Source organism: Nicotiana tabacum, chromosome 19 (assembly GCF_000715075.1).
Source record: "Nicotiana tabacum cultivar K326 chromosome 19, ASM71507v2, whole genome shotgun sequence".
NCBI classification, from domain to species: domain Eukaryota; kingdom Viridiplantae; phylum Streptophyta; class Magnoliopsida; order Solanales; family Solanaceae; genus Nicotiana; species Nicotiana tabacum.
In genome coordinates this window covers 103,739,217-103,810,729 of record NC_134098.1, presented here as the reverse complement: position 1 = coordinate 103,810,729, position 71,513 = coordinate 103,739,217, and the positions used below count along the sequence as shown (strand labels likewise).

Below are 71,513 nucleotides of genomic sequence, written 5' to 3'. Positions count from 1 at the left end.
CATCCCACTAATTTATATTTATTCTGTGTCTTATTATCATGTTTGATCTGTAACTTATTATGTTAAGTATGTAATATTTAACTATTCGGCTAAATAAATTTTACACATTGCGTGTAATATTTTCAAATTATCAACTCATTAAGAGCATATATATGAGACACGCTTGACTTTTAATTAATATGTAATATGCCTCGCGTTATGTCTACCAAGAGCCTTTCAACTCCTGAAATATTTATTTTTCTTTTTTCATTCTTTCTTTCATAGTCAATAGACAAATTATTTTCCAAAAATACTCCTTTTTAAATTTAATTAACCATGGAAGGAATAATGTTGAATGTGTATAGGGTAAAATATGATACGACACTTGACTGACTAAAAGGAGGACATGTGGAATCCGAGATGGGATGGCCGAGGACCGAGTGCAGCCACTATGCTTGTCACCGGAAAGGTAACATTCACGAAGGTGTATTAAATGCTCTGCGCCCGGTGGCATTTGCTAAGGAATATTCTGCATCATTAAGAGCGACGGTCCGTTATAGAGAATTTGGCATTTATATTCACCGTTACATCTTCATCAATGACCCTCATAATTGGCATTAAAGGAGGGCACGATCCTAGGATCTCTTTCCCTAGGCATATCTATAAATAGTGAGCTCAGTTACAATTGTAAAGGACATAAATTTTTTGGCACGAACATATACTATATTCTATACAAAGCTTTACACAATTTTACTTTCTCGCCTTTTGATCTCATCATTACTGTGTTAGGAAACCGTGTTCACAGAATCACCGTCTTTGCTATTTCATCTGCATCCTAAGGCTAAGTATTGTGTATTTCTTCAATTATTGTATTATTTCAGGATCAAATTAGTTCACTTGTCTAGAAACCACGTATAAATTCAACTGTACCATTTTACACGTAAATAGTTTGGCACCCACCGTGGGGCCTAGACAGCCGTGCAATTAAATTGATCCTTGCCTTTTTTACTAACATGTTTTGATTATTTTGTCTTAAAAATAATCGCAAAAAATAGAGATCACACTGTTAACGATGCACACAACCCTGAAATTTGAGGGGATCATCCTTATTTCTAGGATTCAATCAGTGACACCCACAATGAGGGGAATGACACCACACTGGTGCATGGCAGGCAGTACTCTCGAAGGGTTCGGGAGACAACTCCCGATGAAGCTGACGAGGAGTAAGTGGCGGATGATGTGAGGATCCTGCAAGAGTAACAGACAATCATTCTAAGCCATCACACGCGGCAGGATTAGGTTATGACGAAACTGAAGCAGGCACTATCAGGTGCTTTGAATAATGCAAATAGGCACAATCCACTTCCTCCCGTTGTTCCCACAGACCAAATAATGCAGAGAGTCGACAACAATACTCTTAGAGGTGAAGTTGTCTCTGATGGGGTTAGGGGGGAGTAGATCAGGTCTTAACAACGAAAATGACTCATTCAAAGATGAGCTTTTACGGTTCATGAGGGAAGTAAATGCATGCATGGACCAAATCCCGGGCGCACCACCAGTATTGAAAGGCCCGAACTCGAAGAAATATGTTCAATTACCGTACAAGCCAAGTGCGGCACCAGAACTAATCTTGAAGCGTTTCAAAATGCCTGAAGTTCCAATGTATGACGGAACTTCAGACCCATAGGAACATATTACCACCTAGACAAACGGATGTGAAAGGAAATGATCTAGCTCCTCCCAAAATTGAATATCTGTTGCTAAAGAAATTTGGTGAAACTCTCACAAGGGGAGCCCTAACGTGGTATTCATTACTGCCCGAGCATTTCATAGATTCCTTTGAGATGCTCGCGGATTCTTTCATTAAAGCTCACGTCGGGGCCAGAAAGGTGCAGGCCCGGAAGGCTGACATATTCAGAATCGCACAAGGAGAATTTGAATTATTACGAGAGTTTGTTACTCGATTTCAGAAAGAAAGAATGTTGCTCCCGACCGTCCCGGATGAATGGGTTGCTGAAGTATTCACCAAATGATTGAATCCGAGAAGTTCAGACGCTTCCTGGAAGCTTAAGGAGAGACTGCTTGAGTTTCAAGCAACAACCTAGGTAGATGTTCACAACCGGTATGAGTCAAAGATAAGGTTCGAAAATGACTAGGTCGATTCTACGTCATCGACCAAAGGACGGGAGAAGAACAGAGAAAAATCAAATGATGACTACAACGCGGATAAGCAGACTTCGAGGGGTCGGTTTTTGCCCTACGAGCATACCGAAAGCCGTGGCAGAAATTTTTGAGTAGCAAACAAGTCCACTGTTGACAGAGGTACTGATCCTGGTTGAAACAATAGATCACTTCAAGATAAAGAAACATCAAGGTCTCAAGATTTTTCTTACCCCAGGTTATCAGAATACAACTTCAACTTCAGCGTAGTGGAAATGGTGTCAGTGATGAGGAACATTAAAGAAGCACGGTTCCCAAGACCTATGAGGTTCGATTCCAGCCAGAGGGGTCCCAAATTATGGTACGAATACCACGGGACGAACGGTCACCGGATAGGGGATTGCCGACATCTTCGGGAGGAGGTAGCAACACTATTAAAGAATGGTCATCTCCGAGAATTCTTGAGTAATCGAGCTAAGAACAATTACGGTCGCAACAGAGACAACGTGGAATCTTCAAAAGCAGGAGAAGAAAACCCACGCTAGATGATTAACATGATCTTTGGGGGGAACGAGATTAATGGGGTCACCTTTTCAGCGGCAAAAAAGACTAAAGTATCAATAACTCACAGCAAAAGATTCCGGGAGGACAATATCACTTTCACGGAGGAAGACGCAGACGGATTGTTGTTACCACACAATGACGCACTAGCAATTTTAAATGTGTTAGATTTTAAAATTAAGCGTGTTCTAGTGGATCCAGAAAGTTCGGCTAATATCATACAATGGAGAGTATTAGAATAAGCTAAACTCACCGGAAGCATTATTCCGGCAACAAAACTCCTCGCTGGATTCAACCTTGCGAGCGTGACGACCCGGGGAGAGACCTTGCTGCTCACGAATGCTGAAGGAGTAATGAAAACAACTCTCTTCGAAGTAGTGGATGGTGATATGGGATACAACATCATCTTAGGAAGGCCGTGGCTACACGATATGAAAGTTGTACCTTCGACATATCACCAATTGCTGAAGTTTCCAACGCTCGAAGGAATCAAGCAGATAAGAGGTGACCAACCGGTAGTAAGGGAAATGAATGCAATCTCAGTTTCCAGTAGCAAAAGGAAGGAGCACATGGCATAGCAATTATAGGAACCGGCTCCTACTCCCGAGTCAGAAGAGGTTATTTCAGGGGCAGAGTCATCAGAACAATATCAGGTGTCGATATATTTCCAAGTTCCAGAAGAGACGGAAGCAATGAAATCCACGGCAGAGGAACTAGAGCAAGTGGCATTGTTCAAAGAACTCTAACAAAGAAAGTATCACTTGGGGACAGGACTACACCCCCGAGCTCAGGTCTGGTTTTATTGAATTTCTTAAAATTAATGCTGATTGTTTTGCATGGTCGCACGAGAATATAACAAGTATCCTGACGGAAATAGCCATGCACAAGCTGAGTTATGATCCCAATGTACCACCGGTACGACAGAAGAAGCGCCATATTGCCGAGGCCAAGAATAAATTCGTCAAAGAAGAGGTAACTCGCTTACTTAAAGTTAGTTCGGTCAGAGAAGTAAGCTATCCACACTGGCTAGCCAATGTAGTAGTAGTTCCTAAGAAGAACAATAAATTTTGTATGTGTGTAAACTATAAAGATCTTAATAAGGCGTGCCCGAAAGATTCGTTTCCACTGCCTAATATCGATCAAATGATTGATGCCACGGCCGGGCACGAGTTAATGAGTTTTCTTGATGCTTACTTCGGGTACAACCAAATTAAGATGAACCCAGAAGATCAGGAAAAGACTTTGTTTATAACAAATTTTGGTACATATTGTTACAATGTAATGCCCTTCGGGTTGATAAACGTCGGAGCCACTTATCAGCGCCTCGTAAATAAGATTTTTGAAAAGAAAATAGGAAAGACCATGGAGGTTTATATAGATGATATGCTCGTTAAGTCTTTGAATGCAGGTGACCACTTTAAGAATTTGCAAGAAACGTTCGATATCTTGAGGAAGCATAACATGAAACTTAACCCCGAAAAGTACGTATTCGGGGTCAGCTCCGGTAAGTCCCTAGGGTTTCTGGTCTCACAAAGGGGAATTGAGGTAAACCCCGATGAAATCAAGGCCATATACGACATCCCGGACCAATTATCAAACGTGAAGGAAGTCCAAAGACTCATAGGAAGGTTAGCATCTTTGAGCAGGTTCATTTCTCGGTCGTCGGAAAAATGTCATCGCTTCTTTACATTGCTCAAAAAGAAGAACAATTTCGAATGAACGCCAGAGTTCCAGCAGGCTTTGAGGGACCTGAAAAAGTACTTATCAAGCCCTCTATTGCTCTCGAAACAAGAAGAAGGCGAAACATTATTAGTTTACCTCGCAGTTTCAGAAGTTGCGGTAAATGCGATTTTAGTCCGGGAGGACGAAGGTACGCAATTTTCTATTTATTATGTTAGCAAAATTTTAACGGGACCAGAAACTCGCTACCCACATTTGGAAAAACTGGCCTTAGCTCTCGTAGTCATCACTCGGAAGTTGAGGCCCTATTTTCAATGCCACCCAATAGTTGTGGTGACTACTTTACCTTTGCGGAACATCCTTCATAAACCCGAGCTCTCGGGAAGATTGGCCAAATGGGCCGTCGAAATGAGTGACTTCGACATAGAATATAAACTGAGGACTGCAATTAAGTCACAAGTCTTGGCTGACTTCGTGGCCGATTTTAGTATGGAACTGCTGCCTCTGGCAACCAAGGAGGCAATAATGGTGTTGGAATCGACATCAGGGGTTTGGACCTTATTTACGGACGGAGCCTCGAACGTAAAAGGGTCCGGGCTCGGAATATTTTTAATCACGCCTTCGGGGGAAACCTTAAGGCAGGCCATCAGCACGATCCCTTTAACTAATAATGAAGCCGAGTATGAAGCTTTGATTGTAGGGCTCAAATTAGCCCGGGGACTTGATTCTGAGGTTATCAAAATCAAATGTGACTCACAGCTAGTGGTAAATCAGGTTTACGGGATTTTTGATACCAAAGAAGAACGTGTGCAACAATACGTGGTAAAGGTCCAAGCTCTTTTGGCACGATTCCGTGAGTGGTCAATCACTCATATCCCGAGAGAGGATAATGCAGAAGTGGATGCATTATCAAACTTAGGTTCATCAATGGAAATAAAGGGACCGGAGTCCGAAACGGTGGTACAACTGATGAGCTCAGTCCTTGATACGAGTGGTTACTATGAGGTGAATTCGGCTAGTCTGGTCTGGGAATAAAGAAACGAAATAATCAACTACCTCGAGCATAGAAAGTTGCCTGACGATCCCAAAGCATCTCATGCGTTACGCACCAAAGCTGCAGGTTATAGCTTTAGGAAAGGCCAATTGTATAGAAAATCTTTCCAAGGCCCGCTGGTCCAGTGTTTAGGAGCGTCAGAAGCTGACTATGTCATGAGAGAAATCCATGAAAGGATATGCAGCAATCACTCAGGCACAGAGTCTTTGGTGTTGAAATTGGTACAGGCGAGATACTATTGGCCTCGCGTGGAATAGGATGGCAAGGATTTCATACGAAAATGTGATAAGTGCCAATGTTATGCATCACTAGTACATCAACCGACAGAACCCTTACATTCGGTTCTATCCCATGGATGTTTATGAAAAGGGGGATGGTGTTACACCCCATGTTTTTGTACGTGAAAGTATGCCATAAGTAAATTGAGATAAGCTCAGAAATAAGATGTTATATCTCGCATTTTCGTATGTTAAAGTTTCGTCGAAAGTTAATCAAAGTAAGTTCGGAAATGAGATTATTTTGAGATTATAAGCATTATGTTATTTCAAATAAGTGATAAATAAATTCGTGAAGGTGAGAGGGTAAGCAAATAGAAGAAAAATGAATTTCGTCGAAGTTTGACATTTTGAGATAAAATACGGTCCAAGCTACAATACCCCATATTTATGGACTAGTGCCATACAAGGAACCACATGACCATGCTAGTAGGGTGTATAAAGTGTTAAAAGTGAGTAGTATTTTAAGTAATTTGAGATAATTGGTTAATTATTAATTTAAGTGGATAAGTGTAAGAATTGTCTTGTCCACGTGGGACCATGACAACTAAAGTGATGTATGACTAATATATATGCTACGTTGGTATCACACTTTGGGATAAAAAGGCTTGCTAAGCATTAAAGTTATAAGTGGGATCTACCAACTAACATTTTAAAGAATTCATTTGAAACTCCAAGTCTTTGGATAAAGTTGAAGGAACATTAACGTGGCAACCTTACCTTAGGGAAATGGTGACTCTTAAGTTCACATAAAAGGTGGCAAAATTTGGAAAAGTCTTTGGCCAAGTAACCCTTATAAAGTGGGGCCCACACCACTATAATAACTTAAGGAACCTTTCAAATTCCTTCATTCATTTTAGGAATGAGATCATACGGATCTGCCATGGAAAACATAAATTACTTTCAACATTAACTTGATTTCTACATGAAAATTGCCTTGTGTTTCAAATGGAGAAAGGCTTCAAAAGGGGTAAATGATGAGATCTTCAACAATTCATACGAGATTGTATCTTAGCAACGTGAGTGCTTTAGCAAAATCCATAAAAGACTTCTCAAATTCAATAAAAGTCATATAAGATTAGGATTAATTCACAAAGAGAGCAACGGGAGTTCTTGGATTTGCAAAGGAAGAATTCACCTTATATCAAATTCACAAGTAACGAACTTCAGCAAAGGAATTCATACGAAGTATTACTGCGCAATAGCAACGGGATTTGCAATTCTAAGGGAGCCAGGTATAATCTTTCTCAAGGACATCATACGGATTTTTCCCTACTTCGATCCGCCATTACGTATTTTCGCAAAAGACGTGTGTTAGAGGGATTGTCAAGAGAATCGACCCAAGTATGTTAAGAATATCCCTTCTTTCCTTTTGGCATGATCCATACGATACAAATGAAACGAGCAAAATGCACCACTTTCATAAATGACTCTATTTATAGAAGTACGAGAAGTGCCTACGTTCTTAATTCCCCATGTGTCCTATTATTTTATGATATGTTCATGGGTCTCAGAAAATACGTGAGTTGATAAAGTTTATTTCATGATATTAATCAGAGGCATAATTGTCTTATGACGTTCCGAGAGATTTTCTTGACGTACTTCTCATGCATTACATTCATTTATACATGTACATTTACCCATGACCAGATGTGTGTGTGTGTATATATATATATATATATATGTATATGGGATATGGAAAAGGTTACGGCGTTATATATGCACCACCACCTGATCAACTGGTATACGTTGATGATTTGCCCATAGTGGCCGAGATGATATGATGGGATGCCCTCAGAGGCTTGATGATTTTATGAACGCATATACCTATGAATGACATTATAAATATGAAATGATTCACAGAGCTATTAAGACTTACATGTTGAGTCCTTTACTCCATATTTCTCTATGTCTTTTATTTACGGATTTTCACTTCTTACATACTCGGTACAGTATTTGTACTGACATTCCTTTTTGCTCGGGGATGCTGCGTTTCATGCCCGCAGGTCCCGATAGACAGGTTGAGAGTCCTACAAGTAGGCTATTAGCTAAGCGGAAGGTGTTGTTGTGCCCCATTTGCTCCGGTGTTGCTTATTTGGTCAGTATGATTTGGACATGTATTGATTAGTATGGTGGGGCTCTGTCTCGACCTTTATGATATTTATGTACTCTTAGAGGCTTGTAGACAAATGTCATGTATACAGATACTTGTATGGCCTTGTCGGCCTATGTTTTAAGTATATAAAGGATCACGTTAGCCTTATAGTCCCGTATGTCACAGGAATGAGTTTCTATATCAAGTTGAGTCGTTCTATGTCGGGTATTCCCTCATGTTTACTCTGGTTATCTCATGACGCCCCTTCTGGCCCACTTACCCATGATGATGTAATAAGAAAGATATGTTGCATTGGTACTCGATTAAGTAAGGTACCAGGTTCTCGTCGTGGCCCATCGGTTTGGGTAGTGACAAAAGTGGTATCAGAGCAGTTCTGTCATAGGGAGTCTACAAGTCGTGTCTATTAGCGACTTATTTATGGGTGTATTATGCACCACACTTATAAGCAGGAGGCTACAGGGCATTTAGGACTGTCACTCTTTCTTCTTACTCTAGATCTTGTGGTAGAGCTCAGTTGTAAGAACTGAATTTCCTAAACTTTATCTTATTCGTAATACAACGATACCTAGATCCAGAAAGACGGATGGTAAGAGATAACTATGGAAGAGTTAAGTCAGAGGAACTCGATTTTTGTATCATGCTTATGATGAGTAAATGTGAAGTTTTTAGTAGAACATGTGTGTAAGCTTCTTGATAAGGAGCCTTGACGTAAGAATATCTACCCATATGGAGAAAAGCAATGAGAGAATCAGAAGGTAGATATAAGTTTCAACAATGTAAAAGAAGTAAGATGAATAAGGGTGCGAGGTACCCAGCTAGTGCAGATTATCATTATTTACCATTCAGAAAGAGAGATATAAGCATTTTAAGTTACCTTCAACAGTAGCAGAGGTATGTACAATCGGCCACACCCATCTCAGTTATGCCCTATGGAAACTAACAGATATGGTTTAAGAGAAGGATAAGATATCAGGATCCGGCTGGGGTTAGAGCAACCAAAAGGATGGATGGATTATTTGCGTCAGTTGACATTTCCGAAGGATATTGTAAATGTGCTAATAGATCTCCTTGTGAGACACCCAGATGGTGCACTCTAAAATGGTACAACTAGATATGAGTAGTACAAAGATAGACATTGGAATCCTAGAAGGGATAAATATTACCTTAGTATGGTCCCGTCCCTAGTAGAGCGAGGATGTTAGGCAACCCGAAGAGCCAGGGGATGGAGCAAGGAGAGCTAAAAGCAAAAGAATATCTTGTTGAAGTTTCAAAATAAAGTGATAAACATAAATGTTAGTAGGAAAATAAGAAGAGAGTTAATGAAGCATTATGAGTAAGATGTGATACACGGATGAAAATGGTAGATCAAAAAAATGGCAGTATTACAGAGTCTATAGTCAAGTGAAGGAAAAGTCGAGAGGTGACAGGCCTTGAGACAACAAAAGAGTATAGGCCATAAAGTCATACCCTCATTTCAAGAAATAAGTTCATGACTCTAACAAGATTACCAAAAGGAAAAGTTAGACCTCAGAGTAATAGAAATCAGTATGGATTAATGAACAAGATAAACTAAACATGAATTAGGAATTGAGTGATCTGATAATAGTCGGCATCATGAGAATTTCAGAGATTGCGTTCTGGCGATAATAGAATGGACGACAGAAGAATAACCTTTAAAAGGCGCTCGGGAAGACGCTTCCCTAAAAAATAAGCAATGTGAGCAAGGTTAAGCTTAAGGGACTATGTATGTCAGTTACACTAAATGTCACCCTTGTGAGTAAGGAATTTCATTATCCTTGGTACAGAAGGATTATCGCAAGGCGAGTAGGGATCATCGATGATGTGACAAGACGCCAAAGATGAAGAGGTAAAACATCTATAGGTAGATCGTCGTAGCACTAAATCTTAGTACTCCCCTAAAGGGGGGAATATAGAGTGATGTGGCATTAAGTCATAATTAAGTGGTTTTAGTAACTATGGAATGGTAAAGGAAGAATGCGATGAAAATGAGAAAGGGCTGAGATTTCACTTATTCAAATCCTACATATATGCTACGATTCCAGAACATTATGCAAACACAATGTCAAGGAGAAGAAGTAAGGGTTCCTGCCTGAGATGTTGTTGATAAATAAGGAGCCAGTGTGAGACGTAAGTTAAGACAAAGGAAATAACCCAAGAAAAATTACGTGGAATATTGATATGAGAATGGGCCAACAAATAATTAGCAGTTGATTTAGGAAGAGCCTAGTTATGGCTAGACAAGAGGATACAGACAAATCAACAGATCGTGCAAGATAAACATAGTAAACCCTAACATGGGGAATTCAGTCTCGCAGATAAGACATTGTAATACTTGAGATATATTCAGATAAGAGTTGAAGAAGTTAAAGGTACTGTATGAGTGTTATGTAAATAAAAGAGAATGTTACTAGGAAGATAGTCAAAATATTAGTTCAGAAGCAACTCTACAAGAACAAGGACTTTGAAATAAGTAACTACATATAATTATAGGCGAGGAAAGACATCAAAATATTCCATCGAGTATACGATGTAATAAGCTCACTGCTTTACAAGAGTCAGAAGGTCCTCCCTAAGTACTACAAGTAAAGACTAGCTAAGGAAATAAGGAAGAAGGCTTCAACCTAAGCACAGTGACCTAAAGAGGAAATGGTCTTATAACAACAGTCTCACAACAACAATGTATGCACTCCATAAGAAAGTGGCAACTATCGTGGCTAATGAACGGGAAGAAAAAAAAAATCAAAAGGTGATATTCAGGATCATATGGGTTGTATAGAAGCCCAATATATGTGGGCACTAAGATAAGCCGAGTATTCATGCAACAAGTGGCAGAACGACTAGGAAAAGTAATTGCTTACATTTAAAGAAAGTTGAGAAGAAACGCAAGGAATTATTCGATTAATGATCCAGAGTTAGTTACGTTATGAACGCACTTAAGGTTTCAGAGTATTATCCATGCAGCATATATGTTGACAATCATACAGCCGTAGAAGACTCTGGTATAAGTTAAAATAAAGAATTGAGTCCACGTCATAGACAAATGATTGAATTGTTAGGAGATTGTATCATGGATATTCCATAGTGCCCATGAAAGGCTAAAGTAATAACTAATACCATGAGCCGCAGATTGAAAGATAGCTTAAGTCTACATAAACGTTGATCAGAAGGAAGAGGAAACTAAAGAGTTACATCAACTAAGTAAATCAGGAGTCTGATTATTGGACCCAGAAAATTATTGAAATCGTGATTGAGAACATTGCAGAATCACTCTTAATAACATAGGTACAAGAGACATAGTACAACAACCATATTTGGTAACGGCTCTACGATACCAGCCTCATAAGAAGTCAGTATGAAGTTGCCACCGAATTGTGTATGCACCAGAGGTTCAAGTGTTATAATAGAGCTTCAAGTTATGGATGTGAATTATACCTATGTGGAAGGGAGGTCATGAAAGATATAGAAGATATGATGTCTCGCTTGATGTTCCAGAATAACACAAGGAAAACTATGGTGCAAGCAAGTTGAAGGAAGGTTGCGAGTAATATAAATAGATATGTGTAGGTCGCAAGCTAAAGTATGGGAAAGCGACAAGGTTTTAGGACGACATGAGTAAGGATAAGAAAGGGCGAGTGAGAAGGTGACGAGAATGGATAAGTCCTCAAGATTAAGCCCATGAAAACAAGAGAGCTGATGGTTTCTCTAAGTTATAGAAAGCTCAGTATAGCCTGAATGAACTCAAAAGAGTCTAAGACTAATAGCATTTAGAAGAGATGGAATGATGCCATGATAGTAGAATAAGGGTGTAATTGTGAGAGATAAAGGATGACATTTGAGCCTTCGATTGAGTAATGATTTGAAAAACAAAATGAGGGGATTTCATGAATGGTACAGGATTAAAATACCCACGTAATGTGAATCACATTGGGATGTTATGAAATACGGTTATGGAAATATAGTATCGCCCCCAGGTGAATCATGAAAATCATTTCTAATGTTCCTTGATGCGACGTGAACCCTAGCGGCAGTGTTACATAAAAAGTTAAGTTATCAGTGGTAGATTATAGATCAATATTGAGGTGAATCAGCAATGGATGGATAAAAGTTATGAAGTATGAGATGAGATTAGGCCATCATTCCTAAGATGAACAGTAATAAGGAAGCATTAAAGGACTTAGACTTATACATATATAATAAGTAGCAAAAGAGTAACCTGGAGTTTGGTAGCAGACCTCAGTAACGATAAATCGAAGTAAGAGTTATGGTATAATATGATCTACCTAGATGCAGTAAAGTCATACGAATGGATAACCGGGTCTATGAAATAAGATATAGCAATATTTGTAAGTTCGACAAAGTACCGAGCGAAGAACTTCAGTATACTAATAGATGCCAGAGGGACATCTTATCAAGCTTTGTATATGTTTACAAAGTGAGGCCTAAAGATTGGCTAAAAGTTGGAGGGAAAAAGAAGAGAAAAGTCGTATATGCGCACTTACAATGTCAAAGTCTTATAGGATGCATGATAGAAGGTAGCAACAGTTACGAGATTGGAAGGATTCCGACCACAAGTCATGGTGTGAGAAAGAGGCCTAAAGAGGGGAATGCCCTGGCCTTTGGATTTATTCACAGAACAGTTGCCTAGATGGCAAGAAGAGTACTAAATCATTCGGAAGACATAGGTTATGGAAATGATAAGTGCATTAGTCAAAATTCGAGGACGAATGTTCCAAAGGGGGGAATGATGTTACATCCCATGTTTTCGTACGTAAAAGTACGCCATAAGTAAATTGAGATAAGCTAAGAAATGAGATGTTATATCCCGCATTTTAGTATGTTAAAGTTTCGTCGTAAGTTAATCGACGTAAGTTCGGAAATGAGATTATTTTGAGATTATAAGCATTATGCTATTTCAAACAAGTGATAAGTAAATTCGTGAAGGTGAGAGGGTAAGCAAATCAAAGAAAATGAATTTCGTCAAAGTTTGACATTTTAAAATAAAATACGGTCCAAGCTACAATACCTCGTATTTATGGACTAGTGCCATACAAGGTACCACATGACCATGATAGTAGGGTGTATAAAGTGTGTTAAAAGTGAGTAGTATTTTAAGTAATTTGAGATAATTGGTTAATTATTAATTTAAGTGAATAAGTATAAGAATTGTCTTGTCCACGTGGGACCATGACAACTAAAGAGATATATGACTAAAATGTATGCTATGTTGGTGTCACACTTTGGGATAAGAAGGCTTACTAAGCATTCAAGTTATAAGTGGGGCCTACCAACCAACACTTTTAAAGAATTTATTTGAAACTCCAAGTCTTTGGATTAAGTTTAAGGAACATTAACGTGGCAGCCTTGCCTTAGAGAAATGGTGACTCTTGAGTTCACATAAAAGGTGGCAAAATTTGAAAAAGTCTATGGCCAAATAACCCTTATCAAGTGGGGCACATACCACTATAATAAGGAACCTTTGAAATTCCTTCATTCATTTTAGGAATGAGATCATACGGATCTGCCATGGCAAACATAAATTGCTTTCAAGATTAACTTGATTTCTACATGAAAATTGTCTTGAGTTTCAAATGGAGAAAGGATTCAAAAGGGGTAAATGATGAGATCTTCAACAATTCATACGAGATTATATCTTAGCAACGTGAGTGCTTTAGCAAAATCCATAAAAGACTTCTCAAATTCAATAAAAGTCATATAAGATTAGGATTAATTCACAAAGAGAGCAACGGGAGTTCTTGGATTTGCAAAGGAAGAATTCACCTTGTATCAAATTCACAAGTAACGATCTTCAGCAAAGGAATTCATATGAAGTATTACCATGCAATAGCAACGGGATTTTCAATTCTAAGGGAGCCCGGTATAATCTTTCTCAAGGACATCATACGAATTTTTTCCTACTTCGATTCGTCGTTACGTGTTTTCGCAAAAGACGTGTGTTAGAGGGATTGTCAAGAGAATCGGCTCAGGTATGTTAAGTCTATCCCTTCTTTCCTTTTGTCATGATCCATATGATACAAACGAAATGAGCAAATACACCACTTTCATAAATGACTTTATTCATAGAAGTACTAGAAGTGCCTACGTTCTTGATTCCCCGTGTGTCCTATTATTCTATGATATGTTCATGGGTCTCAGAAAATACGTGAGTTGATAAAATTTATTTCATGATATTAATCAGAAGCATAATTGTCTTATGACGTTCCGAGAGATTTTATTGACGTATTTCTCATGCATTGCATTTATTTATACATATACATTTACCCATGACCAGATGGCATTATATACGTGTATATATATATATATGGGATATGGGAAAAGTTTACGGCGTTATATACGCACCACCACCTGATCAGCTGGTATACATTGATGATTTTCCCATAGTGGCCGAGATGATATGATGGGATGCCCTCAGAGGCTTGATGATTTTATGAACGCATATACCTATGAATGACATTATAAATATGAAATGATTCACAGAGCTATTAAGACTTACATGTTGAGTCTTTTACTCCATATTTCTCTAAGTCTTTTATTTACGGATTTTCACTCCTTGTATACTCGGTACAGTATTTGTACTGACATTCCTTTTTGCTCGGGGATGCTGCGTTTCATGCCCGTAGGTCCCGATAGACAGGTTGAGAGTCCTACAAGTAGGCTATTAGCTAAGCGGAAGGTGTTGTTGCGCCCCATTTGCTCCGGAGTTGCTTATTTGGTCAGTATGATTTGGACATGTATTGATTAGTATGGCGGGGCCCTATCCCGACCTTTATGGTATTCATATACTCTTAGAGGCTTACAAACAAATGTCATATATACGGATACTTGTATGGCCTTGTCTGCCTATGTTTTAAGTATATAAAGGATCACGTTGGCCTTATAGGCCCGTATGTCACAGGAATGAGTTTCTATATCAGGTTGAGTCGTTCTATGTCGGGTATTCCCTCATGTTTACTCTGGTTATCTCATGACGCCCCTTCTGGCCCACTTACCCATGATGATGTACTAAGAAATATATGTTTCGTTGGTACTCGATTGAGTAAGGTACCGGGTGCTCGTCACGGCCCATCGATTTGGGTCGTGTGACAGATAGATATCGTCGGACCGCCGCCACCAGCTCCAGAAAAGTTAAGGTTTATTTTAATTTTGACTGATTATTTTTCTAAATGGGTGGAAACAGGTTATTATTAGAAGATTGGAGAACGCAAAGTGGTCGATTTCCAGTGGAAAAATATAATTTGCAGGTTTGGAATACCAAAAGAGATAGCATGTGACGATGGGCCACAGTTTATCGGTGCAAAAGATACAAAGTTCCTTGAAGACTTGAAAATAAAGAGAATCACATCTTCGCCTTATCATCCGAGCGCAAACGGTCAAGCGGAATCGACAAACAAAGTGATCATTCAAAACATCAAGAAAAGGTTGGAAGTAGTAAAAGACAAATGGCCCAAAGAGTTTCCCGGAGTTCTATGGTCCTACCGAACAACGGCCAAATCTAGTACAGGAGAAACTCATTTTTCCTCGTATACGGTGTTGAAGGCCTGATCCCGGTTAAAGTGGGCGAACCCACATTGAGATATTCTCAGACAAATGAAGAATCAAACAACGAAGCAATGCTAATCAACTTGGAATTGCTCGAGGGACGCAGGGACTTGGCGCATGTGAGAGTAGCAGCTCAAAAGCAGAGGATGGAACGCTATTACTATCAAAGAGCCAACTTCCGTTTTTTCAAAGTAGGAGATTTGGTTCTAAGGAAAGTAACACAAAATACACGGGAGCTCAACGCGGGAAAGCTAGGTCCAACGTGGGAAGGTCCCTACCAGATTTCAGCTATCACTAGGAAAGGTTCATACGAGTTGGAGAACCAGAATGGGGACAAATTGCCCAGCAACTGGAACGTGGCACACCTCAAAAGATATTATTGCTGATGAACGACACTCAAAAAGATAGTATCTCTTTTTCCCTTTGTTCAGTTTTTGTCCCAATTTGGTTTTTCTGGCAAGGTTTTTAACGAGGCAGCGACAGAAAGCATACTACAAAGACAACAACAATAAGACCTTTGATAGCAAGGCAAACGAACAAGCTTCCACTCGGGAACGATTAGGTAATCTTTGGTTCGATAGCAAATTCCCACCGGGAAGTTAACTTTGCTACCGAACAGAGGTTACCTGAATGTTCACGGGCACAAACCGCTAGAGGACTGTTAGGTATTCTTTTTCTCGATAGCATGGATTCCTAAGGGGAAACAAGATATGTTGTCGAGTGAAGGATTACCTAGCAATTCATTGGTAGGACACTCAAAGATACAAGATTTCCAGTGTTCCAATTCGCATTCTTCGCATTCGAACACAGGGGGGAATGATATGAGGATACGACAAGAATGACTGCCACGTCAACCGGGAACGAAAATCCGAAAACAAAATGCATCATCGGGATCGGAGACTGCGCAGCCAGTCCCGTAGAAATAAGTTGTACAAGATAGCCACAAGTAATGGCAATTTCTTTTATGTATAGCAAAATGCTTATGTAATTTCTGAAAATAGAAGGAATAAAATGAAGTCCTTTTGCTTTTATCATGTTTCTTGTCTGAACTATGAGCTAACTTTGTCATTTGAAAGTTAAACAAGTAACTCAAATGTTAGTGCCGTAATGAACAGGAGACGTCCTCTTCAAGAGCACCGTAAATATAAGAGGGCCCTCTCTTATAAAAACCTCCACGTTAACGGGTTAGTTCCGGAAGAATCAATGCCCGGAATCCAAAATGCCATCGGGAAAAAATATACCTGAAGTCGCATATGAAAAGGACGCAAAAAGCAAACTTGCGCAAATATTCATAGAAATCCTCATGTAAAAGGGAAACTTGTGCAAATATTCATAAAACCCCTCACGTAAAAGGGATAATACTCGGAACCAAAATGCTTCGAAGAAAGGGCATCCGAGACTACACATAAAAAGCGCTAATTAAACAACATGCGCAGAATACTTTAGCAAATACAAAAGATAAAGGCTTGCATGGATATTCAAACGAAAGTAAGACTCAAACGACACTTGAACAAAAAGAAGAAAATGTGTCTTCATTTACAAGAACGGGCCAAAACGTTACAAGTACAAAATGAGAAAAGAAAGAAAAAGTTAAACTGCAGCGCCTCCGGAACCGGGAGAAAGAGAAGTATCTGCATTACCGGGAAGAATAGGTAATTTCGCCGATGGCTCAATGCTTTCCCCAGTTTGTCTTCGGCCTAATCGCCTTCCGATCCTTCTTCAGATTCCGAAAACTCGAAACCGGAATCAGAAGAACCTAGAGCATCAGACTGCACCGGGAGTCTATTTTTTGCAGCCAACTCAAGCTCTCGGACCTTAGCAATTTTGGCATCAACGTCAATGATACCAGCTTTGGCCTCTTCCAAGATTTTCCTCTTCATGCTATACATGGAATAAATTTTTTCAATAATAAGAGAAGTCGTTCGGCGCTTAAGTTCTTCTTTTAGTTGAGTAACCTCGAGCTCATGGATAGTGGAACTAAAGAGCATATTATGCTCGATAGTTTTCATGTACTTCTCTTCTAGCTAGGCATGTTTCGCCTCTACAACAGCAAGTTCTTCACTTTTGGAGTTCAAGGCTACCTCTAAGTTAATCACTCTTTTAGCGGAGGCAGCCTCACGGTCGGCTGCATCAAGAATGCCGTTCTGGACTTCTGCCCATTTAGCCTTAGCCTCATCAAAATTAAGTCTCAGCGGCCCAATTTATTTGCTAAGGGTTACCACTTCTTTCTAGCTTTGCTGCAAACGATCGTCCAAAACAGCGGCCTCAATAGCCCTGGTTTCCAGTTCATAGAGGCGAAGAATAGTCTGGTCTCGTTCTGCCAAAAGCTGATCCCGTTCAAAAGTAAGTTCTTCCTTCTCACGAATCAACCTTTGAAGGCCCTCAGAGGCAAGAAAGTTGGCCTATAAAATAAGAAGAGGTAAAACTTAGAATACATTTGTTCAGAAGTAGAAGAAAAAACAGAGGAAGGAAGGAACATACTGCCGCGGCATTATGCATAGCATTGTTCAACGAACACTCGCCCGAGAGTGTCTGAATCTTTTCCCAGTCTTTTTCTGAAGCCAAAGGCTTCATGTAATTAGCAAGATCCACCGGTCGTGATAGCAGGTTGCACCCGGTAGAGACCAAAAGAATAATGTTCATCCTCCTTTGTGGATCTTCAGAAGGGGCGGCATAATTTTGCCCCAAATTCCCATGAATTGGGGACTGTGGAAGAGCAACACCTTCTTTCATGGTCAGGTGCGGCCGATGGAGATGGTGTAGCAACCGCTGGTGGAAGAGTAGATGAAGATGGAAATGATATAGCAGTTACTGGTGTTGGTAAAGGTGGAGCTGAAGCTGATGGAGTTGAAAGAGTGAGAAACAGCTATATCAAATGCAGCGCTAGTTGTTTGATGCTCGCCAACCAAAGACAGCAAGGACCCGATACTCAGCCCTGCAGCATCGGTTGCAACAATTGGGGCCCGAAAATGGGAGTTGGCATATTTTACCAAATCATATTCTCCCCAAAGTGTCGAGACATCGTCTTCAGTTGGTGTAACTATCTCAACAGGTCGAGCATCCTGGTGAGATGATGAGGATCGTCGCCTTATGTGTAAAGAAGCTCCCTCATCAATAGCTTCTTCACCATCATCAATCATCACGGTGTCTACGACCGGTCCAGAAGGAGGACCAGTCATCATCACCACCGGAGACGATTTAGGGGCATCAATCTTTGCCCTTTTATTCTTTTCCCTGGTCGCGGAGGAGCGTCTTTTCTTTGTTTGTTTATCCTCCGATCGGGGACTCCGTAAAGAAGTATTTGCACTTGACACAAGACCGGAAATACATGTTCGAGTAAGTGTTTCCTGAAGCAACCTCGCTACATCAACAGGATCAGCCAGAACGTCCTCATCAGGGACAGCAACAGAGCCCGCAGGTAGACCTACTTCCATGAACGAGTCAGAAGGTTTCAACCAAATTTTTCATATATAAAAATGGAAGCAAGGCAAATTAAAATTACCATGATATTTGTCCTTACCACCCGTATTTAAGGGCCAGTTCTTTCCGCGAACGATTTTCGGGCGTTGTGACGTCCAAGATCTTCTGAACCCACCAGTCCAAACTTTCTACCACCGGTGGGATCCATCGAGTTGCTGAAACATGAGAAGGGTGAAGAGATGATGCGGCCATATAAGAATATCTAGTAAAAGGAATATTACACAAAGAACTTATGAGTGCAATTCCAAGCAGCCGGGAAAAATGAAGCAGTTGTCAGAATCGTGTCGTTGGTGGCACCTGCAACGAACCGTTCCATCCACCCACGGTCATTGTCATTATCTATGCTAGACAACAAAGCATGGTGGCCGCGCTTGAAAAGGTTTATCATTCCCCCAAGGAAGAATTTAGGGGAATAAAGATTCATTATGAGATAAGGTTAGCTCCTCTCTTATTTCTTGGCACAAACGTCGGAGGCAGGCGATCGGTCTCTACACTGAAGGACTTACCTGTGCCAAACATACCTGCTAGAGAAGGCAAAATTCTACAATCACCGAATCAAGCTCTCCGCTCAAAGAATACTCACCCAAAGTAAAGGGATACATGAAAAAGTATGTAAAACATTCCTTGGGAAGGGTCACTCGCTTCGATAGATCAGGAGCAATGATTTCCAACTCATTGCAACGGCAGTCCTCATTCACAGCAGGAATACTGGAAGGATGAATGGAAGAAGGGTACCTACTAACAACCCATGTACGAGGGTTAGCAATAGGAAATTTCTCTTCAAAATCCTTCGAAATACTAAGTCTTCTTGGGATGATGGAACCCGCTGTTTGAGGAACGAAATCCTCAGTTTTGTTCTTATTCTTTGAAGAACCAGCACGTTTAGAGGAAGAAGCCATTGAAAAAAGGAGACGGAAAAGGTTTTGTGTTTGAAGAAAATTAGAAAAGGGATTGAAAACAAGGAGGCAAATTAGAAGCTCAAGCAATTGTGAAACGCAAAAGAGAGACGTGCGTCTAATCAACTGTTAGAGACATTCAAAGGGAGTTATAGTAATTCCCACCAAAAAGGTGTTTATACCAACTTCCAGGTAACATAAAATTATGTCACCGGAAAGTAGGGGGACTATCTGTATAGGGTAAAATATGATATGATACGTGGCTGACTAAAAGGAAGACACGTGGAATTCGAGATGGGATGGCTGAGGACCGAGTGCAGCCACTCTGCTTGTCACCGGAAAGGGTAACGTTCATGAAGGTGTATTAAATGCTCTGCGCCCGGTGGCATTTACTAAGGAATATTCTGCAGCATTAAGAACGACGGTCTGTTACAGAGAATTTGGCATTTATATTTAGCGTTACATCTTCATCAATGACCCTCATAATTGGCATTAAAGAAAGGCACGATCCTAGGACCTCTTTCCCTAGGCATGGCTATAAATAGTGAGCTCAGTTACCATTGTAAAGGACACGAATTTTCTCGCAAGAACATATACTATATTCTATACAAAACTTTACACAATTTCACTTTTTCGCCTTTTGATCTCATCATTGCTGTGTTCGGAAACCGTGTTCATGGAATCACCGTCTTTGCTATTTCATCTGCATTCTAAGGCTAAGTATTGTGTATTTCTTCAATTATTGTATTATTTTAGGATTAAATTAGTTCACTTATCTAAAAATCACGTATAAATTCAACTGTATCGTTTTACGGGTAAACAGAATGGGTTGATAAATTGTGATAAATATCAGTTGGAATAACCATTCCAGGTTATATACGAAGCAAATAAAGATTCTACTATTATATGATATTATACGAATACCTAGAAAATATTTTTGAATGGTGCGTAGAAATAGAATATCGTAACATTAGAAAGTATTGGTGATTTTCATATTTTCCCACTAATAAGTTGAATTGGGGTTGAGTCTTTAAAATGAAACTAGACAAAGTTGAAGAAGAAAAATGAGTTACAAGGACCTCTGGTGCCAAGTATGCATTGCGAGAGGACTACACTAATGGGCAGTACAATCTTATCTATTGCAGGAAGATCGTGCAAGAGTGACCGGGAAGGCCACCGGGCCTCGAGTGATCTCAAGTCGTGCGAAGTTGGGGCTTTGCCCATATAAAAAAATGACGAGTCATTACCATCGGGTCCCAACGCGAGACCAATGCATGAAAGGGACCTAGGAGAGACTTTAGTCCTCGAAATAACCTCATGGCACGGCGAAATTGAAAGATAGTTAGATTTACAGGTGATAATTAAAAAATAGTCACAATTTTAAAAGTAATTAAAATTTAGTCATTTTTCATGTAAAGATAAATCTGAACGAAAATACTGTTCAAAATCCGGAAAATATTCCAGCATAATATTCTGGAGTTCCGGTATAATATACTGGACTTCCAGCATAATATACTGGACTTCCAGCATAATATATTGGTCCAACATAATATGCTAGAAGTGCATACACAGGTGCTCCAATCTCTAGTATATTATGCTGGAACTTTCCGTGTGTTGGAGTTCCAGTATAATATGCTGGAAGTTCATACACAGGTGCACCAATCTCCAGTATATTATGCTGGAACTTTCAGTGTTGCAGCAAAATAGTGGCTATTATTCAATGACTTTGCAAACGCTGACTATTTTTCAATTATCAGTCCGAAAACTGACTTAGCCCGTGCTATTTTCACCGTGCCATGGGGTAGCATGGAATGACCAGGCCAAGGAAGTGAACGATAGCCTTGGGCTGTAGAACCCTAATGTTGTATATGGACAAGTAGAGAGAACAAGAAATAAAGTTATCACAAAGGTAGGTATTTGATGGGTATTAATGGCAGTTGATGAAAATGATGAGTTTGATATAAATGTGATTGTTAGATAATCATAAATGATTACTAATAGCATTTATGCGTAAATGAATATGTTAGAATGGAATGGATAAGCCAAGGCTTCATCCTAGGTATTGGATGTTAAATATTGACTAATGAATTAATTCAGTTAGGGTCAGTTTGAAAAGTCATCAGGTAATTGGAGTTGGTGTAATTACTAGGGTAATAATTACACAACCTAGTAATTACATAGTTGTGTAATTACGACAACCTGTTTGTTTGTCATGTAATTACAGTGTAATTATAAATTTTCTGTTTGGTTACACAAATATAATTACACAGTTAGATTAAATTTTAAATGAATTAATTATCAAAAGTTAAAAGTTAATATAATAAATATATGCCTATAAATTTTTATAGGTATAAATGATATTATATTTGGTATTTAGGATGTATATTTTTTCGTGAATATACATTAATTAGTAATCATATATTTATAACTAATATTGTAAAAATAATTTTTATATATTTTTTAAATTAATAATATTTAGTATAGATACTTACAAAAACTAAAAACATACATTTTGTAAGAACATCATGGAATTCAAGTTTGATAAAATAAAATAATATTTATAAATATAATGTCATAACATTATTCAAATGTTTGACAAAACTAATCTATCACTTCTAACTAAAAGATGAACAACAAATGCAATGTGAGCCAATACTACTAGAACAAGTAAATTGGAACCATGAATATAACACAATTTTAAAATCCAAAAAAAAAAATGTTTAACGTATGTCAAATTCCAACATAATAATAGTAAGTTCCACTGCAACTTAAGATTAGGAAACATAATAAGTTTATAACCACATTCAACAACTAAATTCTACTTTAATTGTATCACTCATTATATGTCAAGTTTGTTAATGACTCATTATTTCCAACATTAGGATGTGTAGTGTCAAAAAATAGAATAATAAAATAAATAATAAATAAAATATAAGCAATTACATGGAATCACAAGAAGTAAAGATAGCGAAATAAAAGATACATAATGTACAAAGAAAAATATATTTTAAAATTTCAAAACAAATTAAAAAGTAAAAATAAAATTAAAAAATTAAAAAAATAGAAATAAAAAGTTATAAAGAAAACAAATTAAAATAAAAATAAAAAGGAAAGAAACTAAAAGGCAACCTTGTAATTACACAGTGTAATTACCATCAATTCTCACCTCCCCTGAGAATTGAAGAGTTCGCACATGATGTTCAGATCTATAGGCGGATCCAGGATTTGATGGTTACGGGTGCCACTGTCTTTAATGTAAACTTACCTCTAGTCAAGGAGGTCGAATTAAGGTGTACATTTGGCTAGTTTGCTCAGTTTTGAATTAACTTGGTTCGGTTCGGTTCGTTCCATTTTTCAATTAATTCGGTTCACTTCATAAGATTTTTGGTGCATAAATACACACGTGATAACCAAACTAAAAATGTTTGGTCCTTGAAGGAAAAAATAACATTAACTAGATTAAAAGAAAAATGATTAAAACATATTGAAATATCAAAATTCGAAATTTAGAAAAGGAAAATAGAAATAAATATACTTTTTGTGACGACCCGGCCGGTCGTTTCGAGAGTTATAGCCCCGTTTTCTCAATTTTTACTTCTTTTTTGTGTTATTCAACTATATTATGTTATATCGGGTTAGTTGGTTCGGGGCCGGAGTAGTTTCAGAGTGAATTGAGACACTTAGTCTCTTAAGTAGAAATTTAAGTTGGAAAAGTCAACCGAATGTTGACCTATATGTAAACGATCTCAGATTTGAATTCTGATGGTTCCGTTAGCTCTGTTAGGTGATTTTGGACTTAGGAGTACGTCCAGAATGTGATTTGGAGGTCCGTGGTAGAATTAGGTTTGAATTGGCGAAATTAAAAATTTGGCGATTTCGGTCAGCAGTGGAAAATTTGATATCGAGGTCAGAATGGAATTCCGGAAGTTGGGGTAGGTTCTTAGTGTCATTTGTGACGTGTGTGCAAAATTTGAGGTCATTTGGACGTGGGTTGGTTGGTTTCAGCATCGGTTGCCGAATTTGGAAATTTAGGAGTTCTTAGGCTTGAATCCGAAGGTAATTTGGTATTTGGATGTTGTTTTGAGTGATTCGAAAGTTCGACTAAGTTTGCAGGTTGTTATATGACTTGTTGGTATTTTTGGTTGAGGTCTCGAGGGCCTCGGGGTGATTCCGGGTGGTTAACGGATTGTCGAAGTTGGAAAATGCAGTTGAACCTGCTGCTGCTGCTATTTTCGCACCTGCGGAAGAAAGAGTCGCAGGTGTGAGGCCGCTGGTGCGCGTGGGGAGTTCGGAGGTGCGGGCAATGCTGGGCTAGGTAGGATGAACAGGTGCGAGTTGGAGGTTGCATCTGCGAGCCCGCAGGTGTGAAACCTGGGGCACAGATGCGGAAAGGGGGATGCTGGGCAGGCTTCGCAGATGCGGCGCGCCACGTGCAGGTGCGACGAGTTTGTCGCAGATGCGGAGACTGGGAGGATATGTGAGTTGCGCAGGTGCGGCTCCTTGGACATCAGGTGCGGTCGCGCGGGTGCGAGTAAATGGCCGCAGGTGCGAGAAGCTTGGGCAGAGGGTACTTATTGCACACTTCGCGCATTTTGGTGCATTCTTCACCGTTTCTATTCGGTTTTGGAGCTTTGGGGAGAGATTTGAAGAGGGAATCAAGGGAGTTTTCATTGAGGTAAGTTACTTAATCCGTAATACTCGTATATATGGTGATTGTTCGTTGTTTAATCATGTAATTAGTGAAAAATGAAGGGTTAGGGCTTGGGATTTTTGGAAAAGTAATTTAAGGATTTGAAGGACCAAATGATGTAGGATTTTGATGAATTTGGTATGGTTAGACTCGTGAGTGAATGAGCTTTCTAGTTTTGTGAAATTTGTTGGATTTCGAGACGTGGGCCTGGGGACCGGGTTTGAGCCAATTTCAGGTTTTGGTATAATTTTATAATTTTCTTGCGGAATTCATTCCATTAGCGCGTATTGATGGTATTGTACTGATTGTGAATAGATTCGGAGCATTTGGAGGCCGATTCCAGAAGCAAGAGTATTGCGAGGTAGAGATTTGACCAGTTTGAGGTAAGTAACGATTGTAAATCTAGTCCTGAGGGTACGAAACCCCAGATTTTGTATCATTCTACTATTTTTAGTGACGCACATGCTAGGTGACGGGCATGTGGGCGTGAACTATTGGGGATTATGACTTAGTCCGTCCTGTAGCAACTGTAAAGTTGCATACTTTGTTAAAACTATATGATACTTATATGTTTTAGAAAGAGTTTCGGTAAATTAGTCTGAATGTCATGTTTGAGCCTTGTGCCAATGCTGTTTGGACCCTTAGGGGCCTTTTCTTACTATTCTCTCATTGTTTTCGATTGAAAATCTATACTCAGTTATGGTTATACTTGTTTACTGATAACTCAGTTTTATGACTCTATTTTGATGCATATAAATATTGTTTTGGGCCGAATGCCCTATTTTTACTGAAATGCCCGAGTGGCTTGAGAGGTTTATGACTGAGTGAGGTCGAGAGCCTGATTTGTGAGGATATTTACGGGATCGGGCTGCATGCCGCAACATGTTGCATATTTATGGGATCGGAATGCACGCCGCAGTATGTTTGATATAGGCCGAGAGCCCGAGTGATTTATGCCATGATTTGGCTTGATATAGCGCTTGGGCTAAAGGAGCCCCTCCGGAGTCTGTACACACCCCCAGTGCGCGCAGGTACCTACTGAGTGCGAGTGCCGAGTGCTGAGTGCTGAGTGACTGGGAGGCAAGAGTGATTGTGAGGTATGCCCGAGTGGCAAGAGTGATTGTGAGGTATGCCCGAGTGGCACGAGTGACTATGAGGTTTGCCCGAGGGGCTATATATGAGTGATGTTTTACCCGAGGGGTTATTTATGATTTCATCATTTTGCTCACCTTTGCATTTTTCCTCTATTTGAAAACTGTTGAAAAATATCTTTAAATGATTTTTACTGGAACTGGGTTTAAACGAGATGTTTTGATTCAAATCCTGATTTTAAAAGCATGCGGTATTTTACTGAGATTTCCTGATATGAATGTTATATGCTTTATTTCTCGTCACTATTACTCAGTCTTTATTTATTGTTGTTACTTACTGAGTTGGCGTACTCACGTTACTTCCTGCACCTTGTGTGCAGATTCAGGTGTAGCTGGACACGGTAGAGGTTATTGATTGTTCTGGTTGCAGATTTTCTTGGAGATACCAAGGTAGCTGTTTGGCTATCGCAACCCCTGCTCTTCTCCCTCTAATCTTCCTATAAGTTGTATTTAGCTATTTTTCAGGCTGAGTTAGCCTTGATATTGTTAGATAGATTGTAGTAGATGCTCATGATTAGTGACACCCCGATGTCAGGCTTTTCCTTCTGCACTTTTATTTTGATTGGAACTCCATTAAGAAGGTTTTTATGTTAAATAACATTGAAATTATCTTTGAAATGAAAATATCGGTTTGTTTTGGAAATGAGTCGGCTTGCCTAGTTCCACGATAGGCTCCATCACGACAGGGGTTAGTTTGGGTCATGACAGATTGGTATCAGAGCCTAGGTTACATAGGTCTCACGAGTCTTGAGCGGGTTTAGTAAAGTCTTGAGGATCGGTACGGAGATGCATGTACTTATCTTCGGGAGGCTGCAGAACCATTAGGAAACTCCACATTCTTGAATTCTTGTCGTGCAAATCCGTTGATTCTAGTGACTAAACATCTGTTGTTTTATTCTTTCACAGATGGTGAGGACTCGTGCTACCGGTCAGGAGGGCCAGCCACCAGTACCACCAGCCAGGGCCGCGAGGGGCCGAGTCCGCGATAGAGGCCGTGGTAGGGGCAGAGGTGCAGCCTGTACAGCAGCTGGGGCAGTACCTGCAGATCCGCCGGTTGTCCCAGATCAGGACCAGGTTCTATTTGTCGATGCACCAGCTCAGGCACCACATGTGCCTATTGTGATTCCAGGCCTTCAGGGGGCCCTAGCTCAGATTCTAACAGCGTGTACCGGCCTTGCTCAGGCGGTCTCTATCTCGACGGCCGCAGCCACTTCTCAGGCCAGGGGAGGCACTCAGACTCCCGTCGCTCGCACACCCGAGCAGGTTAGTCAGGGACTTCAGACACCGGAGGCACAACCAACCCAGCTGGTTGCAGTTGCTCTGGATTATGTGGTTCCTGCTATGCCTGAGGATGATCAGCGTAGGTTGGAGAGGTTTGGGAGACTCGAGCCACCACCTTTCAGTGGCACAGAGAGAGTGGATGCTCAGGACTTTTTGGACAGGTGTCAGAAGATACTCCGTACTGCTGGTGTTTTGGAGACTTGTGGGGTCTCATTCACTACCTTTCAGTTTTTTGGGGCTGCACTCAGATGGTGGGAGACTTACGAGAGGCGTAGGCCTGTTGGCGCAGCACCCCTTACTTGGCAGCAGTTCTCCGTGGTCTTTTTGGAGAAGTTCGTGCCTCGATCCCGTAGAGAGGAGCTGCGCGAACAGTTTGAGCGGCCTCATTAGGGTGATATGTCTGTGACGCAGTATGAGATACGGTTCTCCAAGTTGGCCCGTCATGCGATCTGGTTGGTTCCCACGGACAGGGAGAGGATCATGAGGTTTATTGATGATCTCACTTATCAGCTACAGTTGCTCATGACCAGAGAGAGGGTTTCGGGTGCTACTTTTGATGAGGTTATCGACATTGCTTAGTAGATTGAGATGGTTCGCGGTCAGGAGAGGGTTGAGAGAGAGGCCAAGAGGCCTTGTGGCCAGGGTGGATTCAGCGGTGCTCCTTTTGGGGGTCAGTTCCAGCACGGTAGAGGTCGTCATTTCAGATATGCTCAGTCAGCTCGGCCATTTCATCGGGGTGCATCATCTGGCCATGGTTCTCACAGTTCTCATCAAGGCCACTCATCACTTAGTGCCTTTCTAGCTCAGAGTTCGTCCCGTGCTCCACATGTTCAGGGCTCTTCCGTGCCAGGTTCTTCTACCAGTCATCCCGGTGCTAGGGGTTCCCTTCAGTTTCCGCCACCAGCGCCAGGGAGTTGTTTTAAGTGTAGGGAGCTTGGGCATATGTGGAGGAATTGTCCTCGTCTTCATGGAGGTCTATCACAGCAGAGGAGTCAGCCTCCGACTTCAGCACCAGTTACCTCACCACCCGCCCAGTCAGCTCGGGGTCGCCCTAGAGGGGGAGGCAGATCAAGGGGTGGCCAGGCCCATTTCTATGCCCTCCCTGCCAGACCGGATGCTATTGTTTTAGATGCTGTGATTGCAGGTATTGTCTCAGTTTGTCACTGAGATGCCCCAGTATTATTTGACCCTGGTTCCATGTATTCATATGTTTCCTCGTATTTCGCCCATTTTCTGGATATGCCCCGTGAGTCTTTAGTTTCATCTGTACATGTATCTACTCCCGTGGGCTATACTATTATTATGGACCGCGTATATCAGTCATGTGTGGTGACTATTGTGGCTTTGGAGACCTAAGTGGACCTTTTGCTGCTCAGTATGGTCGACTTTGATGTGATATTGGGTATGGATTGGTTATCTCCATGTCATGTTGTTCTAGATTGTCACGCTAAGATGGTGACGTTGGCTATGCCGGGAATTCCGAGGGTTTAGTGGAGCGGTTTTGTAGATTATGTACCAGGTAGGGTGATTTCATATTTGAAGGCTCGGCACATGGTTGAGAAGGGTTGCCTATCTAACTTGGATTTTGTGAGGGATGTTAGTGCAGAGACTCCTGTCATTAATTCTGTTCTGGTGGTACGTGATTTTTTGGATGTGTTTCCTGCAGACCTGCCGGGCATGCCGCCTGACAGGGATATTGACTTTGGTATTGATTTGGTGCCGAGCACTCGGCCCATTTCTATTCCACCATATCGTATGGCACCGGCGGAGTTGAAGGAATTGAAAGAACAGCTTCAGGAACTATTTGATAAGGGGTTTATTCGGCCTAGTGTGTCACCTTGGGGTGCACCGGTTCTATTTATGAAGAAGAAGGATGGTTTCATGAGAATGTGTATTAATTACAGGCAGTTGAACAAGGTCATAGTCAAGAACAAGTATCCTTTGCCTCGTATTGATGATTTATTCGACCAGCTTCAGGGAGCGAGGGTGTTCTCCAAGATTGATTTGAGGTCCGGTTATCACCAGCTGAAGATTCGGGATTTAGATATTCTTAAGACAGCTTTCAGGACCCGATATGGCCATTATGAGTTCTTGGTAATGTTTTTTGGGCTGACCAATGCCCCGGCAGCGTTCATGTATTTAATGAATAGTGTATTCCAGCCCTATTTGGACTCATTCGTTGTTGTATTCATTGATGACATCCTGGTGTACTCTCGTAGCCAGGAGGAGCACGCTCAGCATTTGAAGATTGTATTACATAGATTGAGGGAGGAGAAGCTTTAAGCAAAGTTCTCCAAATGTGAGTTTTGGCTCAGTTCAGTAGCATTCTTGGGACACGAGGTGTCCAGTGAGGGTATTCAGGTGGATCCGAAGAATATATAGGTGGTGCAGAGTTGGCCCAGACCGTCCTCAGCCACAGAGATTAGGAGCTTTCTTGGTTTGTCGGGTTACTACCGTCGCTTTGTGGATGGATTTTCATCTATTGCATCGCCCTTAACCAAATTGACCCAAAAGGGTGCTCCATTCAGGTGGTCGGATGAGTGTGAGGAGAGCTTTTAGAAGCTCAAGACTGCTTTGACCACAGCTCCAGTGTTAGTTCTGCCATCAGCTTCAGGTTCTTACATCGTGTATTGTGATGCCTCGAGAATAGGCATTGGTTGTGTTTTGAAGCAGGAGGGTAAGGTGATCGCCTATGCCTCGCGCCAGTTGAAGACCCATGAGAAGAACTACCCTGTCCATGATCTTGAGTTAGCAGCCATTGTTCACGCCTTGAAGATTTGGCGTCATTATTTGTATGGGGTTCATTATGAGATCTATACTGATCACCAGAGTCTGCAGTATCTGTTAAAGTAGAATGATCTTAATTTGTGTTAGCGGAGATGGTTGGAGCTTCTTAAGAATTATGATATCACTATTTTGTACCATACGGGGAAGGCCAATGTGGTGGCCGATGCTTTGAGTCGCCGGGAAGAGAGTTTGGGGATTTTAGCATATCTTCCAGCAGCAGAGAAACCTTTGGCATTGGATGTTCAGGCCTTAGCGGGCCAGCTTGTCAGATTGGATATTTCGGAGCCTAGTCGGGTATTGGCTTGTGTGGTCTCCAGGTCTTCTCTTTATGACCGTATCAGGGAGCGTCAATATGATGACCCTCACTTGCTCGTTCTTTAGGACAGGGTTCGGAGAGGTAATGCTAGGGATGTGACTATTGGTGATGACGGCGTGTTGAGAATGCAGGGCCGGATATGTGTGCCTAATGTAGATGGGCTTCGAGAGTTGATTCTTGAGGAGGCCCACAACTCGCGGTATTCCATTCGTCCCGGTGCCGCGAAGATGTACCAGGATTTGAGGCAGCACTATTGGTGGAGGCGGATGAAGAAGGATATAGTTGGGTTTGTGGCTCAGTGTCTCAACTGTCAGCAGGTTAAGTATGAGCATCAGAGACCGGGTGGCTTGCTTCAGAGATTAGAGATCTTGAGTGGAAGTGGGAGTGGATCACTATGGACTTTGTAGTTGGGCTCCCACGGACCTCGAGGAAGTTCGATGCTATTTGGGTTATTGTGGATCGGTTGACCAAGTCTGCACACTTCATTCCAGTTGGTACTACTTACTCTTCAGAGCGGTTGGCTGAGATTTACATCCGAGAGATCGTTCGCCTGTATGGTGTCCCAGTTTCCATCATTTCAGATAGGGGTACTCAGTTCACATCGCAGTTTTTAAGGGTCGTGCAGCGAGAGTTGGGTACTCAGGTTGAGTTGAGCACAACTTTTCACCCTCATACGGGTGGGCAGTCCGAGCGCACTATTCAGATATTGGAGGACATGTTGCGCGCTTGTATCATTGACTTTGGGGGTTCATGGAACCAGTTCCTGCCACTTGCGAAGTTTTCATATAACAACAGTTATCAGTCGAGTATTCAGATGGCTCCGTACGAGGCTTTATATGGGAGGAGGTGTAGATCTCTGATTGGAAGGTTTGAGTCGGGCGAGGCTAGGCTCTTAGGTACAGACTTGGTCCAGGACGCATTAGATAAGGTGAAATTGATTCAGGAGCGGCTTCGCATGACGCAGTCTAGGAAGAAGAGCTACACGGATAGGAAGGTCTGTGATGTGTCTTTTATGGTTGGGGAGAAGATTTTGCTGAAGGTATCACCCGTGAAGGGTGTTATGAGGTTTGGGAAGAGGGGCAAGTTGAGCCCCTGGTTCATTGGGCCTTTTGAGGTGCTTTAGAGGATAGGGTAGGTGGCTTACAAGCTTGCCTTGCCACCCAGCTTGTCGAGTGTGCATCCAGTGTTTCATGTTTCCATGCTCCGGAAGTATATTGGAGATCCGTCCCATGTTTTGGATTTCAGCATGGTTCAGTTGGAGGATGATATGACTTATGATGTGGAGCCGGTGGCTATTTTGGATCGGCAGGTTCGAAGGTTTAGCTCAAAGGATATAGCTTCAGTGAAGGTGCAATGGAGAGGTCATCTTGTGGAGGAGGCCACCTGGGAGACTGAGCGGGAGATGCGGAGCAGATATCCACGCCTATTTGAGACTCCAGGTATGTTTCTAGACCCGTTCGAGGACGAACGGATGTTTAAGAGGGGGAGGATGTGACGACCCGGCCGGTCGTTTCGAGAGTTATAGCCCATTTTTCCAATTTCTACTTCTTTATTGTGTTATTAAGCTATATTATGTTATATCGGATTTGTTGGTTTGGGGCCGGAGTGGTTTCAGAGTGAATTGAGACACTTAGTCTCTTAAGTAGAAACTTAAGTTGGAAAAGTCAACCGGATATTGACCTATGCGTAAACAATCTCGGATTTGAATTCTGATGGTTCCGTTAGCTCTGTTAGGTGATTTTGGACTTAGGAGTGCGTCCGGAATGTGATTTGGAGGTCTGTGGTAGAATTAGGCTTGAATTGGCGAAATTGGAAATTTGGTGATTTCGGTGGGCAGTGGAAAATTTGATATCGGGGTCAGAATGGAATTCCAAAAGTTGGGGTAGGTTCGTAGTGTCATTAGTGACGTGTGTGCAAAATTTGAGGTCATTCGGACATGGGTTTGTTGGTTTCGGCATCGGTTGCCGAATTTGGAAATTTAGGAGTTCTTAGGCTTGAATCCGAAGGTAATTTGGTGTTTGGATGTTGTTTTGAGTGATTCGAAGTTTCGACTAAGTTTGTAGATTGTTATATGACTTATTGGTATTTTTGGTTGAGGTCCCGAGGGCCTCAGGGTGATTTCGGGTGATTAACGGATTGTCGAAGTTGGAAAATGCATCTGAAGATGTTGTTGCTGCTGCTATTATCGCATATGCGGAAGAAAGAGTCGCAGGTGCGATGCCGCTGATGCGCGTAGGGAGTTCGCAGGTGCGGGCAATGCGGTGCTAGGCAGGATGCATAGGTGCGAGTTGGAGGTCGCATCTGTGAGCCCGCAGGTAAGAAACCTGGGTCGCAGATGCGGAAAGGGGGATGTTGGGCAGGCTTCGCAGATGCGGCGCGCCACGCGCAGGTGCGCAAGCGCAGGTGCGACGAGCTTGCCGCAGATGCGAATACTGAGAGGATAAGTGAGTTGCGCAGGTGCGGCTTCTTGGACCGCAGGCGCGGTCGCGCGGGTGCGAGTAAATGGCCGCAGGTGCGAGAAGCCTGGGCAGAGGGTACATATTGCACACTTCACGAATTTTGGTGCATTCTTCACTGTTTCTATTCGGTTTTGGAGCTTTTGGGAGAGATTTGAAGAGGGAATCAAGGGGGTTTTCATTGAGTTAAGTTACTTGAGCCCTAATATTCGTATATATGGTGATTTTCCATTGTTTAATCATGTAATTAGTGAAAAATGAGGGGTTAGGGCTTGGGATTTTTGGAGAAGTAATTTAAGGATTTGAAGGACCAAATGATGTCGGATTTTGATGAATTTGGTATGGTTAGACTCGTGAGTGAATGAGCTTTCTAGTTTTGTAAATTTTGTCAGATTTTGAGATGTGGGCCCGAGGGCGGGTTTGAGCCAATTTCGGGTTTTGGTCTAATTTTGTAGCGTTTTTTGTGGAATTCATTCCATTAGCGCGTATTTATGGTATTGTACTGATTGTGAATAGTTTCGGAGCATTTGGAGGCCGAGTCCAGAGGCATGAGCATTGCGAGGTAGAGATTTGACCGGTTTGAGGTAAGTAACGATTGTAAATCTAGTCCTGAGGGTACGAAACCCCAGATTTTGTATCATTCTACTATTTTTAGTGACGCACATGCAAGGTGACGGGCGTGTGGGCGTGCACTGTTGGGGATTGTGACTTGGTCCGTCCCGTAGCAACTGTAAAGTTGCATACTTTGTTGAAACTATATGATACTTATATGTTTTAGAAAGAGTTTCTGTAAATTGGGCTGAATGCCATGTTTGGGCCTTGTGTCAGTGCTGTTTGGACCCTTAGGGGCCTTTTCTTACTATCCTCTCATTGTTTTCGATTGAAAATCTATACTCAGTCATGGTTATACTTGTTTACTGCATAACTCAGTTTTATGACTCTATTTTGATGCATATAAATGTTGTTTTGGGCCGAATGCCCTGTTTTTACTGAAATGCCCCAGTGGCTTGAGAGGTTTATGACTGAGTGAGGCCGAGGGCCTGATTTGTGAGGATATTTATGGGATCGGGCTGCACGCCGCAGCATGTTGCATATTTATGGGATCGGGCTGCACGCCGCAGCATGTTTGATATAGGCCGAGGGCCTGAGTGATTTATGCCATGATTTGGCTTGATATAGCGCTTGGGCTGAAGGAGCCCCTCCGGAGTCTGTACACACCCCCAGTGAGCGCATGTACCTATTGAGTGCGAGTGTCGAGTGCCAAGTTCTGAGTGACTGAGTGGCTGGGAGGCATGAGTGATTATGAGGTATGCCCGAGTGGCAAGAGTGATTGTGAGGTATGCCCGAGTGGCAAGAGTGATTGTGAGGTATGCCCGAGTGGCACGAGTGACTGTGAGGTTTGCCTGATGGGCTGTATATGAGTGATGTTTTGCCCGAGGGGCTGTTTATGATTTCATCATTTTGCTCACCTTTGCATTTTTCCTCTGTTTGAAAACTGTTGAAAAATATCTTTACATGATTTTTACTGGACTGGGTTTAAACGAGATGTTTTGATCCAAATCCTGATTTTAAAAGCATGCGATATTTTACTCAGATTTCCTGATATGAATGTTATATTCTTTACTGCTCGTCACTACTGCTCAGTCTTTATTTATTGTTGTTACTTACTGAGTTGGCTTACTCACGTTACTCCTTGCACCTTGTGTGCAGATTCAGGTGTAGCTGGACACGGTAGTGGTTATTGATTATTCTGGTTGCAGTTTTTCTTGGAGATAGCAAGGTAGCAGTTTGGCAATCGCAACCCCTGCTCTTCTCCCGATTATCTTCCTCTAAGTTGTATTTAGCTATTTTCCAGGCTGAGTTAGACTTGATATTGTTAGACAGATTGTAGTAGATGCTCATGATTAGTGACACCCCGATGTCGGGATTTTCCTTCCGCACTTTTATTTTGATTGGAACTCCTTTACGAAGGTTTTTATGTTAAATAACATTGAAATTATCTTTGAAATAAAAATATCGGTTTATTTTGGAAGTGAGTCGGCTTGCCTAGTTCATCGATAGCGCCATCACGACAGGGGTTAGTTTGGGTCGTGACACTTTTATAATTTAAATAACTAATAAAAATGGAAATGTATAAAGAGAGAATACAAAAATGAAAATAAGAAATTAAGAGGAAAGAGAAAAAAAAAAGAAAAATCTGTAAAAAGAGGGAACAAGGAAAAGCAAAATAAGTTTTGTTAAAAAATGAGTGAGAGGAGATTCAACCCTAGGTCTCGGGCCTCGCAAGAAGCACTTGGACTATGGCACCTACCATAACCTTGTTAGTCAGGGTGCCACAAAATTATTTTATACCTTTTTTACATGAAATATCAGTGGAATACCAGTACTAATATGAAATTCTATCGGAGTGATCGTGTGGCGTACCACCCCCTTTCCTTTACATAGATCTGCCCTAGCCTCTAATTACACCCAATTACATGCTGACCAAGTAGTTACTCGGCCAAACAAACATGTAAAACTGTGTAATTATACTCAATTACACCCAAATCCAATTCCTAGGTGGCTTTCCAAACAAGCTCTTATTGTGAATAGAACTTGTGAAGTGTAATTTTACGTTGTCAAGTCCTAATATAAGTTAAATTAAAGCCTTTAGTTGGAATATTGGTTCGCTCTGTCGGATCTAGATAGTTGAAAAGTGACAGAGCCACATTGAAGCAAAGGGGCTCATATGATCGAGGGCGAAGCTACGTTAGTCCAAGGGTGGTCAACTATGATGACCCAAAATGTCATCTTTAAATTTAATAATTAATTTTGTGTTCAAAACCTCGAAAAGCACTATTTATCACTCCTCGACTTGCGGGCGTAGTCCGTAAATTTTTCCGGAAAGTTTTTATGTGAAAAATGGATTAAAATATGAAATAGAGCCTTAAAACTCAACTGAGTTGACTTTGGTCAACCTTTTGAGAAAACGGACCTTGATCAGTGTTTTCATAGTTCTGATAGGTCCGTATCGTGATTTGGGACTTGGGCGCAGGCCAGAAATTTAATTTGGAGGTCCCTACCTCAAGTTATGACCATTTAACGGAAACTAGTAATTTAAAGGCTAAAGATTTTCAAGTTTGACCACAGGGTTGACTTTTTGATATCGGGGTCGGAAACGGATTCTGGAAATTGGAATAGCTTTTTTATGTCATTTAAGACTTTTGTGCCAAATTTGAAGTCATTCCTAATTCATTTAATATATTTTGGCACAAGATTTGTAAATTGAAAAGTTTGGAAACTCAAAAGTTTGAATCGAGGTCTGAATTGTAATTTCAGCATCGTTTGACGTGATATGAAACCCCGAGTAAGTCTGTATGATGTTTTAGGACTTGTTGGCATATTTGGTTAAAGTCCCGAGGGCCGAGGGTGGATTTCGGGTGGTTAACGGAATTTAATTTTGGCATTTCAAGAACGTTCGACGTCGTTTCTTCAAAATAAGTGGTATCCCATTAAGCGAATGAGTTCCAAATTCAGTTTTGATGGAAGCATTAGATCCGTATTAAAATTTTGAAACTATAGCAAAAAGAATCGTCGAATTCGGATATCGTATGAGAGAGTTATGCCTATTTCCGTGTCGGGAAAGATTTTTCGTAGCCGACAGCGCCCAGGGTAGCGCAGGGCGCTGGTAATTATTGGTGTTCTGGAAAGTGCGCCATAGGCAGCGCCCCACACTACCTGTGGCGCTCGAAAACGTGAGAGACCCCATAAAATGGGGAGTTTAGCCATTTGACTCATTTTTGAGTTTGGGGAGCTCGGTTTAGGCGATTTTTGGGCAATTTTTACGGGGAAAGATTGGGGTAAGTGTTTCTTATCCTATATTGATTATATTTCATGATTCGATACTCATTTACATCATGAATCCGTGAATTTATGGAAGAAAAATTAGATTTTTATAAAATCTTCCAAAAAGCAAAAATTTAAGATTTGAAGGTCCATTTGACATCAGAATTTGATAAAATTTGTATGGTTGGACTCGTCTCGGAATGAGTGTTCGGATTTCGTAAGTTTTTTCGAGATTTGAGACATGGGCCCCACTGTCAATTTTTAAAGCGAATTTCGGATTTTATCCGGAAAATTAGTAAATTCATATGGAATAATATTGAGTATATCGAATTGTTTGTGAATAGATTTGAATGTTTTGGAGTCAAATTTAAAAGGAAAAGTTGTGGTCGAGTAATTTATTGAAATTGAAAAGTAAGGTAAGTGTCGTGGTTAACTTTGACTTGAGAGAATAGAACCCTTAAACTATTTGTTATGTGAAATGCATGTGAACGACGTATAGGCGAGGTGACGAGTCTCTATACTTGACATTTAGCATATTAAATATTAAACTGTCTATTTTTCTCCCTAATTTCCATAATAAATTGTTATTTGTTATTGTTTATTTCATAATTAAATCATAGTTATTGTATATTTGTTGTCTTATAATTTTATATTAATTGTTACATTTATTGGGGGCAAATTCTTCTATAAGAATTGGTAAATGAATATATTGGAGGATCGGGTTGCATGTCGCAACAAACTTGTTTAAAAGTTTATATTGGAGGATCGGGTTGCACGCCGCAACAGACTTATTAAAAAGTCTATATTGGAGGATCGGGTTGCACGCCGCAACAGACTTGTTTAAAAGTTTATATTGGAGGATCGGGTTGCACGCCGCAAACAGACTTATTAAAAAGTCCATATTGGAGGATCGGGGTGCACGCCGCAACAGACTTGTTTAAAAAGTCTATATTAGAGGATCGGGTTGCACGCCGCAACAGACTTATTAAAAAATCCATATTGGAGGATCGGGTTACACGCTGCAACAGACTTATTTAACAGTTTATATTGGAGGATCGGGTTGCACGTCGCAACAGATTTATTAAAAGTCTATACATTGGAGGAGCGGGTTGCACGCCGCAACAGAATCGAATATGAATATATTGTGGGAGCGGGTTGCATGCCGCAACAGAAATGAAAATGAATATATTGTGGGAGAGGGTTGCACGCTGCAACAGAAATTGATTAAAATAATAATTGGTTATGATTGTTGAGCTGGCTTTAACTATTACAATGAGTTACCTGATTTGTTTCTATTATTGTAGTTATTACTATTATTGCGTACAGGTTAATGTAAGTGACCCGCCTTAGCCTCGTCACCACTTCGTCAAAGTTAGGCTCGGCATTTACCAGTACATGGGGTCAGTTGAACTGATACTACACTTTGCACTTCTTGTGCAGATTTCGGAGTTGCTCCTAGCGTCGTACCATAGACTTGCTCGAATTTCAGCTATTCAGAGGAGACTTGAGGTATAACTGCACATCATCCGCAGTTCCGAAGTCCCCGTCTACCTTATTTTAGCTGTGTGTTTTCTTTCAGACAGCTTTATTTTATTCAGACCTGTATTTGTATTATTCTAGAAGCTCGTGCACTTGTGACACCAAATTCTGGGATGGTAGTTAGACATCACTATTTTTATGGATTAATCACTACATTTCAAATTTTACTTCCGCAATGGTTTCTTTGTTATTAATTAATTTAAAATTTGTTTTAAAATGGCTAATATTATTCCAACGTTAGCTGGCCTAGCAAGTAAAATGTTAGGTGCCATCACGGTCCTGAAGGTAGAAATTTTGGGTCGTGACAGTTGGAATCAGAGCACTAGGTTACATAGGTCACATGAGTCACGAGCAAGCTTAATAGAGTCTGAAGGATCGGTACAGAGACGTTTGTACTTATATCTCAAAGCCTATGAAGTTTAGGAATAATATCACTTCTTTCATTCCTTATCGTGCGGCATTGATTTAACTTGAAACATATATCTCGTATTCCTTTGTATCTACTCGGGTATGACATTGCGCACTCAGTATCAGTTGTGCGTCGACGATTTGTGATGCCGCATATGAACTATGAGGGAGCCAGAGATGCCCAAACATTGCCTCAACGTGTGATTCCGACTGAAGATGCAGACATATTAAGAGATCACCTAGTGAATCATGTGGGGGGTGCAACGAACCTTGGCATCTGGTTGATTTATACGAGCTGTGAAGGTTAATATTATGGACCATCAGATGTGGTGAACTATGAATTCACGCCAAGTGGGGGAGTCCACTATCAATGAATGGATTGCGAGTCAGTTTTTTCCTAAAATATATATATTTGGTACTGAAAGGTTCCCCAAAAAATTTACACATGTTTAAGGCCTGAGAATTTGTAGAGGATAAGGTGGGACTTGCGGTATGTCCGCCTACTTAATAATCCTATACTTCAGTACCAAAGGAGTTAGATACTTTAAATTTACAGAAGGTCTACTCAGCGTGGACGTTATGGTTGCGGATTTTGGGGTGCTTCGGAGAAAGTACAGTGGTTGACGAGATTCTGGACTAAGAATTGCCTGTATGGAGCTCTACTTTTCTGATCATTGTATATAAATAGGGGTAAAGGTTACCCCCAAAGAAGAATCCAAGAGTATGTTTAGAAATGGGTCAACTCAATAGTGTTGAGTCAACATAACAAAAGAAGAAATTGGCCTTGGGAGAGATAATTCTCCACAGATGTCCGTGGCCAGCTTATGAAGAGGGCAGACCAGCCAATGCAACACCGCCCACTTGACTCAGTTCTCAGAAATGCTTTTGAAAGAGTTTGTTTCTCGGACTCTCTGTAATGCGTGGCGTATAGGGTTCGAACAGTAGCGTCAGGTCACCACGACGGTGTCAGAATATGCCATCAGGTTGAATAAGTTAGCCCGTCATATTCATACTTTGTTTTCTACAGCCAGGGAGCGAGTCCAAAGACTCATTAAAGGACTTAATTATGATCGTAAAATTTTGTACGACTTGGGAGCTATAGGCTGATACTTCATTTCCACAAGTGGTAGAAATTTCCAAGATATTAGAACGTGTTCGGGTGAGGAAAAAGGAAACTAAGAAGACCAAGACGTCTCGGGGTTCTAGGGGATCTAGCGGATTCTACTCTGCGAGTATAAATCATTATGGCGGGGGCTCGGGCAGTCGGCCAACCCAGTTCACACATCGGATTACTCGGGGTGCTCCAGTAAGTTTTTTTAATGCACCATCGACATGAGTTTCCTACAGTGGTTATTCCAGTTATCTGACACAGACTCAATGTGAGTAGCCAAACCACCAAAGGGGTTGTTATGAATACGGTGATACTACGCACATCATGAGAAAATTATCCCAAACTTGGGAGAGGCATATTTCATCAAAGCACTCAAGCTACGTGCCCCATTGCAGTTACTACACCACACACACGACCAGTTAGGGGTGGAGGACAGACGGGTAGAAGGCGTCCTAGAGGTGGAGAGCCAGCCATTGATATATTTGTTTTATGATATGACGGAGGTCGTTACATCAGATATTGTCGTTATAGGTACGACCTCGATTTAAAATAAAGGAATAATTTCCTTAACTTGATTCGGTTCTGAGTATCAAGACGTGTCCTCCTATTGTGCTCCACTTATGAGTGAGTTGCGTAATTCTATAATCTAATTATGTGTTTACTCCTGTTGGGAGGCTTTATGGAGATAACTACACCTATCATTCCATGTTGGACTCTAATAAGATCCGTGAGACTAAAGGTGCCTTTCTGATACTCATTTCGGTAAGTTTTGATGTAATTTCCAGATAATTAATTACAAATTGTGAATTATATGCCCTACAGGTGTGGGGTTCATTATGTGTTGTGATTTTGTATAACCAAAATTATTTAAAAGGAGAAAATGAAAATTTTCGATTGGCACGATGTGCATATTACTTGTGATCCAGAACTGAGGACGAGATCCTCACATATTTTAATACAAATCGATATGTTTAAATCGGGCTACGAGCTGCGGTGGAAGTTATATAAGGACGAGATCCTTGCGAGGAAAACTTTTGTGTTTAAGTTCTCCCTTGTGAAATTAAATTTGTACTATAGCAATAATAGGGAGTCATGTCTGTTAGGCTTATTAGAGAATTCTTGTATGAAATTCATTGTGCATATTTGCCAAATTCGTGTTTGTAATTATGGAGTTTTAACCTACGAGGTAGGTGCTCGCCCAGGTGGTGTTAAATGTTACTCATTAATTCGGGTAAATAATTATGAGGTCTTCATGCCTCATATCTCGTTATCAGTATTGTGAAGGTTTGCAACGAGATTTTTGTTAACATGAGGTTAATTGGCAATTCTGTAATTGATTATGAATAACTATTAAGACCAGACTGACCCAGAAGGGTGCCCCATTTAGATGGCTAGACGAGTATGAGTTGAGCTTTCAGAAGCTCAAGACCGCTTTGACTACATTGCCAGTATTGGTATTACCTACATGTTCAGGATCTTATACGGTGTATTGTGATGCATCTCACATTGGGCTTGGTGCAGTATTGATGCAAGATGGCAGGGTGATCGCATATGCGTCACGACAGTTTAAAGTTCACGAGAAGAAATATCATGTTCATGACTTAGAATTGGCAGCCATTGTTCATGCACTGAAGATTTGGAGGCATTACCTTTACGGTGTCTCGTGTAAGGTATTTACTGATCATCGTAGCTTACAATATCTATTCAAACAAAAAGGATCTCAATTGGAGGCAGCGAAGATGGTTGGAGCTGTTGAAGGACTATGATATCACTATTTTGTATCACTCCGAAAAGGCAAATGTGGTGGCCGATGCTTTAAGTAGAAAGGTTGTGAGTATGGGGAGTCTTGCATATATTCTGGTTGGTGAGAGGCCATTAGCTACAGATGTTCAGATTTGGCTAATCAGTTCGTGAGGTTAGATATTTCAGAACCCAGTCGGGTTCTAGCTTGCACAGTTGCTCGGTCGTTTTTATATGAGCGCATCAGAGAGAGGCAGTATGATGATCCTCATTTACTTGTCCTTAAGGACATGGTGCGACACAGTGATGCCAAACAGGTTGCTGTAGGGAAAGATGGAGTTCTGCGAATGCAGGGTCGTAATTGTGTGCCTAATATAGTTGCACATATAGCTCGGTGTTTGAATTGTCAGCAAGTTAAGTATGAGCATCACAAACCTGGTGGTTTGCTTCAGAAGTTAGAAATTCCTGAGTGGAAATGGGAGCGTATCACTATGGATTTTGTTGTTGGACTCCCACGGACACAGAGAAAATTTGACAGAGTTTGGGTCATTGTGGACAGGTTGACCAAGTCAGCATATTTCATTCTAGTGGCGGTTACCTATTCTTCAGAGAGGTTAGCTGAAATTTGCATTCGTGAGATTGTACGCCTTCACGGTATGCCCATGTCTATTTTTTTAGATCGAGGTACGCAGTTTACCTCACACTTCTGGAGGGATGTACAACGTGAGTTAGGCATGCGAGTTGAGTTGAGTACAATATTTCATCCACAGACAGACGGACAGTCAGAGCGTACTATTCAGGTATTGGAAGATATACTTCGCGCTAGTGTTATAGACTTTGGAGGTTCTTGGGATCAGTTCTTGGCACTTACGGAGTTTGCTTATAATAATAGCTACCAGTCGAGCATTCAGATGGCTCCATATGAGGGATTATACGATAGGCGATGTCGTTCGCCAGTTGGATGGTTTGAACCGGGAGAAGCTCGGTTGTTGGGTACCGATTTGGTACATGATGCATTGGATAAAGTCAAGGTTATTCAGGATCGACTTCGCAAAGCTCAGTCTAGGCAAAAGAGTTATGCCGACCGTAAAGTTCGAGACATTGCATTCATGGTTGGAGAAAGAGTATTGCTCCGGGTTTCACCTATGAAAGGTGTAATGAGGTTCGGAAAGAAGGACAAGTTGAGCCCTTAGTATATAGGACCCTTCGAAATTCTTTAAAAGGGTGGGCGAAATAACCTACAGGCTTACATTACCACCTATTTTTTTAGCAGTTCATCTGGTGTTTCATGTATCCATGCTCCGGAAATACCATGGTGATCCATCCCATGTATTAGATTTCAGCTCAATCCAATTGGACAAAGATTTGACTTATGAGGAGGAGCCGGTAGCTATTCTAGCCCGGTAGGTCCGATAATTGAGGTCTAAGAGTTATCCTTCAGTTCGAGTGCACTGGAGAGGTCAGCCAGTAGAGGCATCTACCTGGGAGTCCGAGTTGGACATGTGGAGTAAATATCCACACTTATTCACCAGCTCAGGTACTTTTTCTAACTTCGTTCGAGGACGAACATTTATTTTAGAGGTAGAGAATGTGATGACCCAAAATGTCATCTTTAAATTTAATAATTAATTCTGTGTTCTAAGACCTCGAAAACCACTATTTATTACTCCTCGACTTGCGTACGTAGTCCGTAAACTTTTTCGAAAAGTTTTTATGTGAAAAATAGATTAAAATGTGAAATACAACCTTAAAACTTAACTAAGTTGACTTTGGTTAACATTTTGAGAAAACGGACCCGGAATAGTGTTTTGACAGTTCCAGTAGGTCCGTATCGTGATTTGGGACTTGGGCGTAGGCCCGAAATTTAATTTGGAGGTCCCTAGCTCAAGTTATGACTATTTAGCGGAAACTAATAATTTAAAGGCTAAAGATTTCCAAGTTTGACCACGGGGTTGACTTTTTGATATCGGGCTCGGAATTCGATTCTAGAAATTGGAATAACTCTGTTATGTCATTTATGACTTGTGTGCCAAATTTGAAGTCATTCCGGATTCATTTAACATGTTTTGGCACAAGATTTGTAAATTGAAAAGTTTGGAAACTCAAAAGTTCGAATCGAGGTGTGAATTGTCATTTCAGCATTGTGTGACGTGATATGAGACCCCGAGTAAGTCTGTATGATGTTTTAGGACTTGTTGGTATATTTGGTTGAGGCCCTGAGGGCCTCGAGTGGATTTCGGGTGGTTAACGAAATTTAATTTTGGCATTTCAAGAACGTTCGACATCGTTTCTTCAAGAATAAGTGGTATCCCATTAAGCAAATAAGTTCCAAATTCAGTTTTGATGGAAGTATTAGATCTGTATTGAAGTTTTGGAGTCATATCAAAAAGAATTGTCGAATTAGGATATCGTATGAGAGAGTTATGCCCATTTCCGTGTCGGAAAAGATTTTTCGTAGCCGCCAGCGCCCAGGGTAGCGTGGGGCGCTAGTCCTGGCACTGGTAATTATTGGTGTTCTGGAAATTGCTCCACAAGCAGTGCCCCACGCTACCTGTGGCGCTCGAAAATGTTAGAGACCCCATAAAACGGGGAGTTTAGCCAAATTACTCATTTTTGAGTTTGGGGAGCTCGGTTTAGGCGATGTTTGGGCGATTTTCACGGGGAAAGATTGGGGTAAGTGTTCCTTATCCTATATTAATTATATTTCATGATTCCATACTTATTTACATCATGAATCCGTGAATTTATGGAAGAAAATTAGATTTTTATAAAATCTTCCAAAAATAAAAATTTAAGATTTAAAGGTCCATTTGACACCGTAATTTGATAAATTTTATATGGTTGGACTCGTCTCGGAATGGGTGTTCGAATTTCGTAAGTTTTTCCTAGATTTGAGATGTGGGCCCCACTGTCAATTTTTAAAGCGAATTTCGAATTTTATCCGGAAAATTAGTAAATTCATACGGAATTAATGTTTACGATTTGTTTTGAGTATATCGAATTGTTTGTGAATAGATTTGAAGCTTTTGGAGTCAAATTTAAAAGAAAAAGTTGGGGTCGAGTAATTGATTGAAATTGCAAAGCGATGTAAGTATCATGGTTAACCTTGACTTGAGGGAATAGAACACTTAAACTATTTGTTATGTGAAATGTATGAGACCGACGTATAGGCGAGGTGACAAGTATCTATACGTCGTCAAAATTAATTGCTTGCATAATTACTTGAAAAATCATAAATCGTTTAAAATCATGAATTAATTGTTATAAAAATTATTTCTCTCCTATTCTTGGTAAAATATTAGCTCTTGAATTCCTGCAATAATTGCTACATGCTTATTTGATTTATTTGAATTAATTTCTACTTGACATTTTAGCATATTAAATATTAAACCATTTATTTTCTCCTTGATTTCCATAATAAATTGCTATTTGTCATTGTTTGTTTCATAATTAAATCATAATTATTCTATACTCGTTGTCTTATAATTTTATATTAATTGTTACATTTATTGGGGAAAATTCTTCTATAAAAATTGGTAAATGAATATATTGGAGGATCGGGTTGCACGCCGCAACAGACTTGTTTAAAAGTTTATATTAGAGGATCGGGTTTGTAACAACCCGACCTATCGTTTTGAGCATTTACGTTCCTTTCAACTATTTAAAATCTTGAATAACTTCCTACGAGGTATTATGACTTGAGTAAATTGTCGGTTTTGGTTTTAAGGTATTTCGGAGTTAGCTTGGAAGAATGAATTTTCATGTTGGAAGCTTAAGTTGTAATAGTTGACCGGATATTGATTTATGTGTAAACGACCTCGAAATTTAATTCTGATGATTCTAATAGCTCCGTATGATGATTTTGAACTTAGGAGCGTGTCCGGAAAATTATTTGGAGGCCTGTAGTGGAATTAGGCTTGAAATGCCAAAAGTTGAATTTTGGGAAGTTTGACCGGGGAGTTGACTTTTTGATATCGAGGTCGGAATTCGATTCTGGAAATTGGAATAGCTTCGTTATGTTATTTATGATTTGTGCGCAAAATTTGAGGTAAATCGGACGTGATTTGTTAGGTTTCGGAGTCGTTTGTAAAAATTAGAAATTTCAAAGTTCATTAGCCTTGAATTGGGGTGTAATTCATGGTTTTAGCATTGTTTGAGGTGATTTGAGGGTTCGACTAAGTCCGTATGATGTTTTCGGACTTGTTGGTATATTTGGTTGAGGTCCCGAGGGGCTCGGGTGAGTTTTGGATGGTTAACGGATCATTTTTGACCTTGGTGAGATTGCTAATATCTGCTGCTGTATTTTTTCTGATTTTCTCTTTCACGTTCGCGAGTGGGCCCCCGCGTTCATGAAGATTGTTTTCTGAGTGTGAGGTTTTTGTTTTTCGCGCCCGCGAATGGGAGGATGTGAACGCGAAGGTATGGTTTGTACGTGCATCGCGAACGGGTGAGAGGTGTCGCGTTCGCGAAGAGTGTTTTCTGATTGTGAGGTTTTGTTCTTCGCGTCTGCGAAGGGGAGGACGTGAACGCGAAGGTATGGCCGTGCAGATTCTTATATTATTATTGCACGTGAGTTGGCTATGCGGATCCTTATATTATTATTGCACGTGAGTTGGCCGTGTGGATCCTTATATTATTATTGCACGCGAGTTGCCCGTGCAGCATGTGAGTTGTCTGTGCTTATAGCGCTTGGGCTGTAGGAGCCCCTCATGATTTTGTACATACCCCTAGTGAGCGCAGTCGACTATAATCAGGGATCGGGCTGCACGCCGCAACAGGTATTGTATAGCGCTGAGTGATTGAGTGTGCTGAGCACAATGAGAGAGAATGCGAGATAATGAGATTGAGTACTCTGAGAGAGTGTGAGTACATGAGTGCAATCTCTGAGATACATTGCAGTGACATGCACACGTGACATATATGCATAGAGATGTATTTTCCTCATGCTGTACGGTATCACATTATTCATGATTTCTCACACATGTTGACAGATGTGCATAGTGATGCATTTGTTTTACACTGGTTATCTGGGAAAGAAAATGAGATATTTTATTTATTATTGAAAGGATTTTGGAAAAATTAATGTTCTCAAATTATTCATTTTTTTGGCAACTTCGGCAAATGATTTGGGTTTTCACTGATGTATTTGAAAGGAAGAACTATTATTTTTGAAATCATGATTTGGCTGAGCATTTTATCTCTGAGTTACTTCTGGTATTATTTGCTTTATGTCATTATTAACTGTTGTGGATTAGTGGTTTTGGACCCGACCTTGGTAGAAGTTCGTCACTACTTTCAACCTACGACTAGGTTTGTTACTTACTCAGTACATGGGGTCAGTTGTACAGATACTACACTTCTGTACATTGCGTGCATATATTGACTGTTGTTGTTGTTGTGCTCGATGGTTGCAGGATTTGAAGATGTACTTGCATTCCTGTTGTAGCTGCCTCTTGTTCATGGTAGCCTTAGATTTATATAAGCTCTATTTATGTACTATTCAAACAGACTATGTATTTATTTCATTTCTGCTTTGTATACTCTATTCTTAGAAGCTCATAATTTGTACTACCAGTTCTTGGGGGATGTATAAGATTTAGTCCTTTATTCACTTAAATTGCTTTAATAATGGCTATTGGAATTGGATAATTGAAAGTTGTCTTACCGAACGGGTTGGGTTAGGTACCATCACGACTAGTTGGATTTTGGGTCGTGACAAGGTGGTATCAGAGCTCTAGGTTCATAGGTTCTACAAGTCATAAGCAAGTGTCTAGTAGAGTCTTGCGGATCGGTATGATGACGTCCATATTTATCTTCGAGAGGCTACAGAGTATTTAGGATATATATACTTCCCATCTTTCTTTACTTATCGTGGGATATTGATTCAACTTGAAATATAACTCTCTGAATTCCTTCCACGTATTCGTATGCGTACATAAGCGCTCGGTATCAGCTGTGTATCGTCGGCTTCTGATTTCAGGGATGATGTGCGAGATGCGTATTCTGTATTTTGGTGATAGGCCAGTTTGGAGGACTTGAGGCCATGGTTAGACCGCAGTTTAAGCTCGGTAGCTTCAGTTATAACTTGTACATTTGGACTCATATGTCCGGTAATGTCCCTACGAGTGAAATTTGTGGCTCGATGAGCAGTGGAATGTCCTTGTGATGAGTATGATGTAACTACATGATGTGTTAAGACGACTTGAATGTGACGAGAAGTATTTATGTGAAATGTAAAGGAAAGGCCATTGGGTACTTGATTTTCGTTTTGATGTGATGTACAGTCTCGAGTACGAATGTTTTGAAGGATCTTTCACATTGTTAAATTTTGGGACATACTAAATTCTCGTGTCTTGTTAATAAGTTTGGACTTGGAAAGATTTAGTGATTGCGTAGAAATTGTGGTTGCGAATATATATAACAAGATGCCAATTTATGGCTAGGGAGGTGGGTTATCTCCTGGAGAGTAATCTACGTAGATGTGTTCTTTGTAATATGAGTGGAGGGTTTCTTTTCTGCCAGTGAGGCGTATGTGTGGAGAGTTGAATTTGAATCTGGCTGAGAAAGTTTACTTGAGTGTCAAGAGAAGGATTGCGAGCTTATCGGATGATTTGGGGTACTTTTATGGTTGGCATTGTATGAGCTTGAGAAGAATTTTTCGTTGAACTGACAGAAGTATTATGGCAGTAGTAGAGTATGGATATTGTGAGTTATGGAGTGATTAAATTTATGGCTTTGAGCCAAGTGGGAGAGCCTGTTACAGACGGCTTAATTTCATGGTTATAGATTAAATTTTAGTTTTGGTCTGAGGCATACTTGTGGGTTAGCTATGACTTGCAGAAGTTGAGATCGAGGATGACTCGAATAAGGAAATTCCTGGTTAAGGATTATAATGCACGTATGAGTAAATGAAGTTCGCGGGATGAGTGAGTTGTTATTGGTGAATGATGTAGTGCGCACGGAGTATGAATTTGATATGTGGTGTTAAAGTAAAGTTACTTTTTTTGAGTGTTGTGTTGCTAATGAGGCACATGTCTTTTGGCCTATTTGGGCGTTGCAATTAGATTTGAGCAAAGTGGGTGACTCCCGAGAAAATTTCAGTGGGTTTGAGAATTATATATAGCAATTGAGAATGTTTCCGGACTTGTGTATGGATAAAATCCGAGATTTGCATTTGATGGTGCCTAGACTTGCGAAAATTCTATATGACTATGGATTCTACATTTTTGTATAAGGAAGGTAAGAAGAACAATTTCAAATTCACATAAGGTATTCTCAGAGTGAGTGTTATAGTTGTGGTATTTTTGAAGGTGCTTAAGAAGAATACAATTGCTTATGGGACGTAGGGCGTTGTGGTTCTATGCTAAGGTTTGTATGGAAAGTTGTGGTTAAAGATCATGGTATTTTAGCAAGGAGAAGTATCAATCTGAAGACAAATTCAGAAGGGACTCGGAGAAAATAGGACAACTGGGTAGTAGGTTGGATCAGTATGGTATTGGATATGATCGGTTCCTTGGGTGCATATGATATGGGGGTTTTCTACAGGTGCTTTGTGGCAATACACCTGGACTTGGCGACTTGCGTGGCTTGGTCGAGTTAGAGAAATTTAGTTTTAAGGGATTGATTATGTGCAAATGGATTCCTAAGTATTCTTGATGGTTTCTACCGGTGTGGAGAACGTGCTGTGTATTGTGATTTTCTCCTGGAAAGAAGCAAGAGAAAGGTTTCTAACTAAAATGGTATGTAAATTATTGGTGACTCAAAGTTGATAATAAGATTCTTGTGCTTTTCATATGATGACAAGATAGATGTTATATGTTGTACGAAAGCTAGATTTTTATGTACAAGGTGGCAGTACAGTCTTGAAGAGAAGGTAACGAATGTTGGACAACATGGACGGTTTCAAATAACTAGATGAATACTATTACTACTTGGTGTTGTATGAGAAAAGGGCGGACTTCAGAAGGCGCATTGTATTTTGACTTACGGAAGTATAAATTAGTATTGCGGTACTCACATGGTTGATAGACTGCTGATATTCAAATTTTGTCAAGTGGTACGGAAGAACTTTCAAAGTATTCGTTATGGGAATATCGTGAATGGAAGATGTGTTAGTCATTCTAGTGCTGGAGTTGAGATCAGTTACGGTGATTCATGTGTTTGATGAATTTGAAAACTGGGAGTTCTCAGAAGTATATTGTTTCGGGTTGCGACCTATTTGAGATGAGTATTTTCTTTAAACTCAGTGGAGGCACTAGTTGCGTTAATTATTTGGGATAGCTACGCGCTATAAGTGTGTATATATGTGAGGTTTGAGCTAATGTGCGAACATCAGGGCATGTATTCATACTCGAAAGAATGCTTAGGCTATGATATGCCTAGAGTTTACTGTTAAGCATAAAGTTATAACGTTTCTCATGTTCATACCTTTGTTGAAAACTATCTGGGCTATATTTGAGGTTACAAAGAGGCTAATTTCCTTGAATAAGCGGGGTAGTTACTATTTTTGCGCTAAATTGCCGATGAAGTGTGATAATAGACTTTGCACATATTTACACTATGGTGTGTTATTTATACCAGTCCAGGAGCATGGGAATCTTATTTCATTATCATATACAAGTGTACTTATTTAATTGCTCATGTATGATATGCTGGGACTGGAGGCCTGTAACCATGCCTGGCGATTCATTTTATTGGCATGTGAGTCGTCCATGCCGTGTGTGGGAATTTTATTTCTATGATACTTTATCTGATTCATTAATTTCCTTCATCTACAATTGTTCACATGCACCTATGGCTTCACGAATTTTGAGGAGTTGGTTGTAACATTGCGGTTGTGGTAGTGCTTGTTGAATTTGAAATACGATTCTCTTCCTTGAGACATCTCCCATATTTGGGTACACGGATTGCGCAGTGGTGGTTGGAGTTATATTGATGCGATGTGTCTGTGGGATAGTTTTGTTTAATAATATAAGATCATTAGACCCAGAATGGGTACTATCAGGCTTGATTATGGTATATTCAAGAAGGTTATGGTTTTGGTTGGGGCGAGAGAGCTCCATGGCTAGTTGATCTGATGAGTGGTTATGAGTTTTTAATTGTTTCTTTCATCATTGGCAGTGTACGAAGGTTTTGGAACGAGGTTTGGCTTGATATGAGGTTTTATACTAGTACTTGGTTGGTTTGGAGTAATTACTGTGATCGAGAATGGTGCTGCGAGCATGTGAGTTGTGTAGTATGCAACGTGATTATATCTGGGGTTATGGCTATAGCTTGATACAACTTGTTCAGGCTTATACAGTGTGTAAATGAGAGATTCGGGTCTTAAAATGAATTTTGGATATTAGAAATTTGGCTCCAAGGTTTTTGGGCTAATGTTAAATTAATAATTTTCAGTTATGTTGTGTGGTCAGGCCTATATAGAATAGGGTGACATGAGATCACCCTCGGGTATGTGCGTGGTAAGGTGGAATAGAGATTTGAAGGTTAAGAACAACTCTTGGCACGTTCGAGGACGAACGTATGTTTAAGTGGGGGAGATTATAACGACCCGACCAATAGTTTTGAGTATTTACACTCCTTTCAACTATTTGAAGTCTTGAATAACTTACTACGAGGTATTATGACTTGAGTGAATTATCGGTTTTGGTTTTAAGGTATTTCGGAGTTAGCTTGAAAGAATGAATTTTCATGTTGGAAGCTTAAGTTGAAATAGTTGACCGGATATTGACTTATGTATAAACGATCTCGGAATTTAATTTTGATGATTCCAATAGCTCCGTATGGTAATTTTGGACTTAGGAGCGTGTCTGGAAAATTATTTGGAGGCAAGTAGTGGAATTAGGCTTGAAATGCCAAAAGTTGAATTTTGGAAAGTTTGACCGGGGGTTTGACATTTTGATATCGAGGTCGGAATCCGATTCTGGAAATTGGAATAGCTTCGTTATGTCATTTATGACTTGTGCGCAAAATTTGAGGTAAATCGAACGTGATTTGTTAGGTTCCGGAGTCGTTTGTAAAAATTAGAAATTTCAAAGTTTATTAGGCTTGAATTAGGGTGTGATTCATGATTTTAGCATTGTTTGAGGTGATTTGAGGGTTCGACTAAGTCCGTATGATGTTTTCGGACTTGTTGATATATTTGATTGAGGTCTCGAGGGGCTCGGGTGAGTTTTGGATGGTTAACGGATCATTTTTGGCCTTGGTGAGATTGCTGATATCTGTTTCTGCATTTTTTCTGGTTTTCTCTTTTGCGTTCGCGAGTGGGCCCCCGCGTTCGCGATGGGTGTTTTCTGAGTGTGAGGTTTTGTTCTTCGCGTCCGCGAAGGGAAGGATGCAAACACGAAGGTATGGTCTGTATGTGCATCGCGAACGCGTGGGAGGTGTCGCGTTCGCGAAGAGTGTTTTATGAGTGTGAGGTTTTGTTCTTCGCGTCCGCGAAGGAGAGGACACGAACGCGAAGGTATGTCCGTGCGGATTCTTATATTATTATTGCACGTGAGTTGGCCGTGCAGCACGTGAGTTGGCCGTGCGGATCCTTATATTATTATTGCACGTGAGTTGGCCGTGCAGAACGTGAGTTGGCCGTGCATATCCTTATATTATTATTGCACGTGAGTTGGCCGTGCAGCACGTGAGTTGGCCGTGCGGATCCAAATATTTATATTATGGCACGTGAGTTGTCCGTGCAGCATGTGAGTTATCCGTGCAGCATGTGAGTTGTCCGTTCTTATAGCGCTTGGGCTGTAGGAGCCCCTCATGAGTCTGTACACACCCCTAGTGAGCGCAGTCGACTATAAACAGGGATCGGGCTATACGCCGCAGCAGGTATTGTATAGCATTGAGTGATTGAGTGTGCTGAGCACAGTGAGAGAGAATGCAAGACAATGAGATTGAGTACTCTGAGAGAGTGTGAGTACATGAGTGCAATCTCTGAGATACATTGCAGTGACATGCACACATGACATATATGCATAGAGATGTGTTTTCCTCATGCTGTACGGTATCACATTATTCATGATTTCTCACACATGTTGACAGATGGGCATAGTGATGTATTTGTTTTACACTGGTTATCTGGGAAAGAAAATGAGATATTTTATTTATTATTGAAAGAATTTTGGAAAAATTAATGTTCTCAAATTATTCATATTTTTGGCAACTTCGGCAAACAATTTGGGTTTTCATTGATGTATTTGAAAGGAAGAACTATTATTTTTGAAATCATGATTTGGTTGAGCATTTTATCTCTGAGTTACTTCTGGTATTATTTACTTTATGTCGTTATTAACTGTTGTGGATTAGTGGTTTTGGACCCGACCTTGGTAGAAGCTCGTCACTGCTTTCAACCTACGGCTAGGTTTGTTACTTACTCAGTACATGGGGTCAGTTGTACTGATACTACACTTCTGCACATTGCGTGCAGATATTGACTGTTGTTGTTGTTGTTGTTGTGCTCGATAGTTGCGGGATTTGAAGATGTACCTGTGTTTCTGTTGTAGCTGCCTCTTGTTCATGGTAGCCTTAGATTTATAAAAGCTCTGCTTATGTACTATTCAAACAGACTATGTATTTATTTTATTTCCGCTTTGTATACTCTATTCTTAGAAGCTCATGATTTGTACTACCGATTCTTGGGGGATGTATAAGATTTAGACCTTTATTCACTTAAATTATTTTAATAATGGCTATTGTAATTGGATAATTGAAAGTTGGCTTACCTAACGGGTTGGGTTAGGTGCCATCACGATTAGTTGGATTTTGGGTCGTGACAGGGTTGCACGCCGCAACAGACTTGTTTAAAAGTTTATATTGGAGGATCGGGTTGCACGCCGCAACAGACTTATTAAAAAGTCCATATTTGGAGGATCTGTTTGTTGTCTTATAATTTTATATTAATTGTTGCATTTATTGGGGAAATTTCTTCTATAAGAATTGGTAAATGGAAATATTGGAGGATCGGGTTGCACGCCGCAACAGACTTATTAAAAAGTCCATATTGGAGGATCGGGTTGCACGCCGCAACAGAATTATTAAAAAGTCCATATTGGAGGATCAAGTTGCACGCTACAACGGAAATTGATTAAAATAATAGTTGGTTATGATTGCTGAGTTGGCTTCAACTATTACAATGAGTTACTTGCTTTATTTCTATTATTGTGGCTATTACTATTATTGTGTACAGGTTAATGTAAGTGACCCGCCTTAGCCTCGTCACTCTTTCGTCGAGGTTAGGCTCGGCACTTACCAGTACATGGGATCGGTTGTACTGATACTACACTCTGCACTTCTTGTGCAGATTTCGGAGTTGGTCTCGGTATCATACCATAGACTTGCTCGGATTTCAGCTATTCAGAGGAGACTTGAGGTATAACTGCACAACGTACGCAGTTTCGAAGTCCCCGTCTATCTTATTTTAGCTGTGTGTTTGCTTTCAGAAAGCTTTATTTTATTCAGACCTGTATTTGTATTATTCTAGAAACTTGTGTACTTGTGACACCAAATTATGGGATGGTATTTAGACATCGCTATTTTATGGATTAATCACTACATTTTAAATTTTACTTCCGCATTGGTTTCTTTGTTATTAATTAATTTAAAATTTATTTTAAAATGGCTAATATTATTCTAACGTTGGCTTGCCTAGCAAGTGAATTATTAGGCGCCATCACAGTCTCGAAGGTGGGAATTTCGGGTCGTGGCATCAACTGACCGCCCTTCGCTGAAAAATTATACTATGTATAAAGTAAAATATTACTTGTTATTGATTAAAAATAGACTTTAAACATCTTTGCATATGGTCCATTGACAAAGAGTGTTCAAAATTTGAACACCATTATTGAATTTTCTGGTTTCGCCACTGCATATGATACCCCTCACTTAAATTTTTTACTTATTATACTTATATATTTCAAGCCAAAAATAAGAAAAGGCATGATAAATACAAGGATTGAATCCCCTTAAAGTTTGATATGACCTATTTTTATAAAAGTTGAATCTCCTTAATAAAATTTCTGACTCTGCAAATGATTTCGAGAGCCCTTCGGAAAAACGACAAGCCCATGTGTTTAGAATCAATCCAACCCATTTTGACACCTCTAAAACACAATTCTAGTAGGTTTTAGTATCTTTGGAAAACCCTAATATACAAATCATTCCCCCATCCCCACCCCCGCCCCTCCCCTCTATCTCTACTTTTTAGTGCACAATCTTAGATCTAAGGCTACCACAAATCTAAGTGTTACAACAAAAGGCTTTGTAGAAAATAAAAAAGAGGGTTAGAAACCAAAGGGACAAGAAAAGAAAACAAGTCAAAAGAAGAGAGAAAGAAGAGGTCACCCCTCTCAACTTCCAATTAGACATTTTACTGGTACGTCTCTCTGTATTTCCCAGCCCCCCAATACCCCCAAATATTATTATCCAATACAATTTTTGTACAGAAGGGTCTCTACTCTTCCTATTCAAGAATTAGAAAAACACTCCACCCCACGTTGACCCCTACCCCTCCCCCACCCCCACCCCCGCTCTCCTCCTGAAATTTTTTCTTGGGGTCCCAAATTTTGTCTACCCTTTTTTTGGGTCATAAATATCTTCCCGCCTAAAGCAAAAACCAATCGACACCCATGTACACCACTTGCTTCCATTTCGTTCAATGGTAACAACTTTTAAACCTCATTTACTTGTATGATTTTTGTGTTTTTTTCTGTGTGTGTTCGTGTGTGAAAAAGTGATATTTTTATAGGTTTTGGATTTTACAAAATGGCAGGGTGGTCGAAGAGAGTTGATGGTTCAGGTCTAGAAAGTATCAGGATACCTGAAATTGTTACAATACTCGATAAGCAGCTTCTTGTTAGTACTGAAGATTTTAAGACTAAACTGTTAAAAGAGGTTAATGGGTGTTTGTGTTTTAGGCCATTTCCTCCAATGCTTGGTGATGGGAAGACAGTTGATTTGTTCAAGCTGTACTTAGTTGTGAGGGAGAAAGGTGGGTACCATAGGGTTTGTAGTAGTGGGTCTTGGGGTGTTGTTGCTAAAGAGTGTGGTTTTGATTCGAGTTCTGGTTTGGCTTTGAAGTTGGTGTATGTTAAGTATTTAGATGCATTGGACAGAGCAATGCTGAGTCTTGAGCAACCTGATAATAATGAAAAGAGTGAGGTTAGGAAGAGTGGTGCCTCGGGTTTTAGTGGCGCTCGGATGGACCTTGAGCTGGATTTGAAGGAGGTTTTGATGAAAATTTCTGATGAAAAGAAGAAAGGTGAGGTATATGCAAATATTGACATGAGCAATGGTGTTGAGGTCCAGGATTTTGTTGGTTTGATTAGATGTTCAGAGAATTTTGTTGGAAAGCAAAGTTTGGACCACAATGATTGTAATGTAAAGGGAATGGATGAAAGAATGAGTGTTGTTTATGATGAAGAAGATTCCAAGTTTGTGAAAAGAAATGGAGACGTTCAACGTGATACAGATGACATCGGGCTAACAAAGTCTAGTGAGGATGAGGATGATGGCATTACTAGGAAGAGGAAGTATAGTGATGAAAAGATGAGCGTCGGTTATGATGAAGAACAATTGAAGTCTGTGAACGGAAACAGAGACTTTCAGTGTGGCGGAGATGACATCGGGCTGACAAAATCTAGTGGGGATGAAGAAGATGACATTACTAGGAAGAGGAAGCGAGAGTCTTACTTGGATATGCTTAAGTGGGTTACTGAACTTGCAAAGGATCCTTGTGATCCTGCCATTGGTCATCTGCCGGAAAGATCTAAGTGGAAGTCTTATGGGAATGACGTTGTTTGGAAGAAGGTTCTTTTGTTAAGAGAGGAAATGCTTTTGGAAAGAAATGTGGACTCAAGTACTCAGTACTCTATATGGCAGGTACTTCATTTCTCCTGTGTATTGCAACTCCATTTTTTTTGGTGATTTACTAGATAAAGTAATTCAGTTGTGTAGCTGCGGTGGAATATCCTGCATTTTTATTAGTTGATGGCTTAATGCTGTAGTCGATAGGGCCATCATATAACTTCTTTTCATCCATATCTGTTGCATTTTGCTCAGTATATCTGCTAGATTATCAGAAGACGTTTTCAAATGCTTTCTTTTGGGGTATGCAATGGTTCAAGAACAATGTTAGGTCTGAGTAAGGATTTCTAGATTTTCAGGGAAGATGGAATATAGAAGGGTGGAGGACAGCAATAAACCCATGACTCTTAAATTCATCTTTAGCTGGTGATGCAAGGTCTACTTTTACTTGTTGCAGACAAATTTAAGTTTACATGTGCAATGCATTATTTTATCAGATATAATTTTAGAGGTCTAATAATAGCTTGGAGAGAGAAGGAACTATTTACACAAATTAAGGTTCATATGAACTCCTTTTTATTTTTTAATGAATATTCCCCTTTACTGACTTTCATAGTCAATTTGGCCTTTCAAAAATGCTGTTATGAGAAATTGTGATTTTATATGATTAAATGGCAAAATAGCAAAGTATGATTTACTATTCAGTCTTTACCAATTCAGTTGTACATGTAAGATGATTTGTAAACTGTTCAGTATTTGTCGAGAAACATGCGTAATATTTTTACTTTTGTGTCACAGAATAGTAGAATAGATGATAAAGTTTTGTTAAGAAGAGAAAAGTGGGATGGAGAACTTTTTGTGTTATTTAAAATGTAGTTATACTTCTCATTGTAAATGGACAACATTGTGGTACAGCTCAGAAAGGAAAGTACGACAAATATTTCAGTACAGGAGTATATTATAGATTAATAGATGATTTTATAATTTCCAAATGTGCTTGTATTTATGTTAAAGTCTGTTCAACTACTAACAGGGAAAATTAGTAAATGTTTTAGGACGAGGATTGTGTATTTCTATGGTGGGAAAGACTACTTGAAGCATTTGAAAAACTCAAGTTTAGTTTGTATCCAATTTGTCATGTTGAGATTATGAGGAATTTGGGAAGTCTTTGAAATTGGTTTTATAAGTTTATTTGTTCGTATGTCCCATTCACCTTTCCTTTTTCTGGGGGATTTGGGAAGAGGGAAATGGATGTTGATAATTCTTGATCTTCTGTTTTCAGTAATGACATTGACCCTCTTAGAAGAATGCTAGAAAATATCCATTTTTAATAGTAGGAGTTAATATGTCAATGAGTGTGTTTGGAAACTTATCGATATGCTCAATATTCTAATATGGACCCTTGCTTCTAAATATATGGACGGTAGATCATTGAGAACCAACGAAATACCCAGCCTAAAATCTATACTTATGTCCCTAGTCCACATTATAGGTTTTGCTTCTATTTGCTGCTTTAAGTGTAGGATTTAGTAAGATCAAGGAGAGATTTCTAGCAATATTCAACTTGAACAGATTCAAGAAATTTTAAATTCTCGGATGCTGAGTCGAAAAGTTATAATAATTCTGGTGGCTGCAAAGCGGCACTTTAGTAGAAGTACCTTAACTCTAGTAAAGGAGATGCAGTTAATAAAATACCACTTGTACGTATGTTCCTGTCACATTCAATCTCAAACCCATCTAATCACCAAAAAAACTCTCTCCGTATAAGAAAACATTCTCATACCAGTTTCAGAGATCCATGGCTTCTGAAAATATTTGACTAGGTAGAAGATCATGCCATCATGGAGTTTGTGCAGGCATTTCTTTTTGGTAATTATACTCAAACTAGAGCTTTGGTGCAAAGTTGGATACAATGGTATCATAACATCATTAAAATTGAGTTTACTAAATATGAAACTTTTGAAATTTGGAAATGGTATATTGAATACTTTATGATGTGTCCAGTGTTGTGAAGAGCGTGAAGCGAGAAAAAGCGACAAACCCCATTTCGCTTAAAGCGAGAAGCGAAGCGCTCGCTTTTTTGAAGTGAAGCGAAATTTAAAATAAATAAATAAATAAAGATTGCATAGACAACATATGTAATTGTAAGCAAATGTTCAATACTTCAATGTAAAAACTAAATAGTAGCATCAATTAAAGCACAAAATGAGCATCCTATTCTTCTACAAGATTGTCAAATTCTTGTATTCCACTATCATTATTATATTGCTCGTCATCTTCTTCAACTTCTTCTTCATCAACTAGGGACAAAGTAGCTGCCTCTTTTTCCTTCCTCTGTGAACTTGAAGTTGAGGTACTCCCCCTCAAACCATAAATCCTCTCCCCAATTCCACGCGCCTCCGCAACATCACCCCAAGTGAAATCAGAAGTTTCCTCAAATACTTCTTCATCTGCATGATCTTCCGGGACTCCAGTTAGCCATTCATTAGCATCATCGATGTTGTCCAAACTAATTGGATCAATTACATTGCGAGCGTTGTAACGACGCCTCAATGTTCTATTGTACTTAATGAATACTAGATCATTGAGACGCTTCAAGGTTAGTTTGTTCCTTTTTTTGGTATGAATCTGCAAATAATAAGTAATTAGTAAGATTAGGACAATTGAGATATAATTTAATTATCTCAATATACTAAATCTTTCTTCTTAGTTCTTACATGTTCAAACACGCTCCAATTCCTTTCACACCCGGATGAGCTACATGTTAGACTTAGAATCTTGATGGAAAACTTTTGTAAATCCGGAGTGGAATGACCATATTGCTTCCACCATTCAACTGTAAAAGTAGAACAAATTTTCAAAACATAATATTGATAAAGAAATAACTTATTAACTATAAAACAACATATAAGCACTCGCTCACCTGGTGACTTCGTCTTTCTTTGTCTAATCGCCATGTTTTTTCCAAAAAGTTGCTCAGCATTCCTATAAATACTAAATTGCTCTGTTATTTTATCTTGCACGGATTCTTCAGGTATCAACTTCTCAATACATTCATAGTATCCATTCCACAAAGGTTCATCTCCTAGAATCCTTTCTTCATTGTCATAAAACAGTTCCGGGTTCAAAACAAGTCCAGCTGCATGCAAAGGGCTATGAAGCTTACTATCCCACCTTTTATCTATGATCTCAAAGACTCTTTTGTATTTTCTTTGATCACTAAACGAGACTTGAATAGCCTTCTTTGCCCTATCCATTGTTTCGTACAGGTAGTCCATTGGTGGCCTTTGCTCCCCATCCACCAAACGAACAACTTTAACTAAAGGACCACCAATCTTCAATGCATGAACCACATTGTTCCAGAATGAAGGAGAAAGTATAATATCTGCAGATTCTCTCCCTCGAGCTTCCCTTCCATAGGCACTGTTAGTGTACTCATCTGAAACAAACAACTTCTTCAAATTGCTTTTTTGCTCATACATCCTATGCAAAGTCAAGAAAGCAGTAGCAAATCTTGTCTTTGCGGGTTTCACCAAGCTTCTTTGTTTAGTGAATCTCTTCATCATATTCAATAACAAAGGCCTTTGAACAATATAGGAATGCACTCTAATTGCCTGATTAAAGATTGAACTAAAGGGTCTTTCCTTGAAAATGTCACCGAAGATCAAATTAATGGAATGTGCTGCACACGGAGTCCAATAAATATGCGGGTACCCAGCAGACATCAAATCGCCAGCTTTAACATTTTCACTGGCGTTGTCCGTGACAACTTGAACAACATTTTTTGCTCCAATAGAGTCTATTGTACTTTTGAACAAGGAGTACATTTTGGTTGAATCAGTCGAAGAATCTCTTGCATCAACGGACTCAAGAAATAGGCTTCCCTTAGGAGAATTCACCAAGATATTGATGATCATTTTTTCATTTCTCGCCGTCCACTTATCCATCATAATGGAACAACCAAACTTGTTCCATTCTACTTTGTGCTCCTCCACGATTTTGTTCACCTCTGCCACCTCTTTTTTTAGATATGGCCCTCTAACTTCATGATATGTTGGAGGCTTCATTCCTGGACCATATTGGCCTACGACCTCAATAAAAGCAGAAAAAGTGTCAGTATAATTAACACAATTAAAAGGAAGACCTGCATCATACATCCACCGCGCAAACATTGTAATTGCACGATCCCTCAAAATCGTTTTAGCATCAATTTGAGGATTACCACTTTTTCCTTCCTTATCTCCAGATTTTTGCGAGAAGTAACAATCCATAGGACCTTTGGTCTTGCCAGTAGATCCACAACTAGAAGACATTAGTTGCATCCTTCCCCGCTTTTGTGATTTTGGTAGAAGCGACGAAGCATCGTCACCTTCTTCTGTTTCATCATCGTCATCAAGATTATACAGTTCTTGTTCATGAATCAGTTGAGTCTTTAACTCTCTCTTTTTATGAAGAAATGCTTTCAAATCTTCCTTCACATGCGACGGAACTTTAGGACAAGATGCGACATTTGGATCACCACCGATTAGATGCGCTTTTTAACGATAGATTCCTCCATTTGAAATCTTGTCACAAAAAAGACATCTAATTGCCATCTTGTTGGTCTCGCAAACTCTTTCAGAGTAAGCCCAAGCCGGATCTTTCCTATCTTCTTTTGGCGCCATTAAAAGAACAACTACATAACACATAAGAAAGGCAATAAGAACTAAGAATAAAAGATATAAAAAATCATAGGATTCTCTGTTAATAACTGGAAAAATTGGGCAGTAAAATTCTGGAAAAAATTCGCCAGCATTTCGCTGCTTTTTGGACGTTTAGAAAGAAAAAGAATAAGAAGAAGAAGAAGAAGAAGAAGAAGAAGAGAAGAATGAAAATCAGAAGTTCAGAACATACCTGTTGAAGTCTTTAAGTCTTGAACTTGAAGTTGAAGAAGAAGAAGAACAACCCTAGTTGATGATTTGAGATTCTTTCAGAAATTAGAAGTAGATGAAGAAGAAGTCGCTGCCGTTGGAAGTTGAAGAATACTAGTCGTTCTTGTTGAAGATCAGTGTTTAATCCAAAAAACTTGTTTTTAATAAAATAGGGTTAGGGAATTTTAATACAGAGAAGCGGACGCTTCTCTTCGCTTCGCTTTCCCCGCTTCTCGCTTTTTACAGAGAAGCGGTCGCTTTTATTGACCTGAGTCGCTTCACCTTGCTGAAGCGCTGCCTTTCACGCTTCGCCTCGCTTCTCGCTTAAAGCGATGAAGCGAACGCTTTTTTAAACACCGGATGTGTCGAAGATATTGTGATGTGCCTTAATCGAAAATCTTTTTTGTAAAATTTGATGAATATGCATCTTTAACATGTGATATGCAGTATTTTAAGAATTCTAATACAATTGGAGCTTTTATTTGTCTTCTTACAAAAAGAATGATTTAGTTTGTTTGCTTTTCCTTTTAATATGAATAGTAAAGCATAAAATAAGGGGTATATTTATAATTCTTATTGATTTGTCATATTCCAGTATTAGGTTGGTGTATTTCTTAGAAAATGGCAGTAATTTGGATGGTTGAAGTTTGCTTCCAGATTCTTTAGTGTCTCATATTCCAAAATGACCATGCCATATTTGATGTTCGAGGATTAGTGCTCGTAGTAACCCAAAACGTAAGGCATGTTGGGTCATTGCAGACCTTCTGTATCCCAGTTTAATTATATCTCTTAAGTATATAGTGCATTCTCCTTAAATGGCTTATCCTTTTTTTTTGTTTCTTTCCTAGATCTAAAATGCTTCATCTAAATTTCTGTCAGGCAACTGCTAGTATGTGTTTGAAGTTTCCTTCGTCTACATGTTTTAAATTCATAACCAATGGACTTCCACCATGCCCAATTTTAATACAACCTATATATCTTGAGAAAGTTCTGTGCTTCCAATTGTGAACCCTTTTTATGCAGTGTACCTCTTATGCTAGATAAAATGCTAATTCGGTAACCAAGATAACTTCCTTGGTTTATTCGGCATTTTTATCAACCTTGAAATGTGATTAGTTCACAGTGTGCAGAGTTGAAAGCTCGGAGTCTTCTTTTAACTCTTTCTTCCTTACTCCAGCTGGCAACCTCATTTAGCCAATTATGATAATATAAATATTTATGCTCTGTTGATGATCATAAATTTACTCATATCAAGGCTTGGGTTAATTCAAGTTTTTCTTTGCCTTGTAGCACAAACAGAAAATGCATCCATCTATGTATGATGATAATAGTGGGTCTGAGCGACTAAGGTGCAGCCAAAGGGTCCTATCTGCAAAAGATTCTTCGAAAAAGACCCGGGTTTTATCAACAGCATCATTATCAGGTTCTCATATCAATGAAACTCTGATGGATGGACCTACTGACTCTTCTGCCGAGTCAGGAGTTTGGTGGAACCGTCGGCGTAAGAAACTAGTATCGATTGGGTCAGAGTTTCAAGCGGATATTCCAGAATGGAAAAATGACGTCTATGAATCTGACTCTAAATGGTTGGGCACCCGAATCTGGCCGTTGGATAAAAATGAACAGAACAGAATGTTACTAATTGAAAGAGATCCTGCTGGGAAAGGAAGGCAAGATACATGTGGCTGTGAATATCCAGGTTCTTTTGACTGCATCAGGTTTCACCTTTTTGAGAAAACAAGGAAGGTTAAATTTGAGCTAGGATCCGCCTTTTATCACTGGAAATTTGACTGCATTGGCGAAAAGGTTGCACTCTCTTGGACAGAAGAAGACCAACAAAAATTCCACGATATAGTGAAGTCGAGCCCTTTGTCTGAGGATGAGAGTTTCAGTTTCTGGCCTGAACTTTTTAAGGTCTTTCCTCACAAAAGCAGGGAATCTTTGGTAAGCTACTATTTTAATGTCTTCCTTGTACGGCGAAGAGGTCAGCAGAATAGGATGAATGCAAGTGACATTGACAGTGATGATGATGAATCGGGGTGTGGACCTAGATCTATTTGTTTTGGCCGGGATAAGTTCTCCATCTTGTGTTCCCCGAAGAAAGCACATCTAGATCCCAACTAGTAACTGAATGGACTTGTTCAGAAATGTAAATTTGGAGGAGTCTTGGTCTTTTTGCTTCAGCAATTTTATTGGGGTTTAAGGGTGGTTTACAGATATATCAATTTTTGATCTACATTTCTCAATTTACGCTCCCTGTAGAGTTAGCAGTGCTTGAGTCAGAAAGAAACAACACTGCTAGGAGCACAAATTTTCACCCAACAGCAAAGTCTCTTGAGTTTATATATATACATGCTGCTCTAAACTGAAGTTACCATTTTGTTCTTTGTTTGATGAGATTATTTTTGCTTTTATTTCTTTAAACTGACTGTTTTTAGTTTTTTGAAGAAAAGGTCAACTTGTTAGATAACCTTTCCTTTTCCCAGTTTTTGTTGCAAAGAATAAATGTATGATTTGGTTAGATCATGCCAGAAAAACTAGTCTCTTTTATATTGTGAAGTCTCCATCTTCTGTTTGTTAAAACACCCCTGAATTGGAGCTTTTCTGGGGCAAGCAAAGAGATGAACATACAACAGCTTATCCAAATTGGAAATCTTGTGTTGTGATTACTATAGGGAGGGCTAAGGAGCTTCTTTACTCCTGATTTTTTATCCTATAGTTATGTGAAGCATATGCAGTAGAAATTTTATCCACTTTGAACAATCCACTTGCAAAACCATGTGCCAAAAGGTGTAGATTTTGTGCCAAACATAATTAATGGTTGCGGCTGTATGCCAAATTGACACAATCTCTAGCCCATTTTGTTTGATTTACAAGTGTTAATTGAAAAATAGTCACAGTTTCAAAAGTAATTGAAATTTAGCTATTTTTCATGTAAGAGATAAATTTGAACGAAAACACCTTTCAAAATTCGAAAAATATTCCAGCATAATATACTGGTCCAACATAATATGCTGAAAGTTCATACACATGTGCTCCAATCTCTAGTATATTATGCTGGAACTTTCCGTGTGTTGGAGTTCCAGCATAATATGCTGGAAGTTCATACACAGGTGCACCAATCTCCAGTATATTATGCTGGAATTTTCCGTGTTGCATCAAAATAGTGGCTATTTTTCAATGACTGTGCAAACATGACTATTTTTCAATTATCAGTTCGAAAACTGGCTAGCCCGTGCTATTTTCACCGGTTAAGTGATATAGACATTTATTGAATGTTTAGTTGTATTCGGATAAATTGTGTTCCTGTTATTTCTCCTTATGTTGAGTTTTGCTAGGAAAAACTTGTGTTTAGGTTTTCAGTTTCCCTTATTTCTTCTTTGTGGGTAATATATATGGTTTGAGATCACTATGATCCAAAAATACACACTTCTCCCTTTCAATTTGTTTCTTTTCACTTAGGCAAATGTGATTAACTTTAGAGTTAAATCGGACAAAGAATATTTCTTTGAGATATAAGATTTATTTAAAAACTACTCCTACAGTTGGTAATATAGTTACGATTGCTCTTGTGGTGAGCACCCACCACTTCCAACCAAGAGGTTGTGAGTTCGGGTCACCCAAGAGTAAGGTGGGGAGTTCTTGGAGGGAGGGAGCCGAGGGTCTATCAGAAACAGCCTCTCTATCCTAGGGTAGGAGTAAGGTCCGCGTACACACTACCCTCCTCATACCTCACTAATAAGATTATACTGAGTTGTTGTTGTTGTAGGTTAAAAGTCAGTTTGTGCAACTCTTGACGACCTAAAAAGAGGAAAGTAATTTGAGAAAGATGGTGTTTCAGATATTATTTTTGGGGCTATATATTGTGAATGCACGAGAATTCTGTAAAATAAATAAAGGCTACATATTGCGAAACTCCTTAATTCTACAAGAATCTCATGTGTTTATTGTCGAATTCATATACTATGAAATGAATCATCATATACTAAAAGAACGTAAGCGATCACATAACCCCAAACTTAAAAGTACATAGAAAAGGCAAATAAAGCAATATACAAAGAATCTAGAGGAAGGTGTGGGGTTTCTAGGCTAATAATGCAATTCACACACTTTGATCAAGACAAATCATATCCCCTCACACTTTACTCCCAACCTTTTTTATTTTCCTTTCCATCAATCAAAACAAAATGTCGCACCGCCCTCGACTTTTATTTTCATGAGTGGGTGTAGCTCGTGAATAATGCAGAGAAATAAAAGGGAAGATGATGTGAAATTACAACTATAATATTAAACTGCAAATTTTCTTTTCTCTTGCTTTCTACTTTATTTTAATGTTTATTTCATTTTTTTTTATTATTTCCTTTTTTTTCTTAAAGGAGAATTTCTTCAAAACAGTATACTAAAAATTTAATTACAACAAACTCTTAGCTCATTTTTTAAGTAGGAAAGTGGATTTATAACCGTTTCTTACGATTCTAATCTTCACTCTTACTTTTATTCTACTTTTTAAATTTATTATTTTATTTTTAAACAATATTTTCTGCTTTCCTATAAAGGAGAAATTCAATAGGAGAGTGTTTTCAAAAATATATACGGGGAATAAACCTCTAAAGGTTCTATATATAAAAATTTGAATGAACGAGTTATCTTTTTGGGTTAATATGATGACTATGAAACGTGAGAGTAGGATATACCAAGGACTACTCTTATTCCAAGCTAGGGAAACCAAATACCTTTTTTTTTTCTTACCTTTTTCTATTCTTCTTTTTTCTTTTGCTTTCCCATACTTTTATTTCTTTTGCTCCCAATCAATTAAATGGCCTTTCTATTGATTGGAACTGAGAAAAGGAAATTTTGGTTCACTTTAAATGAGTGACAAATGAAAGTTCTCCTACCCCATTAAACAAAAGCAGACTAGCTTAATGCTTGATAATGTGTTACCTAATTGTATGTAATGGTTGCCACATACCTACATTTTCCTAATTTATGAAGGAATCCCTACATGTCGACATTCCAGAAAATAAAAATAAAGTAGTGAGGGTTTACACTTACTTCCAAGGCATGTGATTCATTGAACAAATTTTATTTAATTTTACTTTTATAGGTCAGTACCAATACCATGGATTCTTTATAAGAGATTAGTATTTTTTGCTAGCTCATTTGCAATTATTTTCTTGCCTCTCAATTATTAGAACAGTTAGCTTTTGAAGCACTTCTTTATGTTAAGTACCTTTCCTTCCAAAGATATCATTTGTGTTTCCATTGACATATTCCATATTTTTTGTGAAATAAAAATTCTTAACCTTGTTTACTTTACTCTTTGTTTAGTTTTATCATTATAATAATCGGTCATAGATACTTCCAATATCATCGCTGTTTAATTCAAAAATAGTTTCTAAGTAATAATTAAATTTATTTATAATGAGGTCACTAGCAATAGATTCAAATCAAAGTTCAATGGAATGAAACTTAGAATCAAGCTAATAGTGCTATGAATAAACTAATGAGATTAGGCAAATAAAAAGAAGATAAAGATAAAAAAGGATCTGATTGACTATCGCAGTAAGCAGGGAGGGTGTACAAATCGAACGAGAAACCCTCACCAAACTAAAAATACGATTAAAAAACCAGATTAAGTTTGATTTGATTTAGTTTTGTATTGAGTAAAACAAAAAATCCGAACCAAATCGACATATAAATATATGATTTTTATATATATATTTTTAAGATTTTTTATAGAATTTTCTTTAAAAAATGTCTAAAAATATTTGCGATTCTCTTATGGGATGTAATATTTAGTTAAATATAAAGTGCTCCATATTTATTAACTTTAAATAATGGGTTATATGATCACTTTCTTATCAAGTGTTAGTGAAATGCGTCAATCTCTTTGTTCTTCCATATTCATATGTCAAGATCTATAAATTCTTATATCTTTTTCGAATTTGAAATGGTATTTCGATAATTTAACATTAAATAGAACATATCATTATATAGGTTCATATTTATTTTTATGATTAATTATTAAATTCGGTTAACCTTGAAAGTGTACATCAACGCAAAATTATTGTCAGACGACTAACATATAACTATCATGTGTTACTAACAAAGAATTTCGATTAGAATATTTTAATAGATCATATATTTGTCAATTTTTTTATTTTTTACTAAACATATACTTTACTGATCAAAATTCTGACAAAGTAAGATTGAAATAATATTCATATAACATTCACATGATCATCTCACCTCCGCACGATTAAAATCCGCACGTCGCTCAAACTAGTTATCAACTGCCGAGGTACTCGCCAGTTGTGGGCAGCAAATCTGGTATAACGGGCATGAGTGAATCCCTTGCGATTACAGGAGCGGTTGAGGACTGAGTTAAGCTCTAGGTCGTGACTTCATTTGTAAGTCTCCGAAACCTCTTTAGGACACTTCATCGAATGCATGCGCTTATTTCTCTGGGTCACTGAACCATAAGTGCTTTATGTGAACATCGAATCCTGATCCCGGGATAAAATATATCATAAAGAATAACGGTTTATCATGCGATCTATCCATGTATCGAACCCGAATTTTTGGTAATACGATCGTCCTAATCAAGAAAAAAATGATAAATATAATAAAAAAATTAAAAAAAAAATTGTGAAACAATATTTCATGATTCCTCTTGTAAGTTGTAACAGCTTAATTGTTATTCCCGGTCAATATTGCTGTATTTGTAAATATTAATTCTGCAAAATATAAGTTAACGTAATGAAACAATAATAATAAATTCGAGCCCACTGAATTCACAGTGTTTCCTTAAGAAATTTAATCCCCTCCTAGTACCCAAGGTAATGGATTATTTCCTCCCAGGATAGAACGAATAACACACTGGTGTAGCGGTACTTCAAACCCCAGTGTTTCGGCGAACACAAAGTTCGGTAGCAAATCACACTTACAGTTGCTTTGTTTGAAGTTAAAAACAATGCAGAACGAAGGAGTATATACTCAGAAAAACGTATGGAAGTTCTGAGAGGAAGGAATGCAATGTATAGCCAATTTGTTGAGCGAATTGTATGTTGAGTTGAGTATTTCTTCAACATTTGCTGCTCATATATATAGCAGCCAAGAAGGAGTGCAAGACCAAACGTCCACCCTTCATGGTGGATCAAACATTACATATTTGTGGAGCAAGCACTTCATATTTGTGGAGCAAGCACTTCATGGTGGGAAGACCATTATCCGGCTGCCAAATTATCAATACACGGATTGGAAAATATCCGTTTACATATACGGATAATCTTACGTTAATATTTACTATTAACAAATAAATTTGGTCCAAAAAATTAATCAATCAATCGATCATTTGACCAAATCCAAATCCAAATCCAAATCCGAATCCGAAGCCGAATCCGAAGCCGAAGCCGAAGCCGAAGCCGAAGCCGTAGCCGTAGCCGAAGCCGAGCCGAGCGAGCGACGACGACGACGGCGCGAGGCTTGCTTTCTTCTTAACTCTTTAAGAGCTACAAGAAGAGCAATTATATATATACCCACCAAAAATATCTTCCACTTCCAATATGGGACAATGTCTCATTGTTAAGAGGGGAAAACTTAAAATTTTACTCAAAATTTTATTTTCCCTCCATTTCCCATTCACCCTCATTTTAAGAATATTACATCTTAAAAAATAAAACCTCAACAATCCCTCACATGAATGGGGAATGGCTATATCACGGAAGTATGCATGAAAAAACTGTGTGATTTACAAGCAAGGATTAATTGCATCTGGATAAGTAGGTTTCCCTTTGAACTTTCCGTAGTAAACTTATGTCGGATATACTCGGTCAATCGGTAGATTTGATATCTTTGAACCGTCGATCTTTGGTGTATACCTAGACAACCATAAGTCACACAATCAACCCTTAACCGTCTTTGGTTCTCATTGTTGTATTCGTTTCAGCCATGAACACCGCCTGGTTTCATAAGTGCGTAGAGAACTGGCCTTACAAAGTTCTCCTTGAAGCGGCTCACACTTCACACTTAAATAGGTGATTCTTAAACGTGTCATCCTGTAGATACACTATTTGATATACCCCGTATCAAATTTAGAAATCATTAAAAAGCCTTAATGCTTTATCCTTGGTACTGAACATTGTCTCATCACGAGAATGGACTAAAATTTTATTTGACAATGTTGAACCGTCATTAATGACTTTGTTTGATCTCTTTGAACCTAGATCTTGGGATCTCCAGTCTTCTAGGTAGAGTTACCGCCATAATGACTTGTTCTCGGCCATAGCCCCATTCCCCTTGATGATTTCTCAACTACCTCTCTAGTTAGGCCTTTTGTAAGTGGATCCGACACATTATCACTTGACTTTACATAGTCAATTGTGATAATTCCTCTAGAGAGTAATTGCCTAACGGTTTTATGTCTTCGTCGTATATGACGAGATTTACCGTTATACATGACGCTCCCAGCCCTTCCAATTGCCGCTTGACTATCACAATGTATGCATATTGGTGCCAACGGTTTGGGCCAAAATGGAATGTCTTCCAAGAAATTCCGGAGCCATTCAGCTTCTTCACCGGCTTTATCTAAGGCTATGAATTCAGCCTCCATTGTAGAGCGGGCAATACATGTTTGTTTGGACGACTTTCAAGATACCGCTCCTCCACCAATAGTGAATACATATCCACTCGTAGACTTAGAATCAGTTGAACCGGTGATCCAATTTGCATCACAGTATCCCTCAATCACCGCAGGGAAATTACTGTAGTGCAATTCAAAGTTCTGGGTATGTTCTAAATATCCCAAAACTCGTTTCATTGCCATCCAATGAGATTGGCCTGGATTGCTCGTATATCGACTCAGTTTACTTATAGCACAAGCTATGTCTGGTCGTGTACAATTCATGATATACATTAAGCATCCCAATACACGAGCATAATCCAATTGTGATATGCTTTGGCCTTTGTTCTTTGCTAATGCAAGATTCATGTCAATTGGAGTCTTTGCAACTTTAAAGCCCAAGTGCTTGAATTTTTCAAGTACTATCTTAATATAATGAGATTGTGACAATGCCAGACCTTGAGGAGTCTTATTGTTCTTAATTCCCAGAATTAAATCAGCAACTCCCAAGTCTTTCATATCAAACTTGCTATTGAGCATACGCTTAGTAGCATTTATGTTGGCAATGTCATTACTCATTATCAACATATCATCCACATATAGGCAAACAATGACTATGTGATTTGGAATATTTTTAATGTACACGCATTTATCACATTCATTTATCTTAAAACCATTTGACAACATTGTTTGGTCAAATTTCGCATGCCATTGTTTGGGTGCTTATTTTAGTCCGTAAAGAGACTTAACAAGTCTACATACCTTCTTTTCTTTACCTGGAACCACAAACCCTTCAGGTTGTTCCATGTAAATTTCTTCCTCCAACTCTCCATTTAAGAAGGCCGTCTTAACATCCATTTGATGAATTTCAAGACCATACACTACAGCTAATGCTACTAACATCCGTATGGACGTAATTCTTGTAACTGGAGAGTATGTATCAAAGTAGTCTAGACCTTCTTGTTGTCTATACCCTTTGACTACGAGCCTTGCCTTGAATTTATCAATAGTGCCATCATCTTTGATTTTTCTCTTAAAAATCCATTTAGAACCCAAAGGTTTATTTCCAGGAGGAAGATCAACCAATTCCCATGTATGGTTGTTCAATATGGATTCTATTTCACTATTGACTGCCTCTTTCCAAAATAATGATTCCGAAGAAGTCATAGCTTCTTTAAATGTTTGAGGCTCATTCTCCAATAAGAAAGTCACAAAATCTGGTCCAAATGAAGTAGACGTTCTTTGACGTTTACTACGTCTTGGATTCTCCTGATTACATGTACTTTCTTTTGTTTCTTCCCGAGGTCGTTTAGATCCTTCACCAAACGACTCACATTCCTTTTTATATGGATATATATTTTCAAAAAACTCAGCATTATCTGATTCTATAACCGTATTATTATGAATGTCGGGATTTTCTGATTTATGAACCAGAAATCGATATGCTTTACTATTTGTCGCATATCTTATGAAAACACAATCAACGGTTTTCGGTCCTATCTTTACCCTTTTGGGTTTAGGAACTTGCACTTTTGCCAAACACCCCCACACTTTAAAATAATTCAAGTTGGGCTTCCTTCCTTTCCATTGTTCATAAGGAATGGATTGTGTTTTGCTATGGGGCACTCGATTTAATATTCGATTAGCCGTAAGAATGGCTTCCCCCACAAGTTCTGTGGCAAACCAGAACTTATCAACAACGCATTCATCATCTCCTTTAATGTGCGATTCTTTCTTTCCGCAATCCCATTAGATTGGGGCGTGTAAGGGGCTGTTGTTTGATGAATAATTCCATATTCTAAACATATTTCTTCAAAAGGAGATTCATATTCACCACCCCTATCACTTCTTATCATTTTTACTTTCTTGTTAAGTTGCGTTTCAACTTCATTTTTGTATTGCCTGAATGCGTCTATTGCTTCATCTTTACTATTCAGTAAGTAAACATAGCAATATCGAGTACCATCGTCATTAAAAGTTATGAAATACTTCTTTCCACCGCGAGATGGTATTGACTTCATGTCACAAATATCTGTGTGAATTAAGTCTAAAGGATTTGAATTCCTTTCAACTGACTTATAAGGATGTTTAACATACTTAG

The 71,513-nt window shown here is 39.3% G+C and overlaps 2 protein-coding genes across 7 annotated transcripts; one reads left to right on the top strand and one right to left on the bottom strand.

Annotated features, from left to right (window-relative positions):
• Positions 1–54,277: 54,277 nt before the first annotated feature.
• On the top strand, positions 54,278–63,262 carry LOC107768933 (AT-rich interactive domain-containing protein 1-like). 6 transcript variants are annotated; one of them, XM_075238345.1, is made up of 3 exons: positions 54,278–54,452; positions 54,825–55,957; positions 62,083–63,262. In XM_075238345.1, the coding sequence occupies exons 2-3, from the start codon at positions 54,842–54,844 to the stop codon at positions 62,914–62,916; spliced, it is 1,950 nt and encodes a 649-aa protein (XP_075094446.1). In that variant the 5' UTR covers positions 54,278–54,452; positions 54,825–54,841; the 3' UTR covers positions 62,917–63,262. The 6 variants fall into 6 exon arrangements, with proteins under 6 accessions (XP_075094446.1, XP_075094449.1, XP_075094448.1 ...); XM_075238348.1 differs by having other exon boundaries at positions 54,279–54,452; positions 54,994–55,957; XM_075238347.1 differs by having other exon boundaries at positions 54,279–54,452; positions 54,849–55,957.
• LOC142173272 (uncharacterized) lies at positions 55,977–62,097 on the bottom strand. The gene is made up of 2 exons (XM_075238342.1): positions 58,600–62,097; positions 55,977–58,510 (listed from the first exon to the last, which is right to left on the bottom strand). The coding sequence occupies exons 1-2, from the start codon at positions 60,202–60,204 to the stop codon at positions 58,097–58,099; spliced, it is 2,019 nt and encodes a 672-aa protein (XP_075094443.1). The 5' UTR covers positions 60,205–62,097; the 3' UTR covers positions 55,977–58,096.
• Positions 63,263–71,513: the final 8,251 nt, after the last annotated feature.

Excerpts from the sequence above, each read along its gene's own strand:
- LOC107768933 (XM_075238345.1), top strand. The coding sequence starts at position 54,842 with ATGGCAGGGTGGTCGAAGAGAGTTGATGGTTCAGGTCTAGAAAGTATC. Across the intron at positions 55,958-62,082 it reads CTCAGTACTCTATATGGCAG|CACAAACAGAAAATGCATCC; the intron begins GTACTTCATTTC and ends TTTGCCTTGTAG.
- LOC142173272 (XM_075238342.1), bottom strand. The coding sequence starts at position 60,204 with ATGCAACTAATGTCTTCTAGTTGTGGATCTACTGGCAAGACCAAAGGT. Across the intron at positions 58,511-58,599 it reads ATTGGAGCGTGTTTGAACAT|ATTCATACCAAAAAAAGGAA; the intron begins GTAAGAACTAAG and ends TATTATTTGCAG.